The sequence below is a fragment of the Nesoenas mayeri genome (assembly GCF_963082525.1).
Source record: "Nesoenas mayeri genome assembly, chromosome: 1".
Lineage (NCBI taxonomy): Eukaryota > Metazoa > Chordata > Aves > Columbiformes > Columbidae > Nesoenas > Nesoenas mayeri.
The window spans coordinates 27,258,832-27,330,920 of NC_137541.1; the positions used below are offsets into that span (position 1 = coordinate 27,258,832).

The 72,089-nt window shown below is 38.8% G+C and overlaps 1 protein-coding gene across 1 annotated transcript; it reads right to left on the reverse strand.

Moving 5' to 3' along the window:
- Nucleotides 1-10,111: 10,111 nt before the first annotated feature.
- TES (testin LIM domain protein) lies at nucleotides 10,112-37,718 on the reverse strand. The gene is made up of 7 exons (XM_080362254.1): nucleotides 37,597-37,718; nucleotides 25,384-25,469; nucleotides 17,395-17,647; nucleotides 15,889-16,224; nucleotides 12,363-12,578; nucleotides 11,663-11,821; nucleotides 10,112-10,534 (listed from the first exon to the last, which is right to left on the reverse strand). Exons 1-7 carry the CDS (start codon nucleotides 37,621-37,623, stop codon nucleotides 10,343-10,345), a joined length of 1,269 nt encoding a protein of 422 aa, XP_080218380.1. The 5' UTR covers nucleotides 37,624-37,718; the 3' UTR covers nucleotides 10,112-10,342.
- Nucleotides 37,719-72,089: the final 34,371 nt, after the last annotated feature.

Below are 72,089 nucleotides of genomic sequence, written 5' to 3' on the forward strand. Positions count from 1 at the left end.
AATGGCTTTCTACAGGTGATTAGCAGTAAAGGAAGAAAAGCCAGTCCCAAAATGATACCTCAAGAGCTCTGGTCCTGCATGAACACCGTTAATTTTGTAACTATCACTGGAAGTAAGGGTGGTATTATTATCTTGCTCCAGAAGTGCATTACTGGAATTCTAATGAAACTAATTAATTAACGAACTGATTAACTAATGTAAGCATTCTTGAAATTCAGAATTTCCTAGCCTCTGAGATCTTCCCACTTTGTACTACAAAATTGCTTTTCTGACATAACGAAAGCTGACAAAAGTGTTACTGAATTTGATCCTACAATTTTGTTTTTCCCTCTACATAAGTAGTTTCCAGTAAAAAATAGTTTTTCCTCCAAACCACTCACAACACAGCTGATACTGCACCTTTTCTTGCTAAGTAGAAACAAATCCTCAGTGTAGGGTATCACTTTGGGTCAGGTTGGATGCAGCACAGCCCTGTCCTGCTCTGGAACAGCTTGTGCCTTCCAAGTCTGGTCAGATGCATGTTGTGCAACTGCCCCTGAGGCAAGTGGCAGCCGTTTACATTAAGAGCAGAACTGGGCTCGGGACAGTGAGTTCAACAAGCACGAGAATAATGCTGCTTTCTTTAGCCATCTCCAGGCTCCTCCCCGTTTCTCAAAATTGCTGAACTATTTACAAATGTTTAAGAGAACCTCTGTGTTATTAGAAGAATGTTTACACTGCCACGCATTTCAGATGCAGGCAGAGCTATACAACCAAAGCCCACCCCAAAGACCAGAGCTGGGCTGTATTATCAAAATATGTACTGGTTCTAGTCTCCACCACCATACAAGGCAGCTCTGCATTCCTGCTGGTAAACTTTTATTACCTCCTAAGTTTTCCAGATCACTGCCAGATTTCTTGAAGTTCATGGAATGATTACAGGCCTCATAAATATAAACCTTAATTCTGTTTGGCAGTTTCATATGGGAATGCCAAAATGAAGAAAATAAAAAGTATTTCAGAAAAGACTGTTAAGACCTTTTGTATTGTAACAGCTGTGGTTATAAATTTTATAGTTCCAATAAACTTCACCAGTTAGAGTGAGTCAAGCCTCAAACTTCACTGTGATGTTGCCATTACACCCATCTTCCGTAGGATGGTAGCTGAGGCACAGAATGCCCGAGGAATTTAGGCAATGTCCCATTGCATTCAGCAGAGGCATTAGATGTCAGGTGTTTCTGTTTTGTAGTCATAGTCTGATGTCTACTAAACCATGCTGACTCCTTATGCCTTTAGACAGGAAGAAAGTATTACATAAAAAGGATTCCAAACAGCTTATATTGGTACTCTCAGTACATTATGACTAAATTAGAAGGGGCCAAGAGTCCATTTGTTTGTTGTAAATAAGGAATTTGTAGAGGAATATTCAGTTTTAGAGACAATTCCTCCAACATACTAAAAAAAAAAAAAAAAAAAAGCAATGGAATAGATGCAAGTCCACAAAAGCAGTATGAAAAACTTCTGAATGCATATCATACAGAGAAGTTTTGAATTGAAATATGTGCATTGAATCGCTGGAATGAGAGACATTTTGTTTGTATTCTGCCCACAGTGTTCTGGCTTCTTATTCTGGAAGGTCATTAAAATGTTTTCTAAGAATTGATGAACTGTTTACTGATTTTATGCTTACTGATTATTCCTGATTTCTGTCCTGAATACACTTTCAAAGTTATTCATTAAAAATGCCTCCCAGCTTGTTTCAACTGGAACTTCAAGCTATGTTGGTTTTTTCCGTGTTTTCTTTGATTAAGATCTGTGTCCAATTGACACATGTTAAGCCCTAACAGCTTCCATAGAGTCCAATTCCTACACAGATTAACTCTTTTCTTTGCACCTGCAGACCACATAAAGGTGTAGATACCCCAAACTTAGCTGTCAGAATGCATCATTTTCAGGTGCAGAATCTTCAACATGGAAAAGGTTAGTGCTGAAATAACCAGCATGCTGAACAGACAGTCAACCCACCAAAACACAGCAGTAGGAAATACCGGACACTGATTTTTCAGCCTATTCTGAAGCTTACTAGTGTGAGGTAGAAATGGGTGCAGACCACACCAAAGTGCCAGCCAAGGCACTTTTGGAAAGGCTCTTCAGACTGAGTCATGTGTGGATGCATTTTCCAAGGGGGGTGTGTGTGAGAGAGAGACAGAAACAGCAAGACCAGGAGACAGAGGAGTCTCTCTCCTATAACCTCAGCCAGACTTGGCAAAGGGATAGTGATCTAACACCTATTAAGTTCCTACAAGTTTTGGGAAACTTGAGAAACAAGTTTTGTTTGTTAATGCTGAGCCTCTGCTGCACTTCAGCCTCTGAAAGAAGAAAGAGGGCAAATGAGATCTAATGAATTCGCTAACCATGGGAAATGCTTTAGTCAGAGTTTATATATTAAATAGGAAAAAAACCTCAGACTGGACTTCTCGCCTGTATGGAGTCTCTGCTGCCTAGTAAAATGCAGACAAGGATAGAAGTCAGGAATACATTTATAAGTATGGTTTCCCAATTATATTCTTGGAAGCCTGTAAGGGATAAACTCCTGCTGCAGCTTCATATAATACAGTTAGATTGTCAATTAATCACCAAACCACTGGGAGCTAGGCTGCTTTAGTTTAAGAACTTGGGAAAGCTTGTTCTGAGTCCCAGAATCTAGCTACATCTCTTTACTGGGGGCTTTGGGCTTTATTAGGGAAGACACAGTAAAATAATGATCTCGGCTGGAGGGAGAAATAGCACCTGGTGGGAACCTTCTTGTGATGTGCAATAGCGAAAGCCAGAGCAGGCCAGGAAATGCAAAGAACTATATTGTACCCGTTGTTGGAATAGGCAGGTTAGTGGCAACAACTTGGCTGGGCAAGACCCTGAGCAGCTTGATAGACCCACAAAGTTTGCTCTGCTTTGGGCAGCGAATTGGACCATATGAACCCCAGAGATCTTTTCAGCTCAAATCTTTCTGTGATGTTATGAGCCCTCAAACCATGAATTCACAGTTAAAATAAATTTGTTTGGCTGTTATTTTGCTAGAGTAAAGCATTACCAGTGCATTACCAGGCAACTAACATGAACATTTGGCCTGGATACTGTCTGCTTTTGGAAAATTTAAATAGGCACTAGTGTCTTGCTTGTTTGGGAACATAGGAATCTACTTGGACTTAAATGTTTTCTGTCGCTATCCTTGTGTTTCACTCCTGATTCCTCAGAATTAGATCTGGTTTCTAGGAAGTGTCATAAAGTTAACCTCACACAGCAGACTTCAGCACAGAACATGAACCTGTTATCACACAAAAAACATTTTGCTTTTTTCATTTAAACAGGGCGTGTATGTTAACGTGCAAGTGTAACTGACTAGAATTTAGATGTATCATAGGCATGCAGCATTAGGAGTGCAGATTACTACTGAAGAACAACCTTTCCTTACCATATATCCTCTTAATGTCCTCTTTATCTCATAACCTTGATTATTGAAAGCTGTTCCCTAAGCTCATGGTCTCTGTTTTCTACCCATGGCAATTAAACAGTATCACGGGCTTCCCTTGTTTAGAGCAATTGCCCTTTGCCACCTTAAGTTTTCTACCTTTTCATAATAAGTCAAAATCATTCCAGAGTGCCTCCATGATTCAGCATCATCTCCCCTTACTTATTCACATTATTTCACCTTTTTTACCCCTTTTTTCTACTTTGCTGATGTTCATCCTAAAATACCACACCCGTGCCTCCTCCTCCTGTCTGAATTCATGATCATGCTGTTTTCTGCTCCTGCACAGCCTCCTGGACTTCCAGCCCCCTCCTCAGCTTATTCCTTTCCGAAAATCTTCAGAACATCTCTTCTCTTTCAGTTCAAAACTTTTTCTTTTTTTCCTGCTGAGTATTTATTTCACAGGGTCTTTCTTGCCTTGTGCGTGCAGCACATTTGCTCAGCGTAGCAGGGACGGCATCTGCTGGGTAACTGAAGAACATCATGTGGCTGCTGTTAATATTTCAATTACTGCAAACATGAAAATCAAGACTCATGTAAATAACTCATCCAGGGCAACCAATGAAAACTCTTGGTTTTTTTATTGTGATGCTACATTTTTCTAACAAATAAAAATTTAAGAAATGAATGAAGTTTGACTAGTTTCTCATAAATGGGGTGCAAAAGTTTTCTACAACAATGCTAGGCTTGAAGACAAGTCTGAACAATGCTGAGCTTAATCTGCAGCAGAAACATCCTCTTACTTGGGTAATTTTTCAGTTGTTTGGGGAGGAAGAGTTATGGAGGAAACTGATCTTCTGCATTTTGTTGTGATTGCTCACAGCAACAACAAAACTCAGCATTGTTGCCATGGTGGTGTCACAGTGAAGCAGGTACTGCCCAGGTACTCACCAGCATGAAAGGTAAAAAACCCCAAGCTTTTTTTTTCTGTGATTTAAGCAGTGAATACGGGGTGGCAACCTACAACCTGAGCCTAGTCCTGGCTCAGATGGTTATGGACTTTTGCTCCCTAAAGCTCCTTTATTGATTGTTTTTTTAATAAGGACACTGAAAAAAAACAAACGTTATTTTCAGTACTTTGAATATTTTTCTCTCCATTTCTCCTGGATTGTTGGCGATCTTTAGATGATTTGTTTGCCTTTTAACACCTACTTCTGGGACCTCTTTCGCAGTACACCTCATTTTACTAAGGACCATTCTCAAGCCTTATACTTAATAAAATCAATTTACTTATTTACTGAAGGAGTGAGTAAAGACAGACTCAAAAGGTTCTGGGCTTTAGGCTTTTTTGGTCTCAGCACTTCGAAGCAGTAGAGTAATATGTGTTATATATGAAAGTGGATGATCATTTACAGTCTCTGTAAGTGTGGAGAGTCTCCAGCTTTATAACATTAGCACACAGCTATTTGCAAGACAAAATCACTGAATCTTGCTCTGTGTGATCCTATTTGCTGCTGACTGCTAATGACACAGTGATACAATTTTAATAGCGTATTTTGGCTAACATTCACAATCAGGTGTTGGTTGTCTCATATGTAGTTTAGTTTGACTATGACAGTCTTAATAGCCAGGACCTACCTCCAACAGCTGGCAGGAAGAGTGGCTGCCTGGAGGTGACACTACAGCTCAATGGTTGGGACATTCTCCCAGAAGGTGCAAGGCAGAATTCACAGCTGAAATGCTTGAGGACAACCACACATCCAGACTTCCCACTTCTGGAAGCAAATGCTTCACTCATTCAGAAATATAACAGAAGGTGAATATACCCTCCTTGTGTATCACACAGAAAACCACAGTGAAAATAATGATTGTGCTCAATGGAGTATGGCAGGTAGGTGGGCAGCAAGCTTTCCAGCAGCAGCTGGAGTGGGTTCCTATCAGTTCTAGGATAAAAAAAGGTCACTCTACAGCCCTGGCACATGAAGAGGTATGTAAGGCCTAGCAGAAGGTTTTCTGTTGGTCTGTCATATGTTTTTCCATGCACAAAAACATTTATACATATTGGTGCAAATGAGACTGGAATCTTCTGATAGTGCTTTGCTTGGGCTGAGAAAGGAGACCACGTTGGTCCCAGTGAACTGCTCTTGTTGAGGTGATTTTCATGATGGCTTTCCACTGAGAGGCCTCAGGGTACTGGGCTCTGCTGTGGTGGGAGAGCACACCCAGGATGGGAGGACAGCATACAGGAGTTCTCAAATCTTTGGAGCAAGTCCCTGCTCTTGAACTGCTGTATCCTCACACCTGCTCCCTTCATCCTGTTCTAACAGGACAACCATTGTGGCCCTGTTCCAGTTGAATTGCTGATCCTTTCCCAGACTGCCACTCTCCTCTTTGCTGCACACTGACAGCTCTAGCATCCCAAAACCTGCCAAACTTGGCAGAGGTTATTGAACCAAGAGTTAATGCCCTTCCACCCCTACCTCAACAGCTCTCTGGGAATGGATGGTCTAGTGCTTCTAAGCACATCGAGTTCCTCCTGAATGTAAACAGTTTTGTGCTAATGGTCATTACTCCAACAAACTCAGATGATTTTGCGGCACAGCATCAATTATGTTCTGTAACACTCAATACCTAGGATTCTACAGGAAAATAGAAAGTTACTGTGTTGGTTTTGCTCATTAACATGTAATTTTAAGAAACATTACATCTCCAAAAGTTAAACACAAAAAGCTGCAAAAAGTACATTTTCCTTTTCTTTGTAGCATATTTATAACCATAATAAGTTTGTGAGGCAATCTTAATCCCAATGAAAGTTACAGGATATTCCTACCATGTATAAATATCTGTTCCTAATTCAAAGATGCATTTATTAAGCTTTGTTCTTTTAAAGTTATAGATGCCAGGGTTTTGACAAAGCCTTTGCCACCCTGGACTTTACAGCTCCTCAGGATAACACTTGCTTAAATAAAAGACCATAGGAGATTCTAACTATATAATGGTAGTTGCAGTCCCATGAAATCCAAAGTTAACTGCATTTGCATGCTAAGGTGCCCTCCAAAATACCATCCTATATAGCACTGACTCAGCCTTGACTTTGCCTTATCCCAGAAACAAGGAAATGGCTTGCCTAGAGGTTACACAAAACGTGTTTTTGTAGCAGTGAGCCATACACAATAAAGAAAACCTTGTTCTTTGTACTGAAAGAGTGAAAATGGCATTATCACTTTTTCTTCTTTCACATTGTAAAAACCCCAGTTGATGCACAAATGTTTGGAATGACACACACAAGAAAACTTCACTATATAAACTGGTTAAAGAAAGATTAAAATATCTCTGTCTCCTGAAGAGCAGCAGGAGTTACACGTGCTCAGAGTACCACAGGCCTCCTTTGCTCTTGGGGCACGAAAGATGCTGTGCTGCAATGCTTGTGGTGCTGACAAAGGCTCCTGGGCTCTGTGGTCAACCTACAAGTAATATCTAAATGCTCCAGCAAAGGTTACAAACAGCTTAAGTGAAACAGAACTTAGCTATAATCTCAATGGCATTTCACCTTGTCTGTCATTTTTGGGCACTATGTAAATTTCAAAATGTCAGGATGTTAGAAGTATAAATGGACAGAAACTCGGCTATTTAAGAGGTTCTTTAAAAACACTGAGTGCTACTGGTATACCAAATAGAAACATCAAGTTCCCAGGTGTCCCAGTTCGGTCCAGGACAGAATAGTCTCTCTGGTGCCCTCTGCAATGGCTTAAGCTACTTTCGTTTAATATTTATTTTGAAAGTTGTTTTTCTACGGTACAGTTGTACTTGTTCTCCACAGCTAGTTGCCAAAAACACTACTCTAAAAACTTGAACTTGGAGTCATAACAACCTACATTGTTACAGTAACCACATATCATAGAATAAACAAGATAAAGTTAAGACAGGGAGAATTGCATCCTGAAAGTAAATCTGGGCTTTTCATTCTCACACATACTGGTAGTGACAAGGCCAAACTTGTCTTCTGCTATGAATCTTTGTCTTTGTTTGGTACTTATCATGTGAAGAATTAAAATCAAGTAAGATAGTGGCAGGGATACGATAAAAAGAGTTGGTTTAGTGCCTCTTCAGGCTGCTTCTTGCAGCCAAGTAACTATTTCTGAAAGGACTACATTGTTATAGTGGGTGCTTATAAAGCTTAAGGCTAGAACTTCAACTTTCATACTTCAAGTTCAAAAATTCATCTGTAAAGTATGTACTTCTATTACTGCAGTATGCAAAAGCTTCCAGCTTCTATTCTTAGCTAAGATAAACAGATCCAAAGGGATCTCCATGATAAAATAGCCAAAATATAAAAAAAAAAAAAACCCCAACCACACCCACAAAACCAAACACTTTACTGCCGTTATTTTTATTATGGCAGTGACAGAATGAAATCTCCTCAAAGCTTGTTTTCAAGCTCCAGCATGTTGACATATCTTTCCACTAACACTAGAAGCATTATCTTCAGGAACATAAATTTCTTCCTAGCTCATTACAAGAGCTGTTCAGCACTTCTAATTATCTCCTGATCTATTGTGTAGTCACACAGGAACATTTTTGTCTCCCCTCTGGTATCATCAGCACATTACACTTGACCTGCCTGTGACATGATCCTTTACAGTTACTGCATGGATATAGATTAAACTTTGGCTACACCATAGCAGAAACACCTAGATACATCAGGATCCAGGGAAGAGAGCCAGAAGGGATCAAGCAGACAGGGGAAGATTAAGCTGCTCAAGACAGCAAGCCAGCATGCTTCAGAAGAGGCATGGAAAAAGCCAGTCCCAGAAGATGATGGACGATTGAGATGTTTGGTTCGACATGAATTTCCCTAGCAATTCTGTCTTGACAGAATGAGTAAGTCATCGTTTTAAATGAAGATTACACAATAACAAAGTTTAATAAACAAAACGGCACAGAACAAGATTTGAAGTGAAAAGTAAGACTACCATCAGTGCAACCAATCGCATTAAGGAAAAATAAAGCTGTTAAACTGGGTGGCAAGGGAGGGGCAGAGAAAGTTGCACAACAGCTTGTCACAAAGTGTTCTTTATAAAGATCAGCTACATCTTTTACAAGAGATGTTAGTGAGTGGGTAAGGACAGATGCACTCAAGACAAGTAAAAACCCAGACCCATCCTTATAGATAATCATTAAATAAGACCTTATCCTACCCCAAATGGCATTTTCACAGCACATCCTGCTACAGATTAAGGAGTACTTAAATGGAAAAATGAAAATACCTCCTCTTACTGAGGCACTCCGCTTTTCCTTCATTTACTGAAAAACTGGCAAGAATACAGCCCCATTGGTATGAGCTGAAAGACATACACTTTTTGGTACATCCTAACGATCTCTGAGAAAAGCCATACAGGCTTCCAGAACATGGACCTGAAGCTTACATCTCAATTTAGACAACATACCAAGTAGGTATCTCACACTAGTATCTTATTTTTGCAGTACCCAAAGGACCACAATACACTTCATTTTCTCAGCACATTAGCTCACCTGTGTGAATTCAAAACTTCCCATGCGATGTCTCAAAATATTAAGGCCATAGTTTACATGAACAAAACGTAAACTCATGTTAAGTTCAAGTTGTGTATTTGCAGAAATAGTAGAAATATACAAGACAGTACACACAGTAATACAGGCCTTCAGTTTTGTTTTGTTTTTGGTTTTTTTAAAATAATCTCAAAGCTAACGAGAAGTATGGAAACATTTGCGCTCCTTTTTGCCTCCCCTAAAGAGGATTCAACAAGAACAGAATCAATAGACAATTCAAGTGAACAACACTGATTTTTATTTGTAAGTGTTACAATACAGCCACCATAAAAAAAAAAAAAAAAACAACACAAAAGAGCTGAACATTAGACTTGCATAGATTTTTTCATTTTTAGGCCAAAGACTCTCCATTCACTGTTTGGCACAATAATAACTAACAAGTTTTACTGTACATTTGTAATTCTCAAGAAAAGAAAGAGAACCACACATCTGGTTTATCTAGTAAGCAAAGCTAATACAGAGCTGTGATTTTATTTTCACTCGAATACTGGAAGTCTTCTGGGAAAGACTTCTTTGTACTTTGGTTAAAAACTTACAAATCAAAAATCAAAAGCCTAAGTATGATCCTTTTGCAGAATTACATTCTTGGAAATGTGTATGGTATTGTGTGCTGCGTCCCTCTGATAGAAGGCACAATTTTTGAAAAGAACATTCATGAAAAAACAGAACCCAGTTCTGAAAGGATGAGAGTGACACCCACTAACTTTATGAACTAGATGTGGGAATAGTCACTACCCAAAGAAGCCCTGTGTCAACAACAAGCAAATGATTACAGGCATCTTTTTTAAGCTTTATTCTCCCTGAATCCTTGAGGTCTAGTGAACAAAACTGTATGTGCCAGTAAAGCTGATCATTCTGTCTAAAGTGCTTGATGAAAGCAGGGAAACTATAAAAATGATACATTAGTGAAACTGAAAGTGAAAGAGTTAACATTTATCATACAAAACAAGATAAACTGGAATATTTCCATTTTCACTTCTTCCATTAAGCAAGATACAACAAAAAGATCCTTCACGGTGAAGAGCTCCCTTAAAGTGTATATAGTTCATACCACATTTTTTCTTACATTTCTGGGATATGAAGTCATATGACATAAGACTCAGGAATAATATTCCAAAAAAGAAAGTATTATTATGGCTAAGAAACAAAGATTATGTAGCAAATTTTAGTCACTCAAAACAAATCTTTGGGAAAATGCTATTTAATACTTTCAATAACTTTAAATGCCCCAACACTATATATTTTACAGTAGAAATGCAAGAGCCTTTGGAACGCAGCAACACCTGGTTGTGTGCACATCTTTTCTTAAGACATCATCTTTTTCTTACATTCCACTGAGCAGAACACCATCCCTTCCACTGGCATGAACTTCTGGCCAATTAGGCACTTGCTGCAACAGGAGCACAAGAAGCATTCCTGCGTAGCGTGCCAGTTGAAGTTGTTGTATGTCACACGCTGAACTTCTGGATCTATAGCATTATGACAACCTTGGCAGATCTGTGTAGAAACAAAATGACACTTAAATGAAGCATACCCATCCTCTCTACAGGTCCAATAAAAGCTGGAATTCTTAAATGTTTTTTGAGGAGACAGATGTTAAAAGAAACCTTGGAAATAAGCCTCCAGCTTTTGATTTTCCTTTATTAAAAATAAGCAGAGTTTCCAAACAAAATACAGCTGAGGACACAAAACAAAATAACAAAATACACATGAGATGTTAACTGCTGCTGGGACTAAACTTAAATGATAAAATCTTGTTATGCCAAACAGCACAGGTTTTCATACATTAACCCATACGTTTGAATAGATGTTATAAATTTTCCTGGGCATTGGCAGCTGTAAAGCAACGTCAAATAATTAAAGATTACTAAAAAGTTTTGCATTTAATTAAGCTTAAAAATCTGTTTATCAAAAGTTAGATCTGAAGGAAGTTACTGTTTTAAGAGGAAAAAAAAAAGCCTCTCCAAAAGGCAATTTGTCACACCTACCTCAGAAGATTATTAACTGCCAGCTAGAGATCTTAGTTTTCCCCTCCATTAAAAGTATAGATGCACATTGGACTGAACTCCCAACTAATAGGTAGTTAACTGGTAGACATGAATGGGCCATTATCTCAGATTTCAGAGACAACTACCATCCTTTCCCAAACTTGTAGCTTTATCCCATCAGACACTCTCCTTTATAACTCATGTGGCTAGAAATACAAAGAAACCAAGTACCTAGAATGCAGTTGCAACTACAGGCTTTTAGCAGACCAGCTGAAGTTGAATCCCACTGGTCTCAATGAACTATGATTGACACAAACCAAACATTTGGCAGCATTATTCATGTTCACCTACTTTACTACTCCAGTTACATAATCCTGCTTCACCACTGGCAAAGCTAAAGGTATTTTCAGAACAGCCTCACCCCTGCCAGTGGCTTTTTTTTCAAGTTTATGAACTGACAAAATACTTGTCTGTTTCTAAGGTTTTATTCAAAGGGGAAAAAGATTGACTTGAGCCTAAACTTGCATTCAATTTATACTCTGTAGATACTCCCACATTGGGAGAAAGGAGGAGCTTCAAGCTCCACAGATTTATGTTCCCTTCCTTCACAGCACCAACATGTGTGGAAGGACCTTACCGCAGCATGGTTCTTCACATAGCAGGGTTTGCAGACTGGCTTGTCATTCACCATTACATAGATTTCCCCAGCCAAAACACAATCACAATCAAAACAGCAGAAGTGTTTCAGATGCCAGTTTTGACCTTCCGCTTGAGTATATTCATTGCTGAATATTAGCTATAAGGAAGACACAAACCAATATTAACATATGCATTTGAATAGTACTTATTTAAATAAAGCTAGCCTCAGGAGGTTTTGTAATTTCCAAGGAACTCCTGGTGATTTCACTGTTTCAAATGACGTCAACAACAAAAATGGATGCATTCATTTGTTAGACTTTTATTAAGAGCCAGTAGATGCAAAAGAAGCCAGGCAGGCTGTTCTCTGTATGCTGCACAAAGTGTTATTTAGTAAGGCGCTCCCCCTAGTGTCCTTCATGACGAAAGAGCTGCATAACTGGACTTCATAGAAGAATTTGCACTCACATATTATATCTTATGTCCCCGTAGATTGCCCCAAAGCCCCACTAAATCCAAAGCAAGCTATGGATCTTCCTGAATGTGAAGTGTCCATATTAGTTTCAGTTTCTTGCAACCACAATCAGCTAAAGCTGGTGAAGGCACATCATCTCCCTGCACTGAAATACTTCACTAAAAATCATATTCACTTCTCAGGGGAGCAAACGTGTGCTAAAACAAAGGACTAGAATATTTCCTACCTCGTCACATCCAGCACAGCGGGGCTTTTCACTATCACAATAATGTCTTCCACAGTACAGGTTACCATTCTTCCAAAAATAGATCATATCTACTAGAAGTTCACTGCAGGTGCAACAGACAAAACAAGCTGGGTGCCACAATTTGTCATATCCAGCACGTTCTGCATAGACAGCTGGGTCACCTTCTTTCATGTTCAGTTTGCAGCGATAGCAGGACTGGAAAGAGGTTATTGCCAAGTTAAATAAGTCTTTGAAGAGGTACATTTATAGCAATTACATATTACTTACATATTTAATAAATCCCACCTTCCCAGACTGAAATTGAAGCATAAGTTTAGTCCCATGATCAGATAGTAGTATGACATGATGCCACAGTACAGGTTTATCTAAGTAAATTACAATGATGTACATTCTACTGACATTGTACTAATGGATTATAGTATTTTGCCATATTCACATTCTTACAGCTACAGCCCAGTTCTTAAAAAAAAAAAAACAAAAATAAAAAAAAAAACACCACACAACTAAATTCATGTTATGTTCTATTAGCCCTGCATACTCAAGAATAAGGAGAGAGTAATAAGAAGCCTTCCAAGCTGACTAGACTATCACTAGAATATATGACAAGAAAATGGCTGTACTTATAGGTCATGAAAAGATCAAGCCATATCTGCATCACTAGTGAGAAAAAAAAAAGAGTTAATTTTGCAGACTCATTCTGTTTAAAGCTGTGTTCTAGTGATACCAGTCATTCATGGCTGTTGCTGGTGATTAACCACTTTAGGATAGGGAGAGTGATTATAGAAAAGGGACCACAAAGTATATGAATACACTACACTGCAAGTAGTTCCAAAATGTTCATAGTCAGTCTTCTGCCCTCTACCTGCTTACAGAGAGGGTTTTGTCATCAAGTCAAAAAAAACACAAGTGGCTTATGTTACTGAAAGAAAAATTTTAATCTACAGTTTAATCACCAGCTTGGCATTTCCTGCAATCCAGCTGGTCTGTGGACTGGGCTGAACATCCTGGGAGGGTTTTCTCTATGATTCACATCACTACAAGCCCAGCCACAAATAGCCTCAGTTTTCAATTGTGTTTGTTCTTATATATATACACACACACGCACGCACATCTATATATATATTTTTTTAAAGTGTCTCAACTTTGGGCATACTGATCAGATCCCCACACTTTTTTCAGATAAGCATATTTCATGATAAACAAAGACAGACATCAAAAGGGGACGAAGAACAACTTGGAAAAGAATGAAAAGGGAAATATAAATATACATATGTATATAAAGCTTTTTGACTTTTCTTTCTACTTTAGACCTCCTATTCCAAGAGGAGTAAACTGGAAGGTTTAGTAGTTTTATAGACCCGGATCAGGACAAGACAGTTTACCTACCATTTGCTTAAAAGGGACATAAAGAGATTTGCTTGTTTACAATATGAAAATATGCTGGATATCCATTTTTCTGTTATTCACCTTTTAATCATGGTGAAATAGATTTATTTTTTTAAACCACAATCAATTATTATTGGAATATTTACATTAATAGTGAAGACCTTGTTGTATAGGTGTTGGGTTTTTTTAAAGCCATGTTCAGAAGAATTGCAATCCATTCCTGTAATGAAAATCAATTTTTCAAGAGATTCTATTTGCCACAGCTACAGGAAAACATGCTTGCAGACTCAGTCTGAAAGCCAGTGAAGAAAATTTGGAGAAAAAAAGATTCAGCACTAACAGATAGAAAAAAGCATAGACAAGGACAATAATTCTTCTGCAAGGTATTTAAGAGCTCTTCTGTGTATTGGTTTATTTTGAACTGTTAAAAAAATAAAAAAAGAAACAAGTTGAGATAATGCTACAGCATATAGCTGAGACTCAGTCACATTGCAGAAATCAGAAAATAAAAAGTCAAAATGGTATATCTAAATCCTGATTATTTAGTACCAACAGTAGATAAGCAACTCAAATGTTAACTTACCCTATTAAACATTTCTAAGCCTCTTTCTAAATCACTGCACAGAGTGATGAGATGCCTGGCCTTAACGCTAGGAGGCATATCCAGCTGCTCAAGCAGAGAAAACTTTGGAAATACTAAACAGGTGTAGTATAAAAATGAAGCGCCTTTTGATACAATTACTCAAGAGGACAGAGTAACTTCTGCCCTTGACTCAACAGAGTCGAAGTCAGTTGGCCAGTGGGGTACAATGCAGGGTGAGCAATTCTGCATGTCCTTCTTGAGGAGGTAAGAGAAGAATTGCTGTGGTGAATCTGCAGTAACTCAGCAGAAGCAGCTGGGTTACACAAAATTACAGCAACCTAATCAAGCCACAGTAAAATAACTTCAGTATGTTAGAATGTCTATGACAAGATAATGGCAAAAATAATTCAAATATTGATTTCAGGAAGTAGCTACAGGTAACCAAATGGCACAGCGTATGACAGATTGAGGTAAATGGGCACGTTCAAAGCTAAAATGTCAATGTTAATTTTATATTCCATATGAATTAAACCAGAAGTAATATCCTTTGTCAATTAAAAAAACAAAACAAAACAACACCCAAACCAGCACACAACATCCCTCAATACCACTGAAAACCAGACTTCAACTATGTTAAACTTTTATCTCTATTTAGAACTTGAATATGCATTTTCTGCAAGTAGCCTGGAGATGAATAACTTTGGGGATTCATATCTACAATATCAACATTTCTGGAAATTAAGTTACAGTAGCATTTGCCACTTGGAAGGTCTGCCTTCACTAAACTAATGTTATTTCAGTAATCCTAACTCTATTTTGTATTCCTAATTGATAGCAGAGACATGCATAGTAGAAGTTAGCAAGTTACGTCAGAAATACTTTATTAAGGCTACAGGTTTAGAAATATCAATGAAAGCTAGGTTATTACAGATCTTATTTTTTGTTGAGCTATTACAAAGCAGAAATCAGATGCCAAAGAAAAAAAAATTAGATAAAAGAAGAAAGATCCAAATATGAAAAGAAGGCTCATCAAAACAGCTGTTATACGGCTTGTCTTGTTGGAGATGCGAGAGAGAGGTGTTAATGTATTAGTTTCGTTTAATTTTAAATGCAATTCGTTAATATGTAATTCTGGTGCTCTTCCAAGAAAGAGAAGAAAATTGGCTTCTAAAATTAAACTAAACTAAACTATTCCAGAGGAAAAAAGTGTAGCAATTACTCCATAAAACTACACAAGTTTCTTGATTATTATTCTGCAAAAGCCACCCTGCTACACTCTATTTTCAAGCTAACACGTTTTTGCAATAAGGATGAAAAGGTCACTTAAGAAGTTATTTGCTGCAATGCACTAAATACAGACAAAAACCAGGGTTTTGTGCAGACATTCACAATGTCTTCCAGTTCCCCTTCTTTCTTTCCCTCCCCAGGTTTTCACCATTCCAAATTCACAAACAAGTTAATTGGGCTAAAATGACTAAAGAGAGCACTCAGATGGTACTATACGTTCTTGTTTTATCTTTCCTTTATTATACTTACATACTGAGATGCCTTCTGATCTGGGGACTTGTCCTCCATCGCTCCTACAGCAGCCGAAGTGCTTCTGTCACCATTGCTCACGTTATTCTTGTTGGCAGCTCTCGTTTCCGCCTCACCAGGGAGTTTGACATCTCCTACGCCAAGCGCCTCGTTTTTGTACTTCTTCACAAACTGTTCCATCTGCTTAACTTCGTTGGGGGAGAGCTCGTGGCATTTTGAAGGATCCTGATCGTGAGCAGGCAGCTGCTTGGCCAACTGCTTCTTCCTGTACTGGGCACCTTCCGAGCCAGCAACAGGCTGCTTCTCCTTGGGCAGCATCTGCATGTACTGCCTAGCCTGAACCAGGAGGAATTAGATATCAGATGCTGCTTCAACTACACACCCATCCTTTTAAGCAAACACCCAATTAAAATCATGTCTACTGTTGTTAGCGACAGTCAAATTTGTCAAAAATAAGGGGTTTTTTTCCATAAACATTAAGCTCCTGAAACACAGTAGATGGAGATAAAATACAGCAGATGCATTAATTGGCTTCTTCCCAGGGTAAAAGACAGGCTTCCTTTTAAGCCTCTCACAGAACAGAATTATTACTTCTCAGAGTAAACAATAATTAACATTTACAAAGCACCTTGTCTCTTCAAAGCTATCTTAAACTGCTGATCATCAGTAAAGCTTTAAAAAGTAGAGGCTGAAATAGTTTGCCTGGGACACACAGCCCACTGCAGAAATAATTCTAGTTGAATAAATAAGAAAGCCTTAGTTCTAACAAAACAAGTTCAAGCCTAAAAATCAAAATGGTAACTGAATATTAATTACCAATTGATTTAGACACACAAAGCTTGATTAATTCACTGAAAAAAAAGAGATTTTGAGAGGTAGATCAGAGATAATGTGACTCCAGCATGGATGACACAACACTGCAGTAGAGTAAATTAGCAATCAAAGTTTGAAAAGCAAAGCAAAATCCTCAGAAGGCTATCTACCATCTCATCTACTTCAGCTGAAAACATACTGGAAGAGAGCTCTTCTTTTAGATGTCAACACTGACCTTGTTCTAACCATATACAGTAAAAGCTATAAGCAAGACAGTGTTCCCCTTAACTTTAAACAATGACATAAATTGTTGTGGGGCTGTTCAGAGGCTTTTTTATTTTTTGTTTTTAAGGACACACTCCATGTATTTTTTTTTTAAGTTTACTAAAAAAGGCAGGTTAGTGAAATTGCACTCTAGGGACTCGGCAAATAAGTTTTAATCCTGTCTTTTAAAAAAAACTTCATCTCCCCAGTTCTCAAGAAGTTCCACAGAGAAGCATCCATATCTGCAAGATGACACAGGCAACACTCATTAAGCAGGTATCATCTTTCCAGTTATGAAGAGGGGGAAAAAAATAAAGAGGTATACACAGAATGACCACAAGAGGAGAATTTATCCTTCAGGTAAGCTCTGCTTCTCTAGCTGCCATCAACTCCTGCCTTGCACATGAAGAAGAGTTGAGTTGGACTTACAAGTGTCTGATTCTGCACAGGAGGAGCCCACTCATAAGTCACAGTATTGATGGATATGTTCTTTCTGGCTGGCACTGGATTAGTCAGTATCATTACATTACGTTTATACATGGGAATGCCATCACTCTTCAGCTTTGCAATAAGGGTCGTGTATTTTGTGTCTTCAAATAGTTTCCCCACTTTCCGATCTTCCTCATTGCTTGTGAGGACATCATGTTCTTCCTGGCCACATTTGCAGTTGCGGCATATTTTTCTGAAATTTATGGAAAGAGCAACAAAGTTACAGTCTCGGCTGAACATTACAATTTGCACCAGCTGCAAACATAGTAACCACACCACTGGGAGCCCTAAGCCTTGATTTCAGTGCTTTGATTAAAAAATATGCAAATTATTCTGCAATACATCAAACACCTCTTGAGGAGATTCTTTATTTCTCCTGTTGTATTACTTACATTAATTGTTCACAGAGATTGTGGTCAGACAGATAGGTCAACTACACTAATGCATTTTGAATATGATGCTATATCATTCCTTCAGTTACATCTCAGTTGTGATCACACACATACACATCCATTATCACCCACCTACCAGATTTAGTATGGGTAGTCACTCATGAGTTAACTTAAATGCATTCACATGATTCTCCCCAGCAACCCTTTACTTGGGCTTTTAGTTTTTCAGGTTCTCTTTACACATTCAAAAATTACACACACATTCTATACTATTCTCTTCATATGCACTTCACAGAGTTGCTCTCAAGTGGAAACAAATATTTCCTAGAAAGGAAAAAAATGCGTACAGACAGATATACAGTGTAATTGCACCAAGCGCTGTTCAAAGTTCAGCATCTAAAAGAGAAGATGAAAGAAAAGCAAAAGGCTTATATGGACATAGCCTTTCAAACAGCTCTGAACCAAGTTAGAGGTACTCTGGCACATGCTGTACAGAAAATTCTCCCAGATATCATCCTTACAAGGTAGAAGGCCTTACTTAGATATAAATGGTATTCTTTGATATACAACACATTTGAGCTCCTTTCATTAAGGGCTATTAGATAGCAATTTATTACCTTAATCATAATTAAACAATTCACATATAATAAACAGAACTTTGAATTAGACAAGCCAGCTTACTATTTATTAATGGCTCTCCCATAGCTTCAGTTCAAAGCGGTCAGCCACAGTATAAGGAAATTAGTGAAGCCTTCTGGATCTCTACAGCTTGAAAGGGAATGAGTAATATTTTATCCGATTATTTATTTTTCACATAGCAAATAGCACGAAACTACTACCTATAAAATGGTTCTCAACTCTGCTTCCCAAAACCCTCATGTTGTTCTGCATCTTGCCTTCTAAAGTCTAGAAGGCAAGACACATACCTTATGGTATCTAACAGGTACATGACAAGAACGCGCAGACCCATTGGGTGGTGAAAAGGAAGGAAGGAAGGAGGATCTGCACAGAACAGGGCATGTGAGGTGATGCACAGCCAGCCCAAAGATACACACTACACACATACACCAGTTTTCCGTGTGGGGTACAATCATTTCAGTGAGTGATGAATGCTGCCTGGTCATGTGATCATACAGCAACCATAATTCATGGAAACCTAAGCTATGAAGCCCACTCAAAATTAAAAATAGCTAACTCTGCAATAGAAATGAGCCACTCCACTCTAAAAATAACAATGAAATTAAGAACCTTAAGCAGAATAGACTTGGCTTTGCAACACATAAAAGCATAAAGAGTCAATAAGTGAAGTGCAGGTTGTCTGACAGCTTGCATGACTTTCAACTCATTTCCACAATAGGAAAGATGCACAGAATTTCAAAGCTGGTACTCATTGGACACCTAGTAAACACTGAGCACTTTGCAACCTCCCAACTTAGCAAACCATGAACTAGCATCACCCATTATGCCTAAACGCTGTACTATGCATCTCAAGCACTTGCAATATAAAATTTTGTAAGGTCTTCAGCACCAATCTACATGAGTCCTTTACTTAACTAATACTTAGAGGCTATTTAATATATTAATAAAGCAATTTATACTTCACTCTTCTCATCTTTTAAGGTGTGCATGTGATCATACCTTATTACCAACTCTCAATCATGTCATCTTTGAGATCCAACAGTAGGTCACAGAAACAGACCTTATTTTTAGCAAGTTTAATTAATTATTGCATGATGATCATCATGCAGCTATATGCCTCACAGCACACATAAAACTTATATTCAAGTAGTTAATCTATTTGAATAATATTATAGCTTAGCAGGTATTTTCTTCACTTTTTCAACTTAAGCAACAGTATGCCCCTGTTTTACCCTTGCCTCTTTACAGGATGTAATCTAATAACATTGGTGAACAGACAGACATGCTCAGTCAACCTGCACACTAATGCAAGTATAGTCTCACTGCCCAGAACTGCTGTGCTTGCAAAACATAACTCAGTAAGAACAATTCATATTGCCGTACTCTCTCCACTCTGTACAGTGCCCAACCACAGCACAGCAGCATCAGCAGCCTGCAGAGAACAGATCATTCCCAACAAGCTAGAACACCCTGACTCAATTGCTTTTATCTTCCCCAGTTTCACCTTGAAGGCTTAACTTGTTTCACTAATTCCAGGATCCTTGAGATTTTCTGTCTTCCTGAAAAATAGATTAACAGATACTTGCAAAGAAGTGAAAGCACACAGCTTGTCCTCAGGTCCTTGCTGGGTCCCACTGTGAAAACCAGCATAGAACTACTGTGCTTTATACTTGCATTGAAAAGAATGAGATACTCAGTAATCTCCCCCACCCCAGACTTACTTAGATGGAGAATTTGATTGTGTACATTTCAGTGTAATGTTACCTACTTGCTCTTTCAAGATAAAGTGATCGACTCTTTGCCTACATGGAATTTGTAGGAAGGTGTTATAGGGGCTATGTTACAAAATTGCAAGTGTAGTGGCCCTGGCTTGTGGATACTTAAGTCTCCAAATGCAGAAAACAATCCATAAAGAATGCAGAGACTGCTGAGTCACAGCTGATGTCACCATAACTCAGTAAATCGAAGGAAAAATCCCTGAGGCTGTTGCCATTTCCCCTGCTTCTCAAGGCTCCCCTGGATCTCAGCCACATGAAGATATCTGTACACCGTTAACAGCCAAAAAAAGTTTCCTGTCCTGATTTATAATCCCTTTTCTTGAATAGTTTCCAGTCCTAAAAGATATCCACTTGACATTTACACACATAACTCCTCCTGCAGAGTACTGTTCACAATTTAGTCATACCTTCTTCCACTGAGTTGCCACATCAGAGCCCTGTTCATTAGTCACTGTCCCTTCTGCAAAAGGGATGTGGTCAATCACTTAGAATAGGTCAGCTGGTCATTTCTTTCACTACAATACAGTTGTATCACTGAAGTGACCGACTTCACAAGTCTGTCTGAAAACTGATGCTTTTTGTTGTTGTTGTTAAAGCAAATACCTGACATGTACCAGCAAAACCAGTTGCTGTTATATGTTTGTCCGAGTGTACATACACATGTGTATTTTTGTAGACTTTATCTCCTTTGGCTCGATCAAGAAGATAGGCAGTGACAATTTCTTGTTCTCTCCATCTGAATTGCTGAAAAGATTTTCCCTTCACTTGAGAACATTCAGCAAGAATCTACTGAAGGAGATACTAAGGACTCCAACTTACGTGTTCATAGCCCTGCCCTCAGAACTTCAAAGGAGAGAAATGTTCCTCCAGACAAATCTCAGCAGTTTGGGAAGCCTTTCCAATTCAAAACATGGAAGATGGAGAGGAAGCTTCAAAAATTTATGGAACTAAAAGTTGCATATCACTGTAAAAGACCAATCTAGCAGATTGTACCTTGCTTCCTGGTCTTGGGTAGTTTGAAAGAGGAAGAAGGAAGGTAAACAGATTGCACTCTCTCTCCCAAGCTGGTGAATTCCCGTGTCCTGGATGTCTACTGGTAGCGAGGATCAGAGACTTCCAGTTCCTTCTCCAAAACCAAATGTCAGCCATCCTCCTACTTTATCTTTTGGTGTATGGAAAGGAAAAATAATTCTGATCATGACTCTTCCTACACTGGCTTTGCAGTGGCTCTTAGTGACAAGAGGTGGCAGCCACAAGCACAGAAAAGCCCTCAACAAATACCTGGCAAATCCTAACTGTGCCTCAGTACTTGTCCATCAGCTGTAATATCAGAAAATGTGAAAGCAAATGTAAAGCCCTTCCTGCCTTCCAGAGATTGTACCTGTGCAGAGAAGCCACATGCTGAAAAAGGTCACTCCTAAGCTTAAGATTGTTGTCTTCAGAAGCTTTCCAGTACCTTGGAAAGCCACACCAGTGACAATTTTTTCTTTCCAGTATATACATGAACAAGATAAACCAGAACACTCCCTCCTGCTTTTTGCAGCTTCTGACTTCGCTTTCCCACACCTCCCTCTAGTGAGAGATTCCCAAAGAGCAAACACATACCTTAACAGCAGCCTCTTACAGCCAGCCTGCCCTGCTAAATCTGTGGAGGCTGTTTTGCAGACTGAAAGAAGTCTAACACCCAAACTGAGAAGAACCTGCCTGCTGCCGCTGATACTCAGGTAATTGTTCACCACTCGGCTACTGTTATAGACCACAGCTCTCATCATATTCATTTTGTGTTCAGCTCACAACACTGAGGCTTTCAGAACTTCAAAATTTAGGAACAAATTTTAAAAAGGGCTTTGTTTACCACTATTTCTGTACTAGCCCAAATTAACAGCTCTGCACCTATATAATCATCCCACACACTGTGCCAAGAATTATAGCACAAAGTGCTTAAAGAGCACTTGCCACCCCAAAAGAGGCATTTTTCCAAACACTCCCATTATAGAGAACAGTGCAGGAACTCCACATAAAACCCTGCTACGAGATTGGTATACTTGGATTTCTTTGCATTTTCCAATCTAACTTCCCCAAAAGGCAGAGTAGAGAGGCTCCTTCATGCAGAAACACACAGAAATAACAACTAGCTCTTTGAGGTAGTACCAGAACTTTCCTATATCAGACCAGGGAACAAGAATTACACGATCTGTTGAAGCTTCTCAGCTCCACCCAGGAGAGGGCAGCATCACTCTTACACAGAGCACAGCATGGGCCGCAGCCTGGCCCTGCTGCAAACACCACTGCTGCCTCACCTACCATGCTGGGTCCAGAGGCACCCAGGCACATTTCTTCATAGTGCTCATACGGTGCATGTCTTGGACACGTGGCTAAACCAGCACTGATACCACTTGCTATTGCTGAGCGGTGCTTGCACAGTGTCAGGGCTCCTTTTAGGACTCTGCTCTTACTTCAGCAAGTAAGCTGGGGTGGGCAAGAAGGTGGTAGGAGGCACAGCTGACTGAGAGGAAGCACAACTGACTCTTAATTGGCCAGAGGGACACTCCATACCATTCAACGTCATACTCAGCAATAAGATAGGGTAGAGGATGAAGAAGTAGAGTTTCCAACTTCCAATGTGGCCATTGCTCGGAGACTGGCTGAGCACCAGTCTGCTGGTGGGATGTGGCAAATGAATACTTTTGCAACATTTCCCCCCCCTGCCAGCTTTTTCCTTCACCTGTTCAACTGACTATTTCAACCCATGAGGTTTCTCGCTTTTTTTCTTCCCTTTTTCTCCTCCACCCTGCTGTAAGGGGACAGAGAACAAGCAGCTGCCATGGGTGCTTGGCTGCTGGCTGCGGTCAATGTACCATAGTGATCCTTCCCAACTCGTAACAGCTTCTCTAACTACAATTCCTATTTCAATACCTATTACCTACAGAGAAGAAAAAGTTAAATTGGTGATTTAACTTGAAGTACTGATCATTCATGTTATAAAAACAATATTCAGTCTACTTCTGCTACAGTTTGCCTCTATTTATGAGTTTCAGATTTTAAGGCTAACATGACTAGGTGAACAGCTATTTAGGATCCATTCCTTTCTGTTCAAGAGGTAGAATCCTGAAATCTTGGTATCATGCAAAGCATATTAATATATTTTTTTCCTTTGAAAACTGTTAAAAATTATTTCAGACTTCAGATTCACACCCTTCCTGCACCCAGCAGAAACAGCTGTTTTCTGACCCATACTTGAATTGCCTCAAATGGCTAACTTTTCCTCTGTTTCAAATGTATGTGCTACATTTGTGTGACAGCTAGACGATGCTTCTCAGACTACTTCCAGCCACCTTCTATATCAATTACCTTTCCAAATTAAACCTTAACTAAACAGCCACTGGCGTTATGCCTTTTTCTTTCTTGCTATTTAATCCACTGCCATCTACAGGGTCTTACTTTTCAGGACAGATAGTGTTCAGGACCTGCCACAATGAGCCCTAACTGCAGGAACACTGTGAAACGTGTCTAAAGAAAAATACACACATAAACCTCCTAATATACACACCAAAGCAGACACATTCCAGCCTGCTAAACATGCAATTATGTGACTAAATAACTTCAGACATTTTATATCTTCTTATCAGAAATTCTTCCCTGTTGAAGAACAAGCTAGTAATTACCAGGTCTCTTAATAACAGGAACTAAGGAAAAAAACGACAAAAAGGAAGAGTTAAGAAAAAATTAACTGGCTTAGTCTTTTTTTCTCCCCCCACTTGTGATTTCCTTCTTTATCACACTGGCCCTAAGCAAAGATCTTTCTCTCAAGTAGGAAATGACATAATTTCTCATATAACCATGGATAAACAACACTATTTACTCCTGCAAAAATGTTTATCCTGTTTTATCAAATTACCCACACATGTTAACTATGTTCTGTTTTTCTAGTATCTCTGCACAAGCCCCCTCAGTGACTATCTGTACACCCAAAAAAAAATCTTTTCATAATCTAATAATTTCTTCTATATTTAGGTGATCAAGTTTGGTTATTAGTGTACTACCACTTCATGCTCCTTGTCATAATTTATAAGTTGTTTTTATAGTTATGTATTACAGATATGTAACTGAAGCTATATCTTCACCAACTATAGCAAATGTTTGCTGTGGTCTGTTTGTCTGTTTTTTCTCTAAACTGAGTCTCAGCTGCAGTCAAATACTTAGGTAAAGATGTAAAAGTCTCCTAGGCCTTATCTGTACCTGATGATACTCTGGCTGGGATGTAAAGACTACCTTAAAGAACCTCACAAAATAAAATCCTACTGCAGATACAGGTATGACAGTAGCTAAATAGCATTGTTGAAACATCACTTTCATTGCTAGCATGTGTTAGTGCACATGTATGTCCTGTGCAATCTGCTACCTTTAAGAGTATTTTTTTTTTCTAATAAATCCAAATCACTAGGCTGTACCTTAAAACACAACCAGTATAATCAGTGAACTGAGCTGTTAAGGTTTCAGTAAGACAAGAAAAGTCTTAATGGAATATACAATTTCTGCAGAAGTAACAGCACAGACTACAGCATATTTACCACAAATATCATCAGCTCTTACTAGTTTAGGAACGGTGCATCACCCAAAGCCAAGTACTATCTAACTTGCTTGAATTATGGCACCTCTTTCCCCTCCAAGTAATTTGTAGGTATATACGAAGTTTCAATATCTTTGCAATATAGTGTTACCTAAAATCTGAGATCAAGGTGTATGCCTTTGGTCAGGAGCTGAGAAAGCATTTTATTACTGAGATAAAACACACTTCTTCCCCATCATCTCTCTTACTGTAGGGACAGAGATGTTTTCACAAACCTGCTTCAACTGTTCATTAAGCTAAAGCAAATGCTTCAGTAGAAGTACCAGCATTTACTTCAGTGCAAATGAAAGGTACGTTCACAAGTGATGGCATACTTAAACACTCTGTTGTGCAGCTGAGAAGCTCTGGCCCTGAATCTAGACACAGTCTCTTTAAAGCATCTGAATAGTTTAATTGAAAGAGAGAATAAAATCAGTTACTTATACATTCGCATACACACGCCCAGATCTGTAGTGGTGAGTCAGCTTAAGGGACACCTGATGCAACTTACCTCCAGAAATGAAGCTCAAATCCTTCACACTTATCCTTGCATTTTAAACAGGGAGCACCAAATCCTTGCTCATGGCCCAAGCCCATCTATGTAAAAAAGCAAGAAGAAAACTACAGTCAGCTTCAAGAAATATGTTGCATGAATGATGTTACTGCTGCCCTTGTGATCTGCAATCCACAACTAAAGGTAAAGATTAAGCATTTGACTAAACTGACATCAGGACGTTATGTTAGGGTCCAATCACCTTTCCATTGTACCTGCATAAGTGACAGCATTTGCACAAACCTGTTTGCAGGGCTGAGCTAGCAGGCAGAAAGTTAGCCTTAGCCAAAACTAAGTATTTTTGTGGTGACTTGTCTCCCTAGCCCAGCTCTCTGCAAGTTTCACACAAGGGAGGAAGCAGATTCTTTTCAGCGCTGACTTAGGTCTGTGGCTGTGAAACCACAGCAAGTGAGGCCATAAAACCAAGTCAAAGGACATTTAATCCAGCTGTTAGGACAAAGTTATTTGCAGAATATGATTTGGCAAGATGCAAGAGATCAAGAAATAAGCAGATGCCACATTCATATGCACTAACCTGGACATCGGACAGGAATAAAGAAAACATCTTAGACATTAGTCTAATATTCCCAAGTCTGTTTGAGACTACTCTGATAGTGACTGAGAGCAGAACATAACCTTTACAATTATGTTTCAGCTGGACTAATACCAGCTTACTTTCCAAGGAGAAAGAGAAACAACACAGTTAGGGAAAGCAATGACCATAAATGATATGCAAATGGTTTCACTGTGAAAAGATTAAAAGGGCAGACGATCATAATGCAGGGGAAATATGAGAAAACATAAAAACCCATGCACAGTAAAGGCCAGTATTCACACAATATATCAATACATCAGCACATTTAACTGATTAACAGCCACTGGAAGTTCAAGGTGAAAAATAAGACACCAAGCTCTATAACACATGCATCCATGTACTATAGTAAATTTTAAATGCCCTACTTCAGCTCTTTAAACCTTTAGGGAACATGGCTCTTAAATCAGACAGATGAAGGACCATGGAACAGTAGTCACAGCCTGGTGTGCAGGTTCATGCCCAACACATGGAGGGGACCCATCCCACCCTCCCACCACTGCTCCAGCAGTATGAGGAACACTCCCAGTGAGCTGTGGGCAGATGCAGAGGGAGGGATGGTCATCACAAAGGGGACAACTCACCTCCAGTCTGCCTTTTACCATGAATGGAAAGTGAGCTAGAGCTGACAAGTCCTGGTACTAAACTTAGTTCTCACAACAATAATGCGATGTCAGGGTTAATTAGATTTTGTGATACAGTTTTGTTATTAGGAAGTTTCCAATATACGCCAAGAAGCCATACTGCTTTTGTTGTACATACAAGGATATAAACAGCTAAGCTTTCAACTTGTTTCTGTCTAAAATGAAGGAAAACATGCACAAACCATTTGCTCAACAAAGAGCACATAAGATGCAGGGAGGACTATAGTCTTAGTCATTTTATAATTTGAAGGAACATTGCTCCCGGGGACATTATAAAACCTTCCTGCAGATTATGGGCTATTTAGCGAGAGGAGATACTTCTGCAGCTATTAATCCCTGCTTTCAACTGCAGGGATACATAGAGGGACATGAAATTATTTCTTCCTTTCTTATCCAGAAGAAGAAATACAAGGCTGCTGTGATCATGGTGACATCTTTATCAGCCTAAAGGCTCCATTTCACATTCTAGAGGCATCAACTTAAAGCCAGAGCAGCAGACACCTAAAATAAACGTAACTTTATGGTTCTGTTTTATCAACTACAATTTTGACTATGTTGGATATATAAAGCTAACAGGTTAATAAAATCTCTATTGATGGGTGTTTACAAGGGTCTTCTCATGTGGAATCCAGAGTCCCATCACACACACACTGTACCTCATACACACATCCCCTACATCAGAAAACAACAAAGTGCTCTTGTCAGGTCACACACAAACAGAACAAAATGTTGGCCAGGATCTTCTGTAAAGAGGAAGAGGAAGCTAGAGCAACACACAACTTTTTTTTTTTTCAGTACAGGTTGGTTTTTGGTTTGGGTTCATTGTTTGGGGTTTTTTGGATGTTTTTTTGTTTGTTTGGTTGGTTTTTTTTCCAAACTCCCTAGGAAGCTTTTAAAATTAAAACGTGCTTGCATTGCACCCTCCCCCCTGCCCCCACAAAAGCCAACATTAACCTGTTCTCTCTAGCCGCCAAGTTCAGCTACAAACTGGCGTTACTTACAAAAAAAGCTTGGGCTCTCCCCTCCTTTGAAAAAGGAGGAAGGGAGAGAAAGAGCAATAATGATAATTTTATTAGCATTGTAATTTGAAGGGTTAGAAACCTAGGATCATTTGTGTATAGAGCTATCAAGCAGTATACAGATAAACAGCCTTAACATTTCCAGAATACCCAAAATAGAATCTGAAATGCAAGAAGATTAAAATGCTTTTCGTGATTTTTTAATATATAATTTCCAAGCCTCTTAAATGTTAAGGGTTCAAGCTAAAAATACCTCTCCAGAAGCAAATTAAGGAGAGGAAATATGTGCTGTCTAAAAGCTCCACCCAAAACACACTCCCTTTCCAGTCTAGATGGACAACAACCAGCCAGCCTACTTGCGTCTTCACAACCAGCAGTCTTGGCATCGGTTTCTTCAGAAACACAAGATTCTGCATTCCCTTTCCAGTAACAAAGTGTTCATCATTCAATAAATGCCTATGCAGCTTAAGACAAATAAACTGAATTAGCAAAGATAGACTTGTTTTGAAACATTTCTCAGTCTGCTGCAAAAGAGAGAGAAGGGGATGACCTTTCCATATGCAATGTCTGGTCACCTTATGAAAAAAGGGGCACATTGAGAATTGAATTAGACAACTCCAGATGCATGCACAACCTCTGCCTTTGTTCTGATGGAGAAACTATGTGGTTACTTGCCAAAAATCTGTATAAAACAACAATAGAGTCAAAGCCAAAAGCACTGTGCGCTATCTAAAGATCAAGTCTCTGCCTGTCAAATATCCCTCCATAGTGCTGTAACAGAACCTGCTTCAGCAGCAAGGAAGTATCAGTCTCAGAAGTGACCATTTCCTCTTCAGCAGCTGATTCTGCTGTAATTTGGGAAATTCAGAGAGCCTAAAGCCCCGGTGTGCTTCTTCATTGCTCCTGCCTATGTTTATTCCCCAAGCCTTCTGAAGGATACGGCTCCATGCTGGGGCACCCAGAGATGCAGCACAGGCTGAGCACACCCTGGAGTAGGAATGCATGTCTGGGAACAGAAGAGAATCCATTTTCCCCATAAACTGAGTTATGGGAGAAATAGCACAGACAGGTCTGCTGAAATTCTGCCAGAAGAAGGTTCCTGCCTGTCTACTGCCATTAATTTTCATTTTACAGAAAAAGCTATCCAAAACCATCTGGTATTACTAACATACCCAATAGACTTAAACAGGCTGAGTATGGAAGATGATAGCAATAAGATTGAGATCATCTGTTGCATGCTGCTTTCAAGATTAAAGAGTCTTCAAGGGCAAAGAATTTTAAATGGTTACAGTTAAAATGAGAATCAGCAAAAGACTGCCCCTTTCCAGTTCAGACTGGAACTCCATGTCAAGAGTTGGCTGTCTTTATATTATGGTAGAAGCTTACTGTCACCTTAAAAATCCAAATGGCCCAATTCAACTGTCTAATAGTTTGTTCAGATGTAGAATGGAAACACAGTAGTTACTACGAAATAGTTTAAACCTGGATTATCAGAAGTGTTTATTGTTAAGTTTATTGAACACCGAGAACGAAAGTCCAATAAATGCCATTTCTTCCTCCTATTAATTTAAGTCCTCTGGCAAACACTGAAATCCTGTTTTGTTGCAATTTTAGAACACTAATTTGGGAATTTGTATTCCTGTAAATACAGTAGACTTCACAGAGCACCAGACAAAACATCTTCCACATGGGATGCTATGAAAGAAATTCATTGAGGCAAATAGACTATGCACATAGAGGCAGATGGCCAGTTTAGTCTCCACATTGATACAAATGTAATTATATTTGGTTGGCTGCAGTTTCTCTTATATGATAAATATAGATAAGTTTAACAAGTTTGCTTCTACATGGAACAGATTGTGCCACAGCTCAGAGCTCTGGCAAAAAAAAAAGTGTTGTGATAAATGCAGGATTAGACTTTTAATAGTGTAATGTCACAGAACTCAAGGTTATTGTTGACAGTTACAGGGAAAACAAAGATAAGGCCTAAGAAATCTTAGGTAAAGTAAGACATAAGACAGAGCAGTAGTTTTTGAAGCTTGCTTATACTTGCTTTTAATGAGCACAGACTATTTTAAGTTGCAAGGGCTCTCTGGAGGTCACCCAATTGCCCACAAAGAGCAAGTACAACAAAATCAGATTTGCCGAGGGCCTTGTCCAGATGCAGATTCAACATCTTATTATGATGCTGGACCACAGAGAAGAAATAAAATCTGTATGTTTGATCAGAATATCTCACATTGCAGCTTCTGCCCACTCTCATATTCTGACTATACAGTGACTACAGTCCAATTCTGTATTTTCTGTTCACTCTCACGGAGCAGCTGGGCACAAATGATACCAAGAACATCCTGGCAGTTCAACTGGAAGTCTTCATTTTAATAGTTACAATTTAATAGTCATCATACCTAGTACTAATCTAGCCCTCAAATAAAGCAACCTGCTCTGACATTCCTTCCCCTTTACGAAGGTCTCCCTCCCACAAAACTTTTACTTCTTCAGTCCCACCAAAAGATCAGAGCTAACTTGGATCTTGGCTTCTTTTCCTTCCTGCCCCCTGAAAGCTCTCCTGTACCACCAAACAGGTGATCTGTGTTAATCTTCCACCTTGCCACAGACATCAAGACACAACACTGGTACGCAGCCTCTGCAGAAGATCAGTCCTTCCACTGTCCAAGGCCTCTTCAGAATTTGAGAGGTTGTGGCTATACAGTGAGAAAGTTGTCATTAGTAGGCTGTGATAATTAACAGTGAGTCCCAGAATAGACTTAAATCCTTTTCACTGACCTTTTTGCAGATCTTTCTCTCATGCCCCTGAGTGCTCCAAGGGCAGAAGTGAAGAGATCCATGCTAAAGCTGGGTTTGGATTTACCATAAAATCCCAGAAATCTTATAGTTTGGAGATTACCTATCTATTGATCCATTTGGATGCTTGCGGGGGCACACCAAATGATACTGTTTCCCATTTCCAACGTAACCTTGAAAAAAACACTTGTGTAGCATAACAAAACAGATTTCTAGTATATCCTGATGTACTTTAGAAAGTTCCAAAGAAGAAGGTAAAGCCAAGTATACAAAGAACTGACCATGAGAACAAGAGACATTAGAAATCTTCTGTGCATGCTTTATTGCTGAGACCTGATCTTGTATCACTATGTTCTGTACCAGCAGTAGCCTCCTCTAGTAAGGAAAGACAGCAAACTGGAAATTTAAATAGGTTACAGTATTTAAATTTTAAAAAACAGAAAAGGTATGTTATTTCTTAGGATTCCAAAATGGGGAAAAAAAGAAACAACAAAAAAAGCCAAAACACAAAGACACATTAGTATCTGGAAAATGCTCTCAAAAGACTTCTATAGACACAGTATGAAAACAGAGAAAAGGAAGTTTCATCTGTAGTGAAGTGCACTATCCCACAGACCATTCTGTATTTGTTATTATTGAGTATGTCTATTAAAACTGATGGCAAGTCTGTCCTAGCTTTTTTTTAAATACACATTTTGATCTAGGGAAAAGTTGACTCAGATTAAGATGTAGAAGCTTGAGTAAGGAAGTCCATTTGCACAGAAGGAAGGATGCCAAAAAGTGGTTGCATCCAAGGAAAATATTTGAAAGATGATCTTGGCAAGATGGGCAAAAGAATAAATCAAGGAGCTGCAGCAGCCTACAATAGTACACAAGTATTAAAAATTTATTTTATTTTCATGTCTGCACCTAAATATCAAACAGTTCTGAATATAAATATTTAAGACACTTCTACACAGCCCACTGTCAGAAGACTAACAGCTATTAAAGACATCCCAGCTGGGCTGAAAACAAGTAGTGTTTATTCAGAAAGTCCAGTATGAGACCAGTTAAGTTTGAATGCAGTTGACAGGCACTATAACACTGTATATAAACCTCCAATACAGCATTATCCATCACCCAATACTGCAGAGGCATTTTCACAATACATGTGTATTTTGTATTGTCATCAGTGCTCCTGCCCAGCTGCATCTTCTAGTACCAGGTTTTGAAAAGGTAACATGGAAATCTACATACTCACTTATTAGGGTCTGTAGTCATGCAGGAAAGGGCTTTTTTTTTGTTTGTTGGGTTTGTTTGTTTGTTTTTGTTTTTTCAGCTAGACAACCTCAGACTGGAAACAAGGTACAAAGGGAGGATTAGACGGACTTTAACAAACAAAAAGCCCAGAAGTGCACACACAGCAGTACTAAAGTACAGTTATGTCTGATGTGATCTGAAATTACCATAATAGAAGCCTCCTCACTCCCTTGATCCTCAACCTATTCATCTGACCAAGTCTAAGACCTAAGATAACACATGCGACAGGTTTTCATCTGCACAGCTCTACTCTCCCTGCAGGTCTTCAGCACCTAAAAGAACCTCACCAACTCCTCATGTTAGTGGAAAGTATATATTAGGAAGGGTGTTTCTTTTTTATTAAACACATACACCCTACATAAAGCCTATATACACATCCCATAAATGTATATATTAGGTACGTAAACCAAACATGCATATATTTTTTAAAACAGATTGCAAAATGTCATTTTGAAATACAGCACAGTATATTTACATCTACCCTACTACACCTATAAACTTTGTATTTGCTGGGTAGAAGACATTAATCTGTAAGACATGTTCAGAATACTGTCATGAAGTAAGCAAAATGTGTTTTTAAGCAACTTCTACAACTAAAATTTCATTGACAATTGTGACTCACCATTATTATTATTTTACTTAGAGGAAAGGAAAAACATTTTTTTTTTTTTTTTTTCCAGGAGCACTTGCAGAAACATATCTTTGTGCCTTTAATGACAGAATACTGTAACTTAAACAGTGAGATGGAAAATTAACTTAGTTTAATACTGGGCTTATAATTGTGCCATATTAAAGAAAATGTCACCTAATCTTAGAAGCCATGCAGTCCTGCATCCAAAGAGTTTCTTGGTCTGGTATTTTATATCACTGCATGATATTTTATGGTCAAACACCTGGGGAGTACTTCTACAACAGAAAAAGAAAGTTTAATTTGGCCTTGCTGTCTCTGCCAAGCTGATATGCAGGCACGCCAAGCAAAAAGTAACTAGGGGTGTGTATTCAGACAGGTGTTCCAGAAGAAAAAAAACAAAACAAAAAACCCCACACCACTTATTTTTTTCCCCAAAGTTTGAGGGCAAAATAAATCCCATCGCAATGTATGCAGGAAGTGGTTAGTCAGTTTCCCTGTTAACAAAACGGAAGTAGCTCCTCTCACATCTCCACGTTTGTTTTCATACTTCTTGCAAACAAAACTCGCCCATGAGTCACCTTACCTTTCCTTGATCTTACTATACCTAAGGAACAGCAAAAAAGCTCTGTTATCGAGATTTCCATGGCAGTAACACCAAAACAAACAGTGACATCAACAGGAAGTGGAGCCCAGCAGATATTACTAAATCATGCTTTGCAAAACACGAAAAAGTTGACTTTGCTCCTATGCATACTTTATTCACTGCTCATTTATCAAAGTGCATTACAGTTGTTGACTTAAGAATGTCTAAAGCACTCTGTGTTTGGTTTTCCACTATAACACAACCAACCAAGTCTCACGCCATAGGAGAAGAACCACGCAGAGATTCCACACTGGAGAAGCTGCATCTCTTCCCTCAAACTCCTCTGACCCCAACAGCCTTTTTATAAAGCAAGTATTAAACAGTGAAAGCTTATACAGAACAAATCTGCTGCCAGATTCTTATTTTCTCCAGTGAAGCACAAGACCATGCTGTCAGCAGGACCATGACCTACTGATTCATTGTACCAAGTTCAGGGAGGTGACAGACAGGGCAGGAATCCAGACTAGCAGAACTTCATTCTAACAGACTCTTCAATAAAAAGCATTAAATCTTCATTTTCCCTATACCCTCAAAGCAAGGTTTGAGAACACAGTGTACATTGTATTCAGGATAAATAGCGGTCTGTTTGTTGCACAAGTACTTTTCAAGCCAGAGCTACTGTTTTAAGGCTCCAGCTCTGTTGTGAAATCTCTTTTCAGATACAAAGCTATCTTCATGATCCTCAAATGCAAGAGCAAATCCAACCCATCCTGAGACAAAGGAGAAAACTGTACAGTCATCCTTGAACTCCCCATCCCCTTAAAAGGGAAACTATAATGGAAAATAAAGTATCAGACTTGGTATTCATATAGTGGCTAAAAAGACTGTCTTGCAACTACATTTTATCACATTATTCACTGCCTAGATGTTTGTCAGTCACTTCGTGTCTCCAAGAAACATAGTGACCTGACTACAAAGAAGTTACACATATATGTTTAATAAAGTATATGTTCTGCATATATTCTCGGTGCCGAAAATTCATTCTGAAATTTGTGTTTCCTGCAGGCTGAGGTTGTCCAGAAGCCAGGATTTAGACCAAAAGAGACATCTTGTTACACAGTAGATATGCTTCCTCTGGCCAGTTGTGAAGATAGCAATATCAGTCTTACAGTACATAAAAGAAAGGAAACAGAAGAAATTCAGTGAAAAGTCTGAGCTGAAGTAATTGTGATTCCTCAAGAGGCAAACACTTAAGAATGGTATGTTACACAGGACCACTGCTTTTCTCTTAACAGACAGCATACATAAGCTATCCACTGCTGAAAGGATGGGTTAGAAGTTGTTGCAGATGGGGCAGTAGTTCTTCCTGCTGAAGAACAGGTAGGTTGAGTCTTTGTGCCCTTCTAATGGAGGGGAAGCAATTCCTGTCAGATTAACTGTGCTGGAACAGTTACATTTGAAGAAAAAACAAACATAACCATACAAAACACCCTCAAAAAAACCCAAACAAAGAAATAAAACCTGACATCAACAATGAAAACAGACTTTCTTGAGGCATTTCAGAAGGGTGTTTTCTCTTCTTACAAACCCAGATACATAGATATGTGTACCATTCATGTATATGTGCATGTTTCTCTCCAGTACAGTACCAGCTCCTTGAAGGCCAACAGCAGCTTTCCAAAAAGACAATGGAGAAGATCACAACTAGACTACTGACACTTGGAGAAATCTCAGAAATGTCACCTTTGAAATTTCATCTCTTGAGTTTTCTAGAAGCAGAAAGCATCCCATTATATTGCCCTGTGCAGTTATACATAAGCAGTTGTGGTCAGAGGAAGAATTTTTTCTTTTACTGTATCAGCTGGGTGTCAGAGCCTCCACACCACACGCTGCTCCACTGGGCACTCATCTCCCTCTGCTCTGCTCAACATGGCTACAGAACAGCCAACTTCTGAACTGAGACTTTGAGTTCAGAAGAGAGAGGCAACAGCAACTTATTTGGGGACAATGAAGTAATTCCTGCTTCCTTCTGCCCAGTGTTATTGGAACTTCCTACCCAACAGGCAGGTCTGCCACTCATTAGCCCCCCTAACATTTACCTTCCTTTGCCAGGCAGTGAATAGGTACAAGTCACTATAAAATAAAAAGTTCCATAAGGTAGCAAGCATATTTTGTGAAAGGACCCAAGTTATTTCAGCCCAGGGTGCAGCACCTAATGGCAGGTACGAGAACCACAGCATGTGGTTCAGTAACTCATTACTGCTGATGGACCAAAAAAAGAAAGAAAAGAAATAATAATAAAAAAAATTCTGTCAGGGACATCTCCATCCACCTGAAGACGAGTTTCTCTTAAAGGCTAAGTAGTTTACTGGTTTTGATAGACTTTACGGGAACCTTCCCAGAATGTTCTTTCACCTTTCAAGAAACAGGCAAGTTTGCAAAAAGAAACAAGTAAAAGATAAGGAAACAAACATGATGAGAATAGGAATTTAAGTGTGGAGAATGAACACATTGCTGAGTAGATGTGAACTGTTATTCATTCTTTCCAGCGTATGAAATCTGAAGAAGTTTTAATTAAGTAAATATGGGTAGTCAAAAAAAGAAGAAAAGGATTTAGTACTGAGCACACTGGCACATAGAGAAGCTTCCCAGGCCTCCCTGCATTGACTTCTCACAGATCCTGTTCTCTTGGGAAAGGAACTTCACCTAAGTAATAAAGGGAAAGAGGGTGGTGGGGAGATGTGAACAAGCAACAAGAAAAAGAGGAAGAACAGTAGATTTCTGAACATAGGTTTAATAAAAACAGAGAAAATGTGAAGTTCTTCACATCATAAGCATCTCCTAGCAGTATTAATAGTAAAGCTGAACAGAAAATAAAAATTTCCACAGAGCTTTGCTGTTTTCTTCTGCTGCACCAGCTTCCACATCTGTCTGAGCAGGTTCAAAAAAAATCTTCAGGAATCTTTGAAGTTGATGAAAGAGAAAAGTTAAAGATGTCCAAAAATAGTCAAATAAAATTACAATACAAACAACTTCCCAATAACTACAGTGCAATTTAAGGTAGATGCCACTAAAAGTTCACTCAAACCAAGACTCCATTATCAGCAGATGTTTATCAGTATTTCACAGCACATATTTATTTTCTCTTTAGGTAGACAAATTCTGAATAGGAATGCTGTATCTTTCAGAAACATGCGCCTATTCACTCCTGGAGTTCAAAAAACTTTCAGTGACCAACCTCCATGAAGCCATCAAGTTTTAAAATGGGCTTAGAAAGTATGAGTAAATCTACTACAGAAGCTTATCTTAATCACATACAAGCAGTCATGCAAAGGGGACAACCTCCTGCCACAAGTAGCTTCTAAAGACAGTGACAGTACTTCGCTACATCCATCCATCCATCCATCCCCTCATGTCCTGAAGTTGGCTGAGGGATGAGATATGCAGTTTCTCCAAACTAAGACCCTCATGTAGGTGACATCATCACCTGTGGTGACATCACTTGGAGAAAACTGTAACTCAAGGCTAACTTGCTTCAATGGGATTCAGCCTTGACTTAATAGATAGTCTTCCACATGGCACAAGTATTTCCATACACCAGTCAGTTTCTAGACTGAAAATACAGGTACACAAAAAGGCAGATGGATACTTTAGAACAACTTACTGCCCTTAAACATAACTCAGGAATACAAACCATGTGTGTCCATACAACATGTACTTTGAAAGACTAGTTTTGACATATCAGTGAGGGTTATGTACAGATTTAAACCATGTTCATATAAAAAGTTCCTTCTGCCTTTATCAATAGTGTTGTAAAAGATACTATAAAGTTCTTACTAAAAGAAGTCATCGCTTAAGTGCTGCATCTAATTTCCAAAAGCACTAGAAACAAAGATTTAGAGGTGCATCCCACATGACATCAATTTCACATATCAAGTTTTAAACAGCGAGTTTTGGAAGAGATCCAATGCAACAGGATTACCTGTTGCTGTTACTTGTTACTGCTTCTTGCCAATCTGAGTCCAAACTAGCTACTTAATATGTATTTTTAAAACAATAAAAACCAAACAAACAAAAGATCAACCCTAAGTTTTTGTCTTGGGTAATCCATACAAATGCTGACAAAACATTTGTAATGAACTAGTCACACTAAAAGTCAGAAATTATTCTTCAGCATACCCACGAACAGCACTTTGGCTGTAATTTGGGTTTCACACTCACAGAGCACACACCTGAACACAGCTATTAGGTCTCAAGGTTTTTTGGGGGAAGGACACATGTTTTTACTTGCATGATAGGACAGGTGTAACCACTCGGCTACCTGAGGAATAAACTGCAGCGTCTTAATTACCGTCGGGCGCAAAGGACAAGTTCGCTGTTCCGCCTGCGGGCGAGGCCACGGCAGGAGGTCGCTCCGCAGGCAGCTCCCCTGCCCCTCACCTGCCCTCCGCTTGCGGATGGGGTGACGGAGCGGGAGGAGCAGGGCGCTGGGACCGGGGCACCGCTCCGCGCCCAACCCCGGCGCTCGGGGAGCGACTCCAGCGGAGGGCAACGCCGGCTGGCGCGGCAGGTAACCCGGCAGGCAGCCTCCACCTTACCTTTTTCACTCTGCTCTCCAGGTCCATGCTGCCGCCGGGCCGGGCTCCGGCGCAGGGCGGGGTGCGAGGCGGCGGCTCTTGTCTTGTCCTGTCCCGTCCCGTTCCGTCCGGGCTGCGGTGCGCGGGCGAGGTCGCACCCGCCGCCGCCGCGCTCAAACTTCCGCTGCCCTGCGGCAGTGGCTGCAGCCGAACAAAGGCAGCGCGGCAGCCAATCCCCGCCCGGCCGCCCGCCGGCCCGCCAGCCAATCACCCACCGCCGCCGCGTCCCGGCCCGGCCCGGGGCTGCGGCTCCTGAGCCGGCGAGGGTAAAGTCACGGGGAAGGCATTTGCTGACGCAGCGCTTCACCTTGGAGCGCAGACGCCTGGAAACGCGGACTCTGATGGTTTATTGACCGGAGTAGGAGCGGGAGGTGAGGGCGGGCGAGCCCTGCCCTTGCTGGGGCTGTTCCCTCAGGCACCGCCCTAGCGGTCGGGTCCCAGGAGGGTGCCTGGTGCCGGCTGGGCAGCTCTTAAAGCCGGTTAGAATTTCATCGTGCTGGGGCTGAGCTCGCCTTGAGGCGACGGAGGAGCCCGTGGCACAAGGGGTGGTGACGGGGCTCTGGTTGGGACAGGACCCCACTGCCCACCTTCTGCCCAGCCCAGTCCCCCAAGATTGTGTAGAACTGCCCGTTGGTTCAAGTTCCGTGGCCCAATTTTGCCCCCTCTCACCTCCACTACGTCGGGAGGAAATTGCTAGTTTTGCCCGGGTGGATTTTCTTCCATGTAAATCCACCCAAGAGGTTTTGCAACTCTGGAACCTGATCTCATCGTGTGTTACCACACATTTTACAACAATGGGTTTTGTCTGTTCCCTGAACTGAACAAAATTTTTTTTCTCCTGTTGGCATTAGATGAATATCGTGAAAAAAATATAGACTGTGATCCCAGTCTTCAAAATCATATGCACTTGATCAGTCCTGGGATGCCACTGATAATGTAAAATATATTTTATACATAATGTATATTTAATATAAAATGACAGAATAATTTAAGCATTTGCAAGATTGAATACTTCCATAAATATTTTCTTCTTTCATATTTCTTTTGATCTTTAGAAAAAGTAACAGATGTTCATACAGACTTTATAGCTACCCTGTGGCCATGAATAATTTGGTAGATTATTTTGTCATTCATCTGCAGAATCTAATCCTTTCTCTCCACACATACCAACTTTTCTCAAGGAAGTTTTAGGTTGTTTTGCTTCTTCCCCAGAGGCCAAATATACTTCTCTTTCAGTGTTTCATTTTTTTGTCTGCCATCACTTGTTGAAAGATGTTTGCAACAAAGCAAAAATGAGACTAGGTCTGTTTGTTGTCTGTTAACAGGCAAAAGCAAAATTCTGTTTGATTTTCTGCTGAGACAGGCATCATGGTGTATGGCATGGGCCAGCTGCTCCTACGAATCAATCTATGCAACAGACCTTGGCCAAGAAGTTCAACACAAAACTAACAGGATGATCTCAAGCCATAACAACAGAAAAAATGAGACAATATAGACAATCAGATAAAGCAGCTGAGCTCAGTGTGTGTCTGTTCCAAAGAGAGGTGAATAATAATGGCTGTTGCATGATTTTTGTTTGGTTGGTTTTCAAATTTTGTTTTTCATTTCTTGTTCTCATTCTGTATGGTTTGGTTTAGTGGTTTCTTTCTGTTGGTTTTGAGAGTGAAAAACAAGGGGAAGTTAGAGTGCCTGAAATGTTGGTGTGCCTGGCACCAATATAGTTTGAATACCATCCATGCTCATAATTTCCTCAGACTAAGATCAAAGGACTAAGCAGGACATTATTCTTGTTCATTGAATGCGCTGCTGAGTGATATAATGTAATAGTAAAAAATGTGAGCAATTACAAAGACTTGCGAGGTACCTTTGACTGTGTTAAGCAGGGAAATGAAAGTATCGTACTCCTCATTATATGCTTTTCACATAGAAATGGATATAGAAGTGTATTTTCATTTTAGGAAGCTAAAAAAGTAAAGCAAAATCTTGCATTATTTAACTGCATTTTGCTTATTCTTATCTACCTGAGAATAACAGCCTAATCATAGTTTTGATCATTATGGGTAGTTATTGTTTCCCTAATAAGCTATGACACTGCTGGGTTAATAATAATTTCTTTTGCTTATATTTTTCTTGAACTTCTTGAATTGGAGATGCTCTGGCTGTGATTTGAACATCTTTCAGTTGTGTGATTTAGTGCCAAAATACAGTAAACTTCAATAACTTTCCTGCCCAGGAATTTGTATATGAAGCCTACAAATTCATATATGTAACGGAAAATGCAAACAGAAATATAAATCTTATGTTTTGCAAACCAGCAGGCTGCTGTTGGAACACACTTCCTCTGAGACCTGGATCAATAAAGAATGCATTTTAATATTCTGACTATTTTCTGTGTTTTCTATGAGTTTAATTAGTTTGGCAAAAGTAACTTTGTATCCTGTGAATGTGATCCTGTATAGCTTTTCCCCTTAAGGATTCTGAAGTTGCCAGGTGCACAGCATTAAAATGTGCCAGGGCACAGAGCTGGGCTTTCTCATAACTGTCTAGGAAATATCAAATGCCTGTTTTAAATATTACTATTTTTTGAAGAAAGATCAAGGCGCATTCCAGCATTAACATTCCCACAGTAACCTTCATGGAGACAACAGACAAAAGAGCTAAACTTCTACCATCCACGCTTCTGGGAATATGGACAGTGGAGGCTGGACAATCTGTCAGATTGTCATCCTGGTTTTGCCATTTTCTTTGCACTCAAGATGCCATAACAATGTAACTATGTATCTCCAAACACTGGATATGTAGATTATATGGATGATTTATAAGTCCATCCTTGAATGAAAGGATAGTATTATAATGACTGAGCAATGCTGAAAATTTGTAATAGTAAAGCTGTTATTTAATGAACAGTTCTTTGTTTAAACTAGAAGCAAATACTTCAAACTAGCTTCCAGCTAAATTCTTCCAGTTGTGGTGTTTACTCAGTGCTTCGTATATTATAACTAATGATACTCTGTGCTTTCAAGATTTTTGTTTTGTTAAGTATAATCTTAAGTGTATTATAAATAAAGGTTTCTGTCTTGCCTCAAAGTGGTTTAATACACTAATTTATTTTTGTTTAAAAAAAACATTTCAGTTTGCGAAAGGAATAACATTTACCTTTCTGTATCCATTTGAGTAAAACAACGGAATGTTACATGTAATGTCTTAGGCTAGGCCAAATAAAAAACCCAGAAGGGAACTTGGGTGCCTAAATCAAAAGTTGCAAATCTTACTGCATTAGTGATGATCTGCTTTCCAGCTAAGCATATACTTAGTTCTCCATTTTACGCTAGTTGTTTTACTTTTTGCTTTCTTAGATTTATCTGAAAGTTAGTATTGATAAAATATGTGATACCTGACTCATGCTTGGTCTATTAAAGATCTAGAGACTAAACTTAATTGGTTTTGACTCTTCTGAGAGGCTTAATGTATTAGGAAGTTTCAGACAATCTATGAAATAGGGACAGATTTAAGATCCTTACAAAATTCAGTAATAGCTATTGCTTTTTGAAAAAAATATCCTGAGAAGGGGTTCTGCCTCATTCTTTCTGTAATGTCCTGATAGTATTTTCCACCTTGTGGACAGTATTAGAGGCAGAAAGAGAAGGAGAGGGAAGACAATAAAAGAAAAACATCTTCTGAAATGAATGGGCTGTGCTTTATTCTTTGAAAGAACTGGGCTAGTAGGAGGCTCTGTTTCCCAACAGGCAGCGATGTTTTCTATCAAGTGTGGATGATTCCGATAAGTTGAGAAGCAGCTGCTTGCTGCCTGTGGTTCCTTTCTTGCTCAGAGCACTTTATAGCTTGGAATCTGTTCTGGATTATGGAACTGCTCCATGAACTCTATGTTCTTTAAGTGCCCTAGCATAGAAACCAAGCATTTTAGTGTGTGACTTGTAGGGCTTTAAGTCATTTACTAGATATAACTCAGAAATTATGTAGTGGATTTTTTAATCCATCTCTGCTCTTTAGTCACGGTCACAAAATCAGTAGTTACAAACATGGCAATGCAAAGACGGTTCCTGCATTACTAAATCTCTAGTTGAAGGAAATTTACTTAGGCCAAAAAACCCCAACACTTACTCAAAATGTATCACAAATTTTATTTAAACATAAATTATAAACATAGTAACAGAAAAATACTAATGCCAGAGATACACTTCTTGTTTTTTGAAAAGTTTATTGTACAGTGTGTTGCCATAAATATTAATTCATGGATGAATAAGGAGCTCCTGGCAAAACTCAAACATAAAAAGGGTGTGTACAGAAGGTGGCAGCAGGGACATGTAACCTGGGAAGTATATGGCAGCACTGTCTGAGCATGCAATACATGTTTATGAAAGCCAAAGCCTACCTGAAGTTGAACCTGACAAGTGATGTCAAAAGCAACAAGGAAGAATTTTTAAGTACACAAGCAGCAAAAGGTGTGGACCTGCTGCTGAATGAGGCAGGGGCCCTGATGATGCAGGACATGCCAAGGGCTAAAGTACCGACAGCCATCTTCACCTCAGTCTTTACTAATGGCTTGGTAGATGAGAGCTGTGTCTTCATTAGTGGATGATGGGGCAGAGTGTATCCACAGCAAGCTTGCTCAAGACACAAAACTGGTAGATGTGACCAGAGGGATCTTGACAGGCTGGAGAAATGGGCTGATCGGAACCTCATGAAGTTCAACAAGGGGAACTGCAAAGTCCAGCATCTGGGGAGGAAAAACCCAGGCACCAGTACATGCTGGGGGCTGACCAGCATGAAAACAGCTTTGCAGAAAAGAACCTGTGGGTCTTGGTGGACATCAGGTTGACCATGAGCCAGCAATGTGCCCTTGCAGCCGAGACAGCAATGGTATCCTGGGCTGCATTAGGAGGAGGGTTGCCAGCAGGTTGAGGGAGGTGATCCTTCTCCTCTCCCCAGCACTGTTAAGGCCATATCTGGACTGCCCACTTCTGGACTTCCTGCTCCAAGAGAGACACAGGTATACTGGAGAGAGTTCAGTGAATGCCAACATGTATGACTAAGGAACTGGAACACCTCTTAGGTGAGGAGAAGCTGAAAGAGCTGGGGCTGTCAGGGGGAATTTCATCAATGTTTGTAAAAATCTGAAGGGAGTGTGCCAAGAGGGCAGAGCCAGGCTGTTTTCAGTGGTGCACAGTGACAGAACCAGAGGCAATGGGCATAAACTGAAACATAGGAGGCTCTGTCCGAACATCATGAAACAGTTTGTTACTGCGAGGATGACCAAGCATTGGCATAGGTTGTCCAGGGAGATTGTGGAGTCTCCCTCCTTGGAGATATTCAGAAGCCATCTGGACATGGTTCTGTGTAATGTGGTGTAGGTGGCCCTGCTTGAGCCGGGGGAGTTGAACCAGGTCACTGGCTTCTCGATGTCCAGTAGCAAAATTTCAAAACTAGAATTATTTCAAAATTTCATGCAAAACAGTTGAGGTTTTATATATATATATATATGTAATGAGATCGGGGCAGTTCTATGAAATAAAAACTTTCTACAGGAATTCAAACACTAGAAGTGGAATTTCTGGTCACACTGAGAGAACACAGGAAAAATATTTCCATATCACCTAGGATTAAGGTATTTACATGAGTTACAGAAGACCAATATCTGATCCTGCTCTGCCTGGTTCACACTAGAATAATGTAACCATGGTGAATGCTTTCACTATGGGAGTAGTTCTAATAGTTCAGTAAAGGGCAAAAGGTGTTTCTGTCAGGTTTCTCACTTTGAACATTCTTGGTTTCATTCCAATGCAATGTAAGACAATTTTTGTTCTCTCAAAAATCTCTGGGATGGGAAATAATTTCCTGTACAGCTCTGCTAACAATATAATGTTATGAGCAATGAGCACTTGCTTGGCTTCTTTCCCAAGCAAGAGAGCTCCAGCAAATGTTCTGTGGTTCTCAGATTTTCCATTAGTAATAATTTACATAAAGATTGTATATAATGTCTAAAAAGGGATAACATAAGTACCAGCTGGATAGAAACATAACGACTCTTTTGCTATAATGTATATTTAATAACTTCAGCATAGGTTTGCAGAGATGATGTCTAACACTATTGAAAGAAAGGAGTTACAGTATATGAGATCATGCTTTTAGGGCTACAAATGTCAAAGAACATTAACAGGTAATTGAATTCTTCATGTGTCCATTCATAATTACAGACTTTTACGATACTTGCCACCCACATCTGAGAAAAGCAAGCCTGTTAATTCTTAGGAAATAGTCACTGATCATCAGCTTTCCTGCATACCAGACTCCTTTATAACTATTGAGAAATCTCCTGGCTTGGCTCTGCAAGGAGAAATTTTTCTCTCAAGTGGGCTGAGGTTGTCGTTAGGGTCATACATCTCCAAGCTACCATTTCGATAGATTAAATGCTCTTGCTTTTTCTGTCACTGATCAAACCCACTCTTGGCCCAACCAAAGAGGTACACATTGGAGATCTTACCCTGTAACTTACAGCTTGTCAAAGCACAAGCCTTCGTGGGAACGATTTATAGTTTCTGGTGCTATGTGAGGTATACAGTAAGAAAAATTAAAGTTAGGACAAGTATCTAAACTACAGTAAGTAAGTTTCCTGCTTGGGCTTGTTACTTATCTTTCTTTTTTGTTTGTTTTGTTTTGTTTTGTTTTTTCATTTCTAGATCTTCTACTGGATTCTAACCCTTCTTCAGACTTAAGTGGTGTCAGGTAATGTGATATGACTTTGCTATGATACTAGCACTTGCTGCCTCTATTAAAACGCAAGTTTATGCCCTAATCCAGCAGATGGGAACGGTAGTTGAGATTCATAAGTCACCCATTGAGAGCATTTCCCTACGTTTGTATCTTCATTTAAATTGAAAAGGTGTCATTTATATCTGTGGCAGCTCTGGAGTCTGTCATGTGCAATTTGCTTTGGCCATTGTATTCTGATGTTTGATTTGGAGGCCTTTGCTGTAGAGGTTTTCTACCTCTGAAACAGATGAAAAGCATATCTCCAGAGGACTGATCTGCAGGAGTAGTGTTCACTAGAAGAAAAGGTGACATTGTCTCAATAACAGATCAAGAATCAGAGCAAAATGCATTTTCAGAAAATGAAAGAATTTTTCAGAAGCTTTCAGGAAGCTTACAAAGGTAGTTCCGTAAAGGTACCTATGTAGATAAGAAGCAATTAGAGAAGACAAATGACGATATCTAACAGGCATTTCTGACCAAAGCAGCAGTTCTGGTTTTGCCTCCTTCCCTCCCTGTGGCCTTTTGAGCAGTCTCATGACCTTTCTTGGGCCACTTCTGGTACTTCTCCGATGCCTTGAGTAGCCAATTCAGCTCAGCAGACCAGAAGAAATTTATTCATGTTTTGATTGATTGGTTTCCTGTCAACTCAGTCAGCTGAATTGGTTGTGAAGAATATCAAACACCAGAGAGGGCATAGGTAAAGGGGCAGAATGGCACGTCTGGGACAGGGAAGTTATAAAGAGGGAAATAGTTGCAGAAGCAGAAGTGTTAGGACTATTAAATACAGCCATAAGGCAGCTTTTCTACAAAATGGTGTTCTGAGGGGATTAGGGCTTGGGCCTTGAAGATGGGACAGGCAGAGTCAAGCATGGATGGCTGGCTGTTCAGGAGACACTCTGGAATTCTTGTCTTCTATACTGTACCACTGGGAAACTAGATGTTGTGCATACCACAGAGCAAGAAACAAATCGTGAGGACCAAAGATTGTCCCCATGTTTGCACACCTTGAAGTACAGTACTGTCTAGATTCTGGCTTGTTCAATGGGCAGTAAAATAATCACAGTATATAAGCTAAGGACTGAAATCACTGTTCTAATGAACAAGGGGTGTGTTGCTGTCTCAGAGCTGTTGAACTGAATGTGGTGCATAAATGCTGAAGAAAACAGATGTGGTTGAAATGGTATCCCATGTTGTGTTTTCCCTTCTTCATTGGTGTATTTCTTCTTTTCTGTGTGTACTAGGCATGAAAAATTGCAGCAGAATGTCTGACAGCTGTTTTATATATGCATCAGCTGTACTCCTTTATTGGTAAAGACTAAGAGATTCACAAGACATTGATAAAAAGAAACAGTATGAACAATATGGTTCATCAGATTAGAGCTTTTCATATATTTTCCTTGGGTTTTTTTTTCTATGTATGCATTCTCTTACCCTTTGCTGCTCTGTTATTTGGTTTCCATCTTCTTCCCACTCCCTTATACGGAGTGACTGAAGTCTTAGTTTACTTTTCTCATCCATGTTTTGCCTTCCTTTCTCAAAAAAGTATTTTAATATAGCCTGATAGCATCTTGTATTTATCTGTTACTAGGGAAATATATACAAAAAGGTACACAAGAAAAGAAGGTCAGCAGTCAGTGTGCCCACGTACATGTCTACCTCTCAATGATTTTTTCTTTTTTTCTTTCTTTACTTATTTTTCCATGAATAACAAAATATAGTACCAATAGTCAAGGCTATCCAACACTTCCCCGTACTGGGTGTCTTTTCAGTTTCTTAGAACTTTGTCAAACATAAACCATTTGAGATGAAAGCTTCCCTGCCTCAAATCCTACCCAGCATATTTTTGATGTGTTTGTTTTTGTTTCTTTTTTGTTTTATTTGCTTGTGGAGGTGTAACAATAGAGGAGAGATATAAGTTGATTTATTGTTAATGCCTGATAATTAAAGTGTTTCCTACAGCCTGAATTGTGGAGAATGTTTTTGTCAGAGTTAAAAATCCTTGTGCCTCTTTCACTGGAAATTTTACTGACACCAGGAGGCTCATTTTTGGAGGCATTTTAAATAGAAGTTAATGGCTACATCCAGCAAACAAGCTAAGTGGATGTACTGATCTCTTGGATAGTCTTGTGGTTAGGGCATTCAACTGTAGAAGAATGAGAGTTCCTTGTCTAATACTTTGTCTTTTTATACTGAATCTCCCACACAAATCCTGTACCTGAAAGGTAAGGAAACATTCTGTCTCACCAAATATGTACTTAAAATATTTTTTACTGAGCAGAACAGCTTTGACAAGAAACATTCTTTTTCTGATATATCTCTTTTTGTGCAGAATCCCTGCTGAGAAGGAACGACACCTGCTTCTGGACACTTACCCATTCCATTTATTTAATGTGGTACAGTTGCAAGTGTAGTCACATATAGAATATATATATATACTAGGCAATTTTCATAATCGCTGGAAACTTTATTATGCACTATCAGATCAGGTTTGGGAAGAAAATATGCCCATCTTTCTTGGTTTTGTAAGAGTTCCATGTAAATGGCATTTTTTTTTTTTTTAAATAAAGTCTCATTGCCAGGGTCAGCCCAGCTGCACAAATGTCATCAGATGAAATAAAACTGCCTTTTGGTGAAGCCAATTATTCCCTCCAAAAGTGCATCCAAATGTAAGTCTAATATTTCTAATCTGTGCAATGAATACTTGATTTTTTTGCAGAAAGTAAGTCTGAGTTTTCTCTTTTCATGTTTTGTAAAGAATAGGTGAAATTTATTCTAGCTTTGCCATATTATAAACTTCTAAAAAATTGTGTTCTCAAAAGCTTGTCACAATTTGGTAGCTCAGTTTGAAAACTGTCAATGCAATCATTCACCATGGGCTCAGTAACCTGAAATGGTTATATAACTCTCAATAGTGTATTGGAGATAAAAAATATCAGCTAACATTTAAAATATCTTACTGATTTCTCTTTTGAAAAATCAGATGTTTCTGTATCTCAATATTTGTGTATAAAATAAGAATAATGAATCTTCCTTAAACCCATATGACATTTAAAAAAATAATTCAAGAATCCAAGAGCTTCATATGCAGCAAGGGCGTAACTTCATAAATACCTAAAATAGATTCATCACTCTAGAGCAATCAAATAGAGACTCAGTTCCAACATTTTACAATTTCCTGATGTTAGTTAAGTCAAATAACATATGTCTATTTATTTCTTCTGGACTAGCTTATCTTTCCTGTTGAAAGGATGCCTTTTTTAAATGAGATAATTCACTAAAGATTTTGATCCACTCAGATTTTTAAGAGAAGTTTTTCTGTCATCAGTGTGCTATGCATCAGATGGCCAGCTACATCAAATAAAGCCAAATTACAGACATGTTTTATCAAGTGCTGCTACACTTTTAAAGCCCTGCTTAGCACCGCAAATAAAGATTCTACTCCCTCTGGTAGAAGAATGCTGCATTTGCCATTGAATTCAATTTGCAATTCAAATCATGTCTTCAAAACAGGATTATCAAACATCAGGTCTATGCAGGATTCCTAAAACATCTTAATGCAAGTTGGCAGTCACTTATCAAGCATTATTAAACAGTCTTCAAAAATCACAATGTTGTCACTGTAATTAGAAGCCTCTTTATATTGTACTACATAAGTGGCTTGTTAATCTGAAAAGAAAGTTATTAATAGAAGGGTCTTAATTGCTATAATTACATTAAAAGTAGTCTTGTTGTGAAGACTGAAAATGCTCTGGTTGCTTTACAGAATTTCACATCTTTGGATGATCATTATAAAATGCCAGTGATTTTGAATTAGCTTTCAGAGATAATTATGATTTAAATTGTAAACCCTGTTTAGTACAGTATAGCACAAATGTACTTTCTCTTTTGAAATTCTAATAATAACTAAGGATGAAATTCTACCATGGCTGCCATCACAATTTTGGTATCAATTTTTTTTGGTGGGAAAAATAATTAATGATTTTCTTTTCTCTTTTGAAAGCAAAGTGAATCTGGTGAGAAGCAGATTATCAAACTACACTGGGATTTTAGAATACCACAGGTAGTAATCTTGGCATACTTCAGAGGTGAGTGAAGGGAAGGTGATAGTGTTCTCGAAATATCAATTTTTGTAAGTATTTTTAAAGTTCCCACCTACTGAACTGAATTTAGAAAGCCAGATGGGATTTCCAGAGTAGCCGCTGCATGGGTGGGAGTGGGATCCTTACCGTTCTCAGTTATGTTCACTCTCATTCGCAGGGTTACCCACGATTTGCCACTACATACAAATGATGGAGGGGAAAAAGAATATTTCACAGAATCATTCAGATTGGAAGGGTGCTCAGAGCAGGATCAACACTGAGACTATATTGCTTAGGGCTTTGTCCTCTTGGGTCTTGAAAACCTCCACAGACAGAGTTTATGCAACTTCTCTGGGCAATCTGCTCCAGTACTTAATTAAACTGATAGTGAAAAATGTTTTCCTTATTTGAGGCGAAGACATTCCCTCTCTCAGTTTATGGGCATTGTTTCTCATTTCTGCTAACAATTACTAGCCTCTGTTCCTTCACTTAACTGTAAGCTCTTATCACCGCTTTACTGAGGTGCATTGCCAAGTTGGACACCTCATCTTTTGCCAGAAGTCTTAATTTCTGAAACAGAGATGCATGATTTTCATTAGAACCCTTTCTGTGTGAATTTGTGTGGATGGGCTCTATAGGTATCTATGGGTGCTAATAACCAGAAAACAGCAATCTGAAGAGTGGAAAATTACATACTGAGAAGCAGCATGTGAAGAATATCTTCCAGGATCTCCACAGACTAGTGGTTCTTTTGATTCCACAAGACTGATAACCTCAGGACATGGTGAGTTTGCTGAATCTGTACTTGGCCACTAGCTTACATCAACCAGGGGTTGTGTAGCTCAGACTGTCTCCAAGAAGCAGTGCTGGCTGCCGTATGTAGACGAATACTACAGGATTGCATATACAGCTGGTGACACAAAGGACAGTTGTAGGGACTATTTTCAACACCTAGGTACAAGCCACTGATGCATCAAATATGACCCCCTGCTTCTGAGTAAGCAGCTGCGGTTGGCCTTTTAACTGTTGCTCCATCTAGTAACTGTATGTGTGTTTAAGTGAACTGTGTGAAGGACATGTACTGTATGAATAGTTATCTGCTATTAGTAACAACAGCTTAATTAAAAAATGCTCTAATAAATATTAGCTGTGATCTACATCTCCCTCTGACTTGATCCCCTATCAGGGAAAAAGGTTTTTACAACATGATCATAAAAGCCAAAGTACTGCTTGTGACACTAGCCATGCAGCCAGCTGGTAACTCAGAGGATATTAAGTCCTACCAGGCATTTCCCTTTCAACTGTAGGACTGAGGAAAATTCTTCTTGGATTCCCATTTCTTTCACCTTTGCTTCTTGAACTCTGTAGAACCCATAGATTTGCTCCAGGTCTCCCTTGGTGCCTGTGTGGATGAGCCATGAGAATAATAGTTTGAGAGCATCATGATCCCCAGCAGTTTCTCCACCGTGTCCTGGATCAGGTTCACAGCAAACAGCAGACTTCCCATGGCAGAAGTTCCATCTCCTGCATAAAGAGATTTCCAGCCATTGTCAGCCACCACTTCATTTTGGTGCTAATGCACATTTCAGGCTCCAGTCTCCCCACTGTAGCTTGTGCTGCTTTGTTGGCTCTCAGGACACTGGAAGCTCAGATCTGATGACAGAGGAAGACCCATTCTGTTGGTATCAGAAGTCATAAGCTTCCAGTGTCCTCCACTGTGGAAGTCTCAATTCACCACAGATTCAAGCGTGGCCTCATATCATGCTCACTCCACTGTGTGGCTCAGGCTCTTGCCACTTTAAGGGGTCTGGGAAGACCACACAGTTTCCTCTTCCTCCTCCATGATGGTATGCAAGTCAGTCACCTCATTCACAACCCCTTTGCCTGGCAACCTCCCACAGATGAGGCCACCATTAACCCCAGCCCAGAGGCTCCCTGCAAACTGTCACCTGGCCACAACGTGGCCACCTGCCCTGCAGGCTGTCATTGGGATTGAGGTCTTTTATGTACCAGGGTGCTTTCTCCAGCTAGTGACAGAGGCTGTGCCACATAGCACATTACTACCATTGCTGCATGATCCCGTACCACTTGAAGTAGCTATTTTTAAGCCTTCTCTAAACAATCTGCCCTATTAACTACCAAGCTCCATTTGCTGCATTCCTATTTAGCAGCTGAATATGTGTCCCCACAGTGAATGAACAGAAGATTGCTCCCTAATCAGTAGGAAGCCAATGACTAAAGAGGTAAGTGATTTTCAATCAAGAACCAGCCTAAAAAAATCCTAATTCCCCCAGATGCTGTTATCTGTGGATTTCACTTGAAGCTACAAGAAGCAGCAGTTTGAAGAAAAATAAACAGAACAAACCCTGAGCCGGAATGAGTAAATAAAAGGACAAACCTCAGCTACTGGGAAGAGCTACTAATGGTGTATGTGGTGTAACAGCAGTACTGCTGATTACAGTACCTACTTTTACCACAGATCATTGCTCAGTAGAAATCTGTCCAATCATCACTATTAATCAGGTGTAAACAGGGATTGTAGGGTAGTCTACAACTTTTTGTATTCCCTCTGAAGATAGGTAAGTTGTCTCTCATTGTCAAGCAAGAGCTTTACATCATTCAGCTGTAGATGTGTAGGAGTTAAAGGTATGAGTCAGGACTAGTCACTCTGAGCTCCCTTTATAGTCTATGGAAAGAAAGAAGTACCACTAGTGAGTGATTCATCTGCCTTACTTAGGCACCAGTCTTAGGCCGATGTGATTCATCCTTTTGAGACAGCAATTTCTATTTGTCTTTGATGTTTGCTTAATCACACTCTTACTTGTCAGATCACCCCTAGCTGTGGTGAGTATTTGTAGCCTCGAGACCAGAGTAGTTTAACTAGTTTTCACAGAGTGGCAGAATCACAGAACCACAAGATTACGGAACAGCTGAGCTTGGAAGTGCCTCTGGACACACATTACAATGAAGCAAAGGTGGCAGGACTCTATGAATTAACATTTTAACTGGGAGTTACCATTAAATAAGGTTCCAAGATGTGTTACTTAGTTTGTCTATCTCAGATTTTATTAGGCATACAACTTTCTCTTATAGCAAGACTATTTGTAGAAACTCAGAAGAAAGTACATTGAAACCTTCTTTGTGTTGCAGAAACCCAATCAAGTAATTCAACCAAATTCCTTATAGGACTCAAAGATAATCTGGGTGAGAGGGAGTAGTATTTTGATCTATCTAGCTCTGGACATAATGCAAAGGAGTTTAGCCAGCTGGTTTTGTTCTTACAGTGATTACTTTGGGGTTTTTTTGCCCCTTCTTTCTCCAATCTGTCCTTCTTAAACCCTTTCCCATGCCCAGTTTTAAACAATGCTCGAATCAGTTAGTGATGGTAGTACTACCATCTTTTGTCCTTTTATAATACTAAGGGATTAAAGTTGCATTTGACTTTGTCAAAGTAATGGAGTAAAATTAAAATTCAATTACTTTTATGTGAAGCAGAAAACCAAACAAATAACACCATAGGCATCAATCATTTACAATTGATCGTTGGTTTCCAAAGTTTCTCAGCTCATCAGTCTAAGTTTTATAAGGTAACAACTTATAGTTCACCTCACCTCCAACCTTTTTCCTTTCAAAAGCCACATACTTGTTTCCAGTGAAATGCTGCCCCTTTGCACTCTGTTTTCCACATTAGTTTAGGCTGATCCAACTTGGTGTTAGCAGTAGGCTGCCCCACACCTTCTGGCTCCTAGTTTCAGGGTTTTGCCATCTCTCTTCTGTTGGTCTGATCCTGCAGTGAACTCTCTTGCCTCCCTAAGCCAGCAGGAAACCTAGGCCAGGGTAAAATTCTTCCATTTAACCTGTTTGAATTAGTTCACTGTGTCAGTCTTGGCATCAAGGGATGGGAGGAAACAAGTGACAAGAGGGAACTGTGACACCTTTGACATAGGGCGAAGCTATCAAAACAGCGTCCTCAAGTTGTAGTTTGAGATGTATCTAAATCACCACTGACTTCCCAAAAGCAGTCCCCTTGCTTCTTAACTGTGTCCATGGGCACATTTCTGTGCCCACATTGGTGTGAGTAGACCACAGCAGCCGTGTTTATCATGTGGCTCTGGAAACAATTTAATTGGCACAACTCAGCAGGCATCTCAGAAAGCGAAATGGAATGAAACAGTGAAGCTGATAACTTTTTGGTAAGAAATCCAGCTTTGGCAGTACTGTTCTCTATTCCAAAAGTATACCATCCACTTTAATTGAAATTACATACAAACAAAAACTACAAGATGTGTCTTGCTTAAAATTAACTTCAATTTTCCTAAGGGTTCAGCTTATGTAAATAAACTTCAGGCTGTTACAGCTCACATAGAGAAAAGGGAGAGGTATGAGTGAACCACTGATTTAATAAGTAGCAGTATGAATGGCCCATGTTTTCCATTGCCCAAGAAGGTAATCCTTTCTAGCTCTGAAGGAACTGAGTAAATGTATGACATCAGAGAATTTATTCCTGTCTTTGATTCATATATCTTTAAGTAAGTGCTGAATGAAGATGTCTTTCCCATGCCATTATTTTGTTCCATGTATAAATATTTTTGTATTCAATATAGAAAACATTTCAGAATTAGACCACTATATTTTTTTATGGTTTTATTAAACCATTCCAAAAATAAGTATTTGTTAAAGCAGGAATGTCTTCCAGCCGCCCAAAGAATTATTCTTTGTTACATAGAGAAGACATTTTATTACTGATTTTGCTTTGCCCCAAGAGTCAAAGTTAGTTTAGCTTTTGAACAAAGTCCAAAGAATACTGTGCTAACTAAAGGTCACAGTTCTTCCATGTAAAAGCTGCGTTGATAAATCTTCTTGGCTAAAATAGCTGAATTTTCTGACAAGTTTAGCTCATAGCTGATATCATACTAATTTAATGAGCAGATGTAGGACTTGTTTCATTCTTTTTCTTCTTTTATTATTTTGATTTAAAATAATGTGTAGTCATTAATATTGGTACATTAATTATGACAAAGTAATATATGATCTTATGGAATCAGGAAAGTGTAAAAACAGATGGCTCACAGTAATCCGTGAAATGCAGACAAAAAGGATGTAGTTTCTGAAGGTCAGAGAAATATCCTGACAACTGGGTATTTCTATATGAGTGTAGTGTGCACTGACCTCTTTTGTTTCAACTAACAAAATGCAACATTTGGTGATTGTTTATGGTAGCAGAAACAGGGAAAACAATGCCTACTGAATGGCACAAGAACTAAGTTAGGAGAGGCCTAGGAATAGGAAACACCTGTGAGAAAGTCAGGAAACAGCAAATTCAAACCTCTGGGCTCCTTCACAAGCAGGGAAAAGGTGACACTTGTTGAAGTTGCAGCTGTAAGTTCTGCAGACTGTGAGGCAGCATGATCCAGGTCGGTTGTAGTTCCACAGGCTGCTGTGTCTTATGGTAATGGATCTCCTCAAGTTGCTTGTTCATTAGTTTGATGATGAAGCTGAGGAAGGCTTTGAAAAGTCAGAAATGCAAGTCTTCATTCTTGCTACGTTTTGCAAGCTGAACAGCTTGTAACATAGCTCGGTTTGCGAAACTCCAGGCTGATATTGCCAGGGTAGCAGGCATTAAAAATATCTTTATTTGAAAACTGCAGAAACAAGCTCTCACTGTTCAATAGCGATTCCAGTAATGTAGTTAGGCTTGTGAACATTATGACCAACATTAAAATGGTTGCTATGTACACTTACCTGTGATTGCTTGTGTCTGTGTTAGTGTGGCCTATGTACAGTGGGTGCTATAGGCTAGCATTTGTCCATAATGAAGAAGTATGATGAAATCATGGGTGCAACATAGATTCAGTGAATCAAATGCTGTGCAGACGTATCAGGCGAGCTGTATGTGTATTGAGATGAGGAATGTATATGCAGAGTATCTGTGTCTGGAATTTCTGCACAGTCAGGAGTGCAGCCACAGCCTTGTGCCTCGCAATCCTTCACAGATGCACAGAACCACTCACTCTGCCTGGACACATTTTTGATGCAGAAGAGATTAAATATATCTGGGGAAACCCAAACATAGGGTAACTTGGTCCTAGCATTAATGGGATTTAAAAAATACAAGGCTTGTAGATAAGACTCTTACAGACTTATCAGCACCATGCATACTATGTTGCAGCTGTAGAGTGGTAGAAGCAATGAGACTATTTCATATACAATACAGCTTGTGCATTTTTGACAGTGAACCTCTATAGTGCACAGATGGAGAGATTTCTTAGCTGTAAACTTGACTGTGAAAAGTAACATATTTTCCGTGCTGCTAGCAAATAAATGCTTTCCAGAGATACTACAATGGCATGGGGCTTGGCAACATTAAAACTCAGAGAAGGGGATTTTATCACAGGGAACTGTTGCATAAGCCATGTTGTTAGTTTTGCTCATTCAACAGCCAGAGCACTGAGATCAGCTGGTTTATAATGAAAAGAAGTTACCAGTCAGTTCACAGTGGGGCACATTCTGTTCATTGCGAGAGACTAGTTGTGGTGGTGGTTTTGGTTTTTTTTTCTTCCCTGAGGATCTAAATGACATTTCATTTTACTTTATGAAAGCATCTGATGTTCCTGGAAAGAAATCATACTTTTTAGATTAAAGGGATACATATGCTACTGGTGTATTTTTATTTTATTTTATGTTATTTTTTCTTCGTGCGTGCGTGGATGTGTGTGTGTGTGTTAACTGAACGATGGGTGGTGGTCCAAACCATCAACTTTGTGCAAACCAGACGACAGAAAGTTTCAGCTCTCAACTACAAAGGAGTTTGCTGCCACCTTATGGGTTTGTGAAGTATTTTTCTCCTAAAAGTAAAGCAACGCTATTATGAAGAATTCTTAAAATTATTTCCCTTAGTGTATAGATGATCCCATGAGAGCCTAGCCTGCCCTTAGTCTGTATTTTTAATTTTAATTTTTAATTGCATTTTAGTAAAAAGCCGTTCCATATTTTAACCTTAATTAATTGCCTTATTTGGTGCTTTAAATGTCAGTCTTCTCAGTAGGTATTAACACCTCACCCCAAATACACATTTTGATATTTTATTAATTGCAACTTATGTATACTTTTTGCTATTTTTTTTCTATTCATTATTTAGTGGAAATTCTTTTAAGGTCTTAAATTACTACTTTTAAACCCCTGTTAACAGTCTGCATGAGAGACATTTAAGTCTCTATATGCTAGACTGCTTTACATTGGTAGCCTTGTCTGTTGATAGCTGAAGGAGTATTCTTTTTTATCTACAGAAGATATACTGATCTTGCCATGTACTCTGGAGTGCTGTACATAGGCAATACTCTTCCCACTGGCCAGGGCTCAAGATTGTGTAAAACTTTTTTTATTTTAAAAGCAAATACTCATATTAAATAATAATGGTTTTCCCTAAGTAACTGGTCCAGGTGAACTCGTAAGTCAGACAGGCTCAGACTTATAATTCTGACCTTTTTAATTACAAAGGATGAAAGATAACTACAAACATAATTTGAATTCTTGTATATCTGTGAGCATGCTGCTCATCAAAGAAAACAGAACAAAACGTGATATTTTTGGGGGGACATCTATGAGGAAGTGTGGCTCTGAACGGGGTGAAGATTTTCTGTTATACAGGAGTTTCTGACCTTAACAAGTCCTGTGTTGTCTTAGACTAAACCCATGTCTTTACAAATTTCTTGGAGAAAGAGGTTCCAGAATAGTAAATATGCCTCTAGTTAGTGCATTCACATCACAAAGAAAGGAAAAAAATCCTGCTTCAATAAGTTTTCTCATTTTTTTAATGCAAACTAAAGCAGGTTCTGAAAAATAGACAACTTAGTATTATTCAAGAGCTTCTTGGTTCTGTCACTCACCTGTGATGGAGGAAAGCCAGATAACAGGGCAGAACTGCTTCTTTGGTATTGCAGTTCACACTTTTGCTCTGCCTGGAAATTCCATGGAATTTGAAATTGGGAATTTATTGAATTTAAGTATAATTTTAATTTCTGCAAAAAAGGATTCTTTAGTGAGTCAGTGTTTTCTGTCAGGCTATTTTTCTTGGAAAGTTCTCATTCAGTTTTATTCTCAAACAACTCAGTGATATTTTTGGGCTTTTCTGCAAATCTGAAAGAAAATAGGGCAGACTGAATTGCAAAAGGTTGAATTGCTGGGAACAGCTTTTCCCTTCGAAAAATTTCACTTTCACTTTCACTTAAACCTTAATGTTGTACTGTCTCTGACTTGTAATGGCTCAGTAGTGCACATTTCAGAAACACTATGTAGGTGACAATTTTGATAAAATAATTCTAAAATTAATATAAACCAGAGAATGCAAAACTCTGGTTTTCCTGTGTTAATAATTCCAGCATGTACGTGTTCCCTCTAGTGGCTGACTGCGGGCTGGAGATGCCTGCTGATGGTGCTTGGACCAACTCACGCTGCAGCAATGATTTCTTCTGAAATATCTTTCCCTGCCTATCACCTTGGTTTTTGCGTCAGCTTTCTGCTGAAGCCAGAACCCCAAGCTTGATCGATCCTGCTGTTTGCAATGAAGAACAGGCTCAGCATTTTTGTACCACTTTCTTCATCGCAGCCAGTTGTGCCAGTTGAGGACAGCGGTGGTGGGGAGCAGTGGAAGCTGCTGTTGCTGGGGCAAAGCTGCCCAGCTCACATTGAGTAAGGCCCATATTAAATACACCAAGAGAGGTGAAAGGATCATGGACCTCATGCTACTTAGAAAAATATATTATTCTATCTAATGCTCTCTGATGTCTTTACCTGGCTACTTGTTTAAAGGAAGGTGTTTTGTATGCAGCTATATTTCAGGTGTATGAATTGCAGGAACCTTTTTTTTAAATTTCCCCAGGGTATTTAAAAGTATGTATGTCATATGATAAGTCTCATTAATAAAATTGCATGCTAAAACAGGATAACATGTATGTCGCTGTAATGTCACTGCATAGCTCTCACTCCAACAATCTCTCCTTTTGACTTTGAAGAAATAGTTATTGTTCCTGTTCTCACATGACATGCAGTTATTTGCCACACAGAAAAAAACCTCTTTATTTGTGACAAAATTTATAATTTGCCATTAAGCATTTCCTTGCTAATACATGACCAAAGATAGAACTGCCTGAGTGCAAAGTGACTAATTCTTCCCTTAATATCTTAGTTCCTCCTTCTCCTAGACTTGGATAATTTGTACATTCAGATAGCAGGCAATGAATGGAGAGCACAGGGGGAAGGGTACATAGCCATCCTTTTAAAGAAGAGGTACATATGGGGGATATATTGGACAAGGGAACCTATACTGGACATCTAACTTGGAATTTTGTTGGTGAGATTAGGTTTTCATCTTTGACAAAGTGGGACAAGTAGTTTGCCTAAGGCAAGCATATAATCAGTGTGGGCTGGTGGGTGCTGCTGGCAGTGCCCAGTGATTGCAGGTTATATTCCTGCCTCTCTATTCCCTAGCTAGGGAATCATTAGTAGGTTCTAGGGGAGTGCCCCCAACGTGGGTTCCTCTCTGCCTGTGCCCGTCCTGAGGACACAGCCTGTGGTGGTGCCCAGCCTGCAATATCTGTGTGGAGTTTTCTTACAGGTATTTTGTGAGGGACAGAGGCCATCAGTACCTTGGTCATCTGCTTGTCTGGGTAGTTATATTGTTTTTCTTTTATTTATTTCCGTCTTCCTATTTAATGTCATTATCATGCATTTGATTTTCTTCTAAAAATAAATGAATCTCTCCATAGATCACTAATGAAATCAGTGTCAAAAAATGTTACATCACTTCTGTTTGTTTTCTACATTACAGACTGTCAGTTGAGGCTATGTGTTTAGACTTTTCTTTCTTCTGAAGTAAGAAACACTGTTTTCTAGCATAAAGAGTGTTCCAGGGTGACAGGTACATGCAGTCCCACTGAGTGATGAGTATGAAGCTCAGACCCTCTGTCCTGCTGCACATGCTGCTCCACTGTAAAGGTCTGCGGTAACTTTTCTTAATCCTGAGTGCTTTATAGTAGTTATCTATAAATATAGATCCACAACAAAGAATTTTACTACCATCTAGTGATTTTGATTTAATTTTGATATAAATCCGTAAATTTAGAAGTTGTTTTTGGTGTGATCAAATGACACAATGACTCAGCAGTTAAACTCCAGCATCTGCCACAACAGCACCTCCTGGGAGTTTCTAACAAGAACTGGGTTGTTATCAGTTTATAAATTAGTCATATTGAATAAAAAGGAAGTAACCCGTAAGTATAGTAGGGAAGCATAGAATAGCTTCCTATAACAAAATAGAAAATAACTAGAATGCCAGTAATATTTCCCTTTTCCTATTTCAGCACGACTGTCTAGACAATCAAAAATTCTGGAGAAAGACACAAAGTGCTCAGAAGCTTTGGCTCTTAGAGGATGCTCTAGAATCGCCTATAACAGCAGACTATATGCAATATTACAGTCTAGAAGGTTTGGTTCATTTCTCAAGGCTTAGGAGATTTTGCCACTGATGCTGAATGAAGGATTGGATACAAAGAATGGATAGATCAATTACAAAGAAGAAATTAATTCAGCACGATTAATAGTGACTTATCAGTTTCTGCCATTTGCTGTTACTATTCAGCTTCCCACAAGAAGCTTTTAGAGTATGAGGATTTCCTTGTAGTGAGGTTAAACTATGGAAAAGGGAGAGTTTTTTTAGGTGGGATACTTTCCCTTAAAGTTCTTTCACAAGAGTGTGCAAACCAAATGGCATGTTGGGGTGCAGCATCTGTGTGCGTGGGTGGGGAGGAGGGTGTCGAGTCAGGGAATTTCAGATGAAGCAATATAATGAAAACGTGGGAGTACAGAGAAGGGTAGCGTGGGTGGAAATCAACTGAAATGACATCCTGAGGGTTAATAACCCATGTTTGTTCAGATTTTGTTATGTCTAATGTTAAGATGTGAATGTGGCCTTCAGGGTGTTCTCAGTAGGGGTGGGAGGAACCCGGCAGGTTCCCCTGCACTTGTGGGGTACCAGCCTGACTTCTCGGTGGCCAGTGGAGGAGCTGTGGTTTGGCCTGATGGACAGCAGTATGAAAACTTTGTAAACTGTCAGTGTGTGTATTGCTCACTTGCATTTTAATGCCAAAACTCAGTAATAGCAGCAAACTGGTTGTAGTAAAGAATTTAAAAAACAAATGTGAGAAGAGAGTTGCTAATCTTTGTGGTTATGTACTCTTGGCCTTTGGATTTGGAAGTTGCTGGTAGGTATTTGGAATGTCAAAACCTAAATGTTGATTCTTATTTAGGGAAAGAGTAGGAACACCTGAGCAGAGGATTTGCTGGACAGATATGTTACTTCTTACAAGCATGCACTAGAAAGCTCAGAAGTTATAAAGCCAGAGTTTCCAAAGAATAATGAATTACCTGTAGATGGTAGGCTCCTACACCTACATATCCAGAAATTTTCTAACATGGTGACATATTTCTCAGGTATGAATTAGCCCTGATCATACTACATCTGGTGTTTCCAAGATGCCCATGTCCTTCAGAAATATCCAGAGCTGACTGCATCTTGAAGATGTTGAAGTGCATCTTAAAATTATTAAAAATGGCAAAAAAAAATCCTGAAAATTTTGCCTGGAAAAAAAATTCTTATGGAAAAACTGATCATGCCTAAGTCAAAACCACATGTATGACAACTTTGGAAAAGAATGCCTCAATGTCAAATATAGTTTGTAAACCTCCATGAAGTTAACAGTACTTTTTCCACTCAGATATGCCATTTTTGTGTACAGTAAATGCAACATAAATGAAGAAATCAAATTTGACATAAAGAGTTTATTTCCTGAAAGCTCCTGAATTGGTCAGAAAAACATATAAAACTCGTATCGACAAAAATACATTTCAACACCAAATACAATAGAAGTAAAATTGGATTCAGAACTATTTTTAGAGCAGGGAATATGTTTTGTATCGAGAGTATTAATAATGAAATGCCACATGCTATTTTCTGAATCTAACCATCACAAGGCTTTTTAAGTATACTCACAATTTTACTGAAAAATCTACAAAATATTATAATCTGCAAAATGTCACACAAATTGCTTATTGATTTGCTGGAACACTTAAAGTAAATAAGGAGAGAAATCATACCTATAATTTAAGATAATGTTAAAATTTTTTCATAAATAATTTTTTTTTTTAAATGCAGTTGATCTTTATAAGGAAACAGTAATCAGTTGTGCTCTTTTTAGTTTAGCTAGTTTAACTTTTGTTATTGGATAGTACTGTTATAATTTAGTGTAAACATGTGTATTTTATTTTTTATCATATGCAGTGTAGAATACTTGCTGTAAGATACTGTACTATTTTTCATGGCCTCTAGTAGCATTGTGTTAGAGAAACAGCATTTTAGAAATACCTATTGTTCCTAATTTTAAATTAACATCCTTGGATTTCTCTGAGAGTCCTGACAGTATTCAAAATAGTTATGATTTTACATTAGTCACAGCTAACGTTTCTGTTTAATAAATGGGAAATGAGTTTTCTGCGAAAAAGAGGAAGCGACTTTGGTTTATATAGCATGACCTTGTCTAAGGGGAGACACAGTTGCTCATTTAGAACTAAAAGAGAACATGTTCTGTGTCTGAAAAGCCAATACAGAAAATACTACAGCAAATCATGTGCCTGCAGCATTACTAAAGGTAACATTTTTTAGAATATTTCTTCAGGAAATAGAAACAAGAAAGCAGATACTAGTGATAGAAATATGTTAGTTATTTGAAAAAAAAATCAAAAGACATAACTTCACTGTAGCAAGCTTTGAGAACTTTTTTTTTTAATTATGTGTTTGGATTACAGTCATGCCCAAAGATGTTCTGAACAGCTTGGGGGTCATTGTATTGGACAAGCAGGAAAAGACATTTAATTGCCATAAAATGTTTTCTATCGTAGTTTAAAGTGCTAATTTAATGAAAAAACGAATGTGTTAAGGGAAGAAGAAACAACTAATACCAGTGTGCTTATTTGTTTTATGAAAATACTGTGCAGTTCATTATTATGTGTAAAATTGTGCATGTGATATGCTGGGTATCTTGATGTTATTAACGGCTCTTGTAGTGTTTTGCAAGGCTGGTGCTAAGATGTTCAGACACAGGTCTGGTGTTCTTGGCGGGATGTTTTGATGTATGCTGCTGAAAATCACTGTCACAGCAGCGTGTACAAGTGCAGCGCTCGTTGGTGGTGGGTGCTGGCTGTGCCCTGGCCTGGGTCAGTTCGCGCCCCAGCTGCACATCCGCCCCATGCTGGGGAGGGCATGGGGCAGAACGACAGGGCAGGGACCTGTGGCTGTCCCTGTCCTGCTGTCACAGCCGTGCCACAGCCGGGTCATGGTTGATGGCTTGGTCCTGTTCAAGCTCTGGTGCCTTCCTTGGGGCCATGCTTCTCCAGGCAAGTTTTTCTGGAGGAAAGATTTCTAGCCATGTAAAACTCAATGCATGGCCATAAAAAAGTAGTTTACCAGCCTTGACCCCTCTCCTCTTGGCTTTTTGTTGTACTTTTGATGAAAGAAAGAGCAGCAAATCTGGTGTGGGATTTTGAAAGACATATAATCTGTTGTAACATAATGGTTTCACACTCAATTAGACTTTGGCACACAGACTTCCTCTCACCTCTCGATTGCAAGAAGTAGGTATAGTGGCACTGGACAGAAAGTTGCATCATCCTTGCTGCTTTGGTCAGAAGTTTTAGAATGGCACAGTGACAGATCCAGAACTTTATTTTCTAATTGGAATAGCTGGCCTAGGTGCAAGGTAGCAGGAAAGTAATCTCCTCTCTGACAGACTGTCAGAGGTTTCTCAAGCCAAGAAAAAGGAAGCTAGATGAAAGAGAGAGAAAAAAGTAAAATGACAGTGTGTTCCTTCAAATCTCTGCCACTGAGGAGGTAACCAAGTCTGATTTTTCTATCTGTTCTTTGGTCAGTCTATATTTAAAGACCATTACTAAAAGAAAAAAAAAAAAAAAAAGAGAAAGAGAGATACACACACACACACACACACACACACACACACACAAAAGATGATTCTGGCATTCAGGTTCTGCAAATTTGATGGAGGCAAAAAGCTTATTCAAGTGTGAATGTCTCCAAAGTGTCTGGAGAACTGGATGTCATACACAAATAGGCATGTCCAGCAATTTACCACAAAATGCTAGAATTGCTCTCATCAATCCAAGGTGTTTTTTCATTCCTAGCAGCAATCACTTCCCTCATGTTTTCCAAAGCACTTAGCACATTTGTGCAATTAATGGTCATAACTGATAGAAAAATCTTAGCTTCTCAATTCAGCCACAGATGATTATCTTTTCATGACATACCTAAGATTTAAAGCAATAATTTTATTATTTTACTCTGCTAAAATATATATTAGTGCTGTTTTGTTCCACTTGTCCTTGAATGAAATTGAAGGATGTATTTGTATTTACTTTTATTTTAAAAGCATGATAAAATATACAGTATCAGAATATGTTTATTTGTATTGCATGGGTGCTACCACTGACATAAGTGCAGCTACTCAAGAAGTAAAGCACTATAAAATATCAGCAAAGACATAAAAATCACACCATGAATGTCTGGAAAATACACAATGTCCTGTAATTGCTCAGTTTATGGTAATGGCTCTATGTATATGGAACAATGGGTGTTTAGTTATTTTAGCATAGTTTTTAGCAGCACAGGATGACAATGCTGAAATCTCCCACATCTATATTTGGATTATACTTCCTTCTTTCAAATGTCACTATGTATTTTTAGATATAAAGAAAGGGGGATCTATATTCTTTCAACATATTGCACATCATGTGATTTCTAAACAGAAGACCGTGCATTCCCATTTTTCAATTGATCTTAAATGTAGTTATGCTTCTCCACTAGTTTCTTTTGTGGAAATGTGTCTTGGAGTCTAGGAGTGAGGATGGAGCTTACATGAAGGAAATACCTGCCTTGTGTCCAAGGGCTTGGCCTTCCCCCAGAGGAGATGCTCCCAGTTGTGTGCACTGTGGCTCCGGAGGCGCAGTCGGCGCAGACATTGTGCTCCGTGCACTTGTTTTGTGTGTGTGAACATTGTGTAAGCACTGAGTCCAGTGTTACCCAACTTTTGATGTTGTTTGGGTACCTGGAATTGTGTAGGCACATACAGGCAATATATCGGTGCTCAGACACAGAATACATATACACATCTACATATGTGTATACAATATAGGATGCCTAGCTCTTTGAAAGCAGCTTTGGGTGGAAAATATAATGAATCATCTTTTTCTCTATTTACCCTCAACAATCGGGAAATTTGTCCTCATGGCCTAAGAAGGAAGGAAGGCATTTACCTGAAAAAACCTGTCCTCTTATTAGGAGAAGACGTTATGGCAGATTTGGATGCTAAATAGCTAATTTAAAAATAAAATTTGCCATAGCATTAAAAAGCTCTTCTAATTTCATGTATTTGAATTCCAAAATGGTGATTTTTCATTACTGTTATTGTCTGAACTACTGTCTGGTATCTTGGCCACGTTTTGATCAGTAGTTTATTCCATGAGGTTGTGTCATCTCCAAATGACTTATTCTAGTTTTGGGATTTTTGTGATCCTTTTCCCTCTAGCTTCCACTGTCTAACTCTGAAAGTTTGTGTTCTTTCTACTTATCCGAGAGTACATGAAAAATAAGATGTCAGGTTCTTAATAAGACTAAGGTTTTTGGGTGATAATGTTATAAATGGACAGGACAGAAAAGTGAAAGACACAATGAGTAGCAACAGCTAGAGAAAAAAATGCATTTATTAAATGCAAAGCTGCTGCCTGACTTACACAATAAAATAGTATCACAATAAACTATGAACATATACACAAAACAGTTCGGTCTTATATATAGTAGATTTTAATGCTAGCATTTTGCTTTGGTTTCATTTTACCCTCAGTTTTCAGGAATACAGATGTCATTCTACTTTCTGTTGGAATACACATTTTCCCGTATTTTTTACGTTTTTATGTATTTTGCTGAATCATTCACAAAATTCTCAGGCTTTTTTTTGCTGGGTCCTGAGCATGTTGCATGCGCCTTCTACCCAATGTGGAAATCAATTATGATTTTTCAGTGCTGTGGATGCTTTAACCCCAGATAGAATAATTATTTATTTATCAGATATCACTCTCCGAGCCCTTGTTAGTAACTGAAATAATTCATGCCAGTTTTGTTTTATCACTAGAGCTTAAGGGCAATATCTATGTTTGCACTAACTTGCGTTTTTTTTTCATTCTGCCACTTTCACATCATTCTGCCATTTTAGAAATCACTGTCTTATTCTTGCCTAAATAATCCCATCGCCTTTTTAAAATTAATATGCTCAAAGTTAAATTTCTAAGTTTGGAAATGGCTCACTTTTTTTTTTCCTTTCCCCCTCTTCTGAACAGTCCTACTGAAAAATAAGAAAGAACTCGGCTACCGACTTTTCAGAAATGACTCAATTTTCTCCCCTCCTAAATGCATCTGGTTTACTGCTACGATTTTTAATATCTCCTCAAGTTTCTCACCTGTTTATGACACAGAATCAGAGAGAGGTGACAAAAGTGGCTTTTTGTCACTTTTTCAGCATCCTGGTTCTGGCCCACTCATTGGAGCTATTTTTGTAACTGCAGATACCACAGTAGTGATCCTTCATTATTTGTTTTTCCTATTCTAACAAAGTTTTAGGAAAAAGAGTAAAGACTATATCCTGGCTCAAAAGTATGTACAGAATCCCCTGTTGGAGGAAAAATCCCCTGTTGGAATTGCTGAGCCAAATGAATGTCTCCCAAAACAGGTCTGAATATGTAATCCCATGTTGGTAAAATTTCATTTTCAGAGTATTATGTTGACAAAAAGTGAAACTAGAGAGAAAGCACCAGTGTAAGACATTTGAGGTATAAAGTCTCTGGGGTAAAAAATTGTGTATATTATTTTTTGTGTGTAGGCACTTTAACATCATGTGAGTGAGAATGACTCAGAGCTGTCTTGAATTTCCTCAATTCACTAAAATACCATCACATTTACGAGTAACAGGTGCCAGCCCTCTTTGATAAACTTAACTTATTTATTCTATGTTGTGGCATGTGTTAATTCTTGTTAGATAGAAAGTGTCACTTATAGATGAATAATACTATTTGGAGGTCTGCTGTTAATCCTGATAATTAGGGTAGCTGAGATTAAAAGACAATAGTCACTGTGTTAAAACCATAATGTGCAGCTTCTAAAAAAATGCCATTTCTGATAGCGAGACATATTTGTCTAATAGAATTAAATAGCTGGGAGAATTTTCATGTTACAAAGTTTATAAACGTAATACTGCATAATACATGTAATATTTATGTATGTGCATATACTTTAATACATAATGTGAGTTATATATAAAAATAGAATAAAAGTAAGGGATTTCTGATTTAGGAAATAGTAGTAAATGGCTAATAGTAAAAAATGAGTTTATGCTAAGGCCTACACATGCTGATACAAAGAAGTGTGTCGTTTTCTGTAAAGGAATTTCTACCACTGTATTTTTTAAAAATCATTTTATATGAACATCCATGGTGTGGGTACAGTTTATCACACATTAAATCTGGGGAATGGATGACTTGTTTTCCTGATGTTTTCCTTTGTTTTTTTTCTGTGATTTTGTGTAGGAGGCTCTCATGTTATTTCTGATTCATGCTAAAGTGTTGGGAAATTAATTACTCTGAAGAGCTTGAGGTAAAAATAGTAAATTGGCTCTGTGTAGAAAAGGTCAGATAAATGTGTAAAGGAATCAAGATTTAAAGGCTGCTTACATGGACTTTAAGCAGATTTTTAAACTGTGAACTTCTAATGTTTCTTCTTACTAATCTACCACGCTCTTTAGGATCTAACAGTAGAAAATCCGGCAGCAATCTTGTGCATGTGCTCCTCAGTGAATGCTTGGAAAAAATTTGGCAGGGTAAAACCAGTTGCTAAAGAAAGGATTTAGTGCATGTGAATTTCTTCCCTTCCTGCCGCTTGCTGGGGACGTTACTCACTTGGGTGCTCTGAGCCTCCTACCGGATTCAGTTCCACTGTTCTGCTATAAGCATCACTATTCCTGTACATTAATAACTCTAGAGTCAAGTTATAGATGATCACAAAATTTAATTCAATATATATGGATTCTAAGGATTCAAATCAGGAGGTGCTTTATTTTTCATTTTAGTTTGTTTTCCTTTCTCCAGCTTTTTCTGTTCAAGTGTGATGCCATTCCTCAAAGCTGTTGATACCTGGTCAGTGAAATGGCAATACCACTTTTCTTTAAGTGGTGCTTTTTGAAGACCCTCCCTGTCTCAAATTTATTTAGGCATGTATGCTTACTCCCAGAAGATTTGTCAAGTACAGTTTCTTATAGCAGAAGTACTATCTTTCATTCATAAGGACAAACAGGCCTATCTCTTTGCATCAATATTCATACTTTGCATAAGCCCCTTAGAAGAAGATTTCCATTTTTAATGGTTTTAATTAGCATTTATGAAAAACTGTGGTTTCACATGATATAAAGCGACAGATTAAATTTGTTAAGTGGATGATAATAAAATGTGAGTTGATTTGTTTCACTGGAGTTTAAAAGGCTTTTGCTCAACGGGGCCTCCATGTTAATTCATTAAGCATGCTTTAGACCTTATGGAGATTTTTTTTAGATTTAATTAACACAGATCAAACTCCCAGGAGATTTCATGTCCTCCACAACTCTGTGTGATAGAGACAGTAATTTAAAACCTATTTATAGGTCTTTGTGTTCATTTACTTGAAAAAGGGATTAAAGAAATTCTATGAAATAATTCTAATACAGCAGAAGCTACTGAAGTTCTTTTAGAGTAGGAGCCAAATGCATTTAGAAACGATGGAAGGGCAGTGGCTGGAGCCAGGCTTCAGAGATCTGGTTTGTTTTCCTAGTTGCCACCGTGGCATCTTCACTGCTACCCAAGTCAGTTGTACATTTTCTCCATTGATGTTTTAATTCATGATGCATAAGCAGACCCTTGAGTAGGGTTCCAGGACCTTGATGCCTCCCTCTCACAGTGTTCGTCAGTAGGGTATGAGGTCAAACTACCAGTTACTTTCTTTCTGTATCAGGAACTCCTGGCTGAGCTGTGGCCTAGTTTTAAGACATGGAATGAAAAACTGTGGTGTGGTTAGAGCAATCTCCTGGGAAATTGTGGATAATAGGTTTCAGCCTCAGCAGACTGAGGAGGTCCCCAAAAACTTGGTTTTGCAGTTCTTGGAGCACTGTAATAACTTCTTAATGTAATAAATCATGTCTAGAGTCTTCTTCCCTCCTCTCAATGTGACTACTTGCATTTTTCGTTGAAGTCAGTGATTTCTAAACACATTAGATGTAGTCTGAGAATGCCTCACAGATTAGTTCCTTCCTGTCTGTTTTTGATAATATTTTAGCTGGACCGAGGTATTCAGCTTCTACATGCAAGGTGTTTCGCAGGATGATCTGGATAAGGATCAAAGAGTGGAAAAAAAATCACTTGCCTGCAAAAAGTAAGAAGTGGAGAGATGTAGAGAGAAGTAATAATTGAGGAATACAATGGCAAAGATAAATGATAAATATTCCAGAACAAGATTCTGTAAATCATATGAGAATTGTGAAAGGAGATCTCAAAACAGGTGTGCAGCGTCCTTTTATGTGCTTGAAATTCCCCTTTTATCATATGTACTGTCAGGCTTCTGCACTGAATAAAACATGGTCTTGAGGGAAAAAATAACAGTGTAGGATCTCACAATTAAAGAATATATCCTGTCACATACATAAAGAACAGTAATTGCATAACCTAATTGGCATACAGCATTTAAGTTGCTCTTCCAAACCAGGGACCAGGCTGGATCTTAGTGGAAACAGGCTGGAACAGAATGAAACTCTACTGTGCTCAGGAAGAGCTATAATATCATGTTTTAAAGTCCTTTAAAGAGTTGGGATTTGTTTTGGAATCCAGAAACTTGTGTGTCCACCTGTGAGCTAGCTGTCTGAACTCCCTTAAACTCAGTGGAGTGTCGTGGTTGAGACGGACAAGCGACATGGACCAAATTCTTTCAAGATGAAAGTAATAGATACCATTTATTGCTACAAGTGCATTTTTATACAGTTCTGCCAGTTCATGTGTCTTTTCACTATTGGTTACAAGTTACAGCACTAACATCTCATTGGTTAAACTTGCTATCATCCATGTTATTCTTCTATCCCCTTCTCTGTCACGGGTACATCTCTCCTCTCTCCGGATACTCCTTTACTCCCATCCTCCTCAAGGGTAAATCTTAATATCTCAAGGCTGATCTCCACTCTCATATTTTCTGTCAAGGATTCCACAGACCCGCTGCAGTTTCCCACAGTGGAGATCTGTTCAATACAGTCAGAACTACCTGGAGAGCAATTCAACTGACCAACCACCCCAAGGTGAACTGAATTGCTCTTTGATTTCTGCCTTGATATCCACTGGCTGTAATGGGAGCTTAGATAATAAACACAGTGAGGATTTCTACATATAGATGTCCAAATGGATGTCTCTTAATCTTGAGCAGAACCTCAGTCAGACAAAGTCCCCTTGATACAGATGGTTTTTGAACAGTTGCTACCTGAAGTACTTCTGCAGCAGTACATTTTAATCTCTATGGTCTGCTGTAAGAGCAGATGAATTTTTTTTTGGTACATTTTATTTTATGACTGTATTGCTGGCTACTGTATAGTCTTCAGAGTTCAGTAGAGATTTTCCAGTAGAGACTAGAATTCTGTGCATGTTAAAAGGCTTAATAATGAGTATTTTACTATTCCACTCTTCCAGCAATTCTCTGAGAGGTGCTGCTGTCGATAGTAATCAGGCAGTTCTCTATTTTGGTGCTGAGACATGGCATTGCTGTTAATATCAGTTTCTGTTCTTTGATAGTTTGGAAAATCTGGAGCTCCATCTCCTTTGTTGGTCTAATCAACAACAAATAGAAAATGTGTGGACTTGTGTTGGAGGTCTAATGCTCCCTCTGACAGTATGGCAGCACCGTCCTTCCCAAGTTTGATTTTATACATATCTCAAGCTAGTTTTCAGTTATTATTATTACTATTATTGCATTTATTGTCATTATTATCTATTGCACTTCACAGATTTTAGAAGTATTCCTGTGGGATTTTTTTTGCTCTTACATTCCTTATAATGTGCAATTATGATCCTAGAGGATCATAAGGATTTTCTCTGCCCAGTGTTATGGCTTCCAAAAAAGCATTTATTTTGTCTTTGAGGACTGCTTTTAGGGACTCCCAGAGAATTATGGGCAATTCCTTTTCACTGTTATTAATTCTTGGGGATATCTTAATCTCCATCAACTCCCCACCCTACCAAAATGTGTAAAACAAACATCTTTCAAAGATGTGCTCCTAGGCTGTAATGATTTAACACAGGGTCTGAGGCCTGCCTGATGTCTAGCAGAACATCTGAATGGTTTGGCAGCTTTTGTGTTAGAAAATTACATTGAGAAGAAACTCCTAGCAAGGTAGCTAACAGAGCTGTTAAAACTAAACATTTAAGGGAAATTTAGTTTCTTAAGGCTAAACATTTTTAAATTAGTATTTTATCCAGAAATTCAAATTCAGAGTGCTTTGGCTTCCCCAACACTTAAACACATACTTAAGAGTGAGAGTGAAAAGAACACAATAACTTTGTCAACTTTATTCTGGACAACTGATGAAGAATCTTCCTGAATCTGGGTTTATTATTTCTATGGCAAGAACACAGTTTATTCTGGAAGAAGTATTACATTTGACAGGAGAAAGAGTGTTGGTTCAGACTATCCATCAAGTTTTGCTAATAACAGTTTCTCTGAACATTTTATTAAAATCCTAGGCACAGCAAGTTTTGTTCTTGTTGTTTTGTTTAAATTTTATTTTTCAAGAACATTAGAGCTATAAAAATAAAAAGATATGCTAAAACTGTGGAGTTTAGAGGGAAAATCACTTGATGCCCTCTGAACTCTGTGTCCTAATACACTTTAATGTCTCACCATATAATGAACTGATACTGTTTTTAACCGCAAGAGTAGTAAAGATTCTACAAACTACTATTGTGTAGCTAGAAGGCTTTATTAGAATATGCAATTTATGAGTACAGCTGGGAATTTTCAAAACACCCTTTACGTGAATGTTTATACAAAACAAAATATGTCTTTTTATTACAAAAAAATCCGCATAACAAAATATTTATTGTCTTCTTTGCATTTTCATATTCATATTTTAAACTCAATTGTTTATGCTCTTTAAATATGGGAAACTAAAAACCACTAAAGATGAATTATATTTTCAATTGCCTCTATAGAAGAACAAATTGTTTAGCAAATTGTAAGGAAAGACCACCTGCTCATATTTCCTTGAGGTCTGGATACAGCAAAACATTCTATGAGTCTCCTAGAGGAAATGGTTAGTACATCTTTGGCCTATACGCTACTAGGTGTCACATATGCAAACAAAATAGTATTCATGTTGGTAGATCCCCCTACAGGATCCTGGAGCTATATAATTGTGTCAATCTGTGCATAACTTTAAACTCATTACAGTGTTAGATATTCAGACGGTGCTTGGAGTGTTGAGTTGTGGTAATTTAGATGTTCTTTTTGAGAGTGCAAATAAATGTAAAATTTCCTTGGTTTCTGATTTGTAATATTTGAGTGGTGAAGTGGTGAGATGGTGGAGGTTCTGGAAGTTATGTATCCCCTTTTTCCAAACATCCCATATTTTGCAGAGGCAGAGACATGACAGGCAACACTAACCTTTTCCAGGAGAGAAGGCTGTATAGTGTTTCCAGTCCTTTTTTGGCTCAGTGGATCAACTGCTTAACAAGCCTTATAAATCATGGCATGTCTCCTTCCTTTTGAGGCTCCTTGAGAAGCCTCTACAATTTACAGAAACACTAGAGAGTGGAGGGGCAGAGCAGCTACTGAGGGGGAAGCTTTTGGTAAGTGGTACTGGAAGTCATCCTACCTCACTTTCATCAAAGAAATGTTAAGCTCTCAGTCTAAACTTGTTGTCTAGACTTCCTCCAGAGAGAGAGAGAAGGGAAGAGGTAGAAAAACTCCTCCCAAGGTGAGTAATTTCACCCTCTGAAGTTTTAAAACAGAGATTAAATGAATCATTTTCTGTGTCTCCATTAAGGAGCCTAGATGGCGAGCTTAGACCACACATGAACTTTCAGCAAGATGAATGTAGTCTGGAAAAAGATGAGAAGGATAAATAAGACAGAGCTCAACTCTGTAGAAGACGATAATGAGTGGGCTTATGTAGTCAATGAACTTTCCTTGCTTTATGGCATCAGGATACTTGAGGAATGAGAAAACATATGGCTTTCTAATAGGGACAGGGTAAAGCAAAGAAGTCGGGAACAGGGAAGGAAAATTTATGAGTGTGGCATATGACAAAAAGGAAAGCTGAGGTTTTTACCTTGTCCACCAGACGAACTCTGTGGGCTACCAAAGGGGAGTTCCAGTCCAGAGGAGCCTCAGAGGACCTTAGGCAGCCTGTAGACAGGAAACAGTAGAAGAAAACA

Coding starts and splice junctions, on each gene's coding strand:
- TES (XM_080362254.1), bottom strand. CDS start 37,623: ATGGACCTGGAGAGCAGAGTGAAAAAG. Junction 25,470..37,596: donor TGGAGAGCAGAGTGAAAAAG/GTAAGGTGGAGG, acceptor TTTTTTACATAG/ATGGGCTTGGGCCATGAGCA. Junction 11,822..12,362: donor GCTGTGCTGGATGTGACGAG/GTAGGAAATATT, acceptor TCTTCCTTATAG/CTAATATTCAGCAATGAATA.